Source organism: Patiria miniata, unplaced genomic scaffold (assembly GCF_015706575.1).
Source record: "Patiria miniata isolate m_02_andy unplaced genomic scaffold, ASM1570657v1 HiC_scaffold_6, whole genome shotgun sequence".
Classification (NCBI taxonomy): domain Eukaryota; kingdom Metazoa; phylum Echinodermata; class Asteroidea; order Valvatida; family Asterinidae; genus Patiria; species Patiria miniata.
The window spans coordinates 12,685,920-12,747,904 of record NW_024037073.1 but is presented as its reverse complement, the minus strand read 5'-3'; the positions used below and the strand labels follow the sequence as shown (position 1 = coordinate 12,747,904).

General features: G+C 41.2%; 3 protein-coding genes and 1 pseudogene across 3 annotated transcripts in view; 2 read left to right on the top strand and 2 right to left on the bottom strand.

The window, feature by feature from the left end:
- Window positions 1-3,244: 3,244 nt before the first annotated feature.
- Window positions 3,245-22,679, bottom strand: LOC119742793 (E3 ubiquitin-protein ligase synoviolin B-like). Its single transcript, XM_038218964.1, has 14 exons — window positions 22,441-22,679; window positions 20,276-20,368; window positions 17,709-17,861; window positions 14,948-14,996; window positions 14,464-14,567; window positions 13,412-13,538; window positions 12,605-12,704; window positions 12,010-12,075; window positions 10,554-10,801; window positions 9,952-10,176; window positions 8,973-9,086; window positions 7,746-7,929; window positions 6,589-6,800; window positions 3,245-5,725 (listed from the first exon to the last, which is right to left on the bottom strand). The coding sequence occupies exons 1-14, from the start codon at window positions 22,567-22,569 to the stop codon at window positions 5,568-5,570; spliced, it is 1,962 nt and encodes a 653-aa protein (XP_038074892.1). The 5' UTR covers window positions 22,570-22,679; the 3' UTR covers window positions 3,245-5,567.
- A 1,852-nt stretch (window positions 22,680-24,531) lies between these two features.
- Window positions 24,532-30,331, top strand: LOC119742490 (speedy protein A-like). The gene is made up of 7 exons (XM_038218430.1): window positions 24,532-24,735; window positions 25,989-26,364; window positions 26,659-26,717; window positions 27,369-27,454; window positions 27,941-28,112; window positions 28,903-29,224; window positions 29,756-30,331. The coding sequence occupies exons 2-7, from the start codon at window positions 26,034-26,036 to the stop codon at window positions 29,824-29,826; spliced, it is 1,041 nt and encodes a 346-aa protein (XP_038074358.1). The 5' UTR covers window positions 24,532-24,735; window positions 25,989-26,033; the 3' UTR covers window positions 29,827-30,331.
- A 4,043-nt stretch (window positions 30,332-34,374) lies between these two features.
- On the top strand, window positions 34,375-35,703 carry LOC119743260 (annotated as a pseudogene).
- An 18,031-nt stretch (window positions 35,704-53,734) lies between these two features.
- LOC119743477 (tRNA (adenine(58)-N(1))-methyltransferase, mitochondrial-like) overlaps window positions 53,735-61,985 on the bottom strand; it is a 13,303-nt gene continuing 5,052 nt past the window's right edge. Inside the window, exons 4-8 of the mRNA XM_038219895.1 lie at window positions 61,729-61,831; window positions 59,968-60,111; window positions 58,248-58,402; window positions 55,040-55,211; window positions 53,735-53,907 (exon numbers count right to left, since the gene is read on the bottom strand). Coding sequence (XP_038075823.1) covers window positions 53,756-53,907; window positions 55,040-55,211; window positions 58,248-58,402; window positions 59,968-60,111; window positions 61,729-61,831 — 726 coding nt within the window. The 3' untranslated portion in view covers window positions 53,735-53,755. The remainder of the gene's footprint in view (window positions 53,908-55,039; window positions 55,212-58,247; window positions 58,403-59,967; window positions 60,112-61,728; window positions 61,832-61,985) is intronic.

Here is a 61,985-nt window from a genome sequence, read left to right as displayed (position 1 = left end):
AAAGTTTTGGTGCTTTTTCAATAGTGGAAATGCAAATATGAATATCTGTAATGGAAATGGGATAACTGTAGCTGCTATTTGCAGTGGTAGAGAGGCATGCATTGGTTAACATGCTGTGATTTAAAGACCCTGCACCAACTCCGTTCCAAAAAATGGATTCAAATCTTGACACAGAAAAAGCTCAAGTCATCAAATCAAGTCGACAGTGATAATCTATTACTAATGGGGTTCTAAGAAGTTAAATATTTTCCTGGATATTTGATCCGAGGTTTAATTATTTTTTTGTATTATGTACAAAATTCAAAAGAGTAAACTAATAACTGCATGTTAATACAGAAGACTTCTTAGCTTTTGATTCGAGTAACGGAAGGTTTTCTGCTGAGATACAACAAAAGCAAAGCTCAACCCCAAAATATAAACGTCTCAATCCCCACAAAAATTAAGATATTTTCCAAACTAAATAAAAGGGAGGGAAGCGTCATTGTATGCTGCTATTCTTTTTTCACACCATATCGGAAATTCAGGCCACAATCCCCAATACAAAATCACAATGAATCAAAATATCTATCACCTTGAATAAAATCTAACCTCTGTACCTTTGGTGTACAACAAAAATTGTTGTCTTGCAACTTGTCATGTTCAAATTTACATCATGGAAACAAAACAAGAACTCTTTTCTTTCACACTACCCTCGTGCCCCAGTTAAAATATTTCTGTTATACTTGAATAATAATATCTGGTAAACTACATGTAGGTGAATTTCGTTAGATATGCATGTTCAGAAATTGAAAGTTTACCAGAAAGAACGCCAGTCATGAAACGCACATACTGACGATATGTAAATAGCACGGTACAATCATTTTGATAATTCATAATGCAGTCATTGTCACTGCCTTTACAGTGGTTCATGAGGCACAATGCACTAAATTGTTGCTGAAACACTTCAATTGAAATTTATGTTGACGTATATGCCATGCCAACATAATTCAAGAACCGCTCGGTGTGGGAGTGTTCTGGAGACCCACTGTAGACAAGAAACACAGTAAAGGAAGCCACTTACATGTATCTACCGTCACGTTAGCAGTTTTGCCAATGGTTGTGATTTTTTGTTAAATACCTGAAACCGCCAAAGAAGAATTTCAACACATGAATGGTCATGCAGCCTTTCGCTAAAGATAATTTGAGTTGATTATTTAAATTGCTTTTTGACATTATCCTCAAATTTCCATCAAAAAGTGGACGGAAAACTTCGGTAACTTTTCCCGTCCATTTTTGATGGAAATTTGAGGGTAAAAAAGAAAGAAAGAAATGATTCAACACATATTACATGTATTATAAGCCTACATGTCCATTCACATTTCTAAAACTTTTGGGTGGTTTCAGGTACTGTAAAAACAAGTCAGGTGTTTTTACAAACACAAATGCCCCGCAACCGTGACTGTTTTCATGACATAACACCACTCTAACATCAACTTACATGTACCTTGGTCAAATGGAACGTTCATTGACAGCATTAGTGTCTTCTGTAGGTTTTATATGAATTAATCCCTAATCCCTATGATCTCAGAATAAATACCAGATTTCTATTGTTTTAGCCACTGTGACCTTGACCCTTGACCTTTCGACCCCCAATGCGACAGGCTCCTTAGGATTGCCAAGGACAATCCACAAACCAAATCTGAAGTTCATTTGTAAAGTATATCTCAAGTTATCGCGCTGACAAGATTTCTTTTGTTTTTGCCACTGTGACCTTGACCCTTGACCTTTCGGCCCCAAATGCAATAGGCTTCTTAGGATTACCAAGAACAATACACAAACCAAATTTGAAGTTCATATGTGAAGTATTTCTCAAGTTATCGCGCTGACAAAATTTCTTTTGTTTTAGTCACTGTGACCTTGACCCTTGACCTTTTGGCCCCAAATGCAAAAGGCTTCTTGGAATTGCCAAGGACAATCCACAAACCAAATTTGAAGTTCATATGTAAAGTATTTCTCAAGTTATCGCGCTGACAAAATTTCTATTGTTTCAGCCACTGTGACCTTGACCCTTAACCTTTCGGCCCCAAATGCAAAAGGCTTCTTAGGATTACCAAGGACAATCCACAAACCAAATTTGAAGTTCATATGTTAAGTATTTCTCAAGTTATCGCGCTGACAAAATTTCTATTGTTTCAGCCACTGTGACCTTGACCCTCGACCTTTCGGCCCCAAATGCAAAAGGCTTCTTAGGATTACCAAGGACAATCCACAAACCAAATTTGAAGTTCATATGTTAAGTATTTCTCAAGTTATCGCGCTGACAAAATTTCTATTGTTTCAGCCACTGTGACCTTGACCCTTGACCTTTCGGCCCCAAATGCAAAAGGCTTCTTAGGATTACCAAGGACAATCCACACACCAAATTTGAAATTCATATGTTAAGTTATCGCGCTGACAAGATTTGTCCGGACACACACACCCACCCACCCACCCACCCACCCACACTTGTTTCACATGACTAGTGTGGACTTTCCATTGCTTTCGTGTAGTTAAGAAAAACCAGTGAAAAAACTCATTTTTCTCAAACTGTGAAAACTCTTTCAACCCAATTTTTTTTCTATGATTCCCTTTAGTGTTTCTCTTCATTCTGCTACAAATAAACCTAACCCAAAAATGCCTCTAAACCTGTTTTCCAGAAATGGGGAAACACTGTGTGGACGTGGGGCAAGTCCACACAACGTTGGTGCTACCTACATTATGTGGACGTCTTTTGTTCGGAAGTCCACACTGCGTATGTAAGACAAGCTCATACTTGTTTCACATGACTAGTGTGGACTTTCCATTGCTTTCGTGTAGTTAAGAAAAACCAGTGAAAAAACTCATTTTTCTCAAACTGTGAAAACTCTTTCAACCCAATTTTTTTTCTATGATTCCCTTTAGTGTTTCTCTTCATTCTGCTACGGATAAACCTAACCCAAAAATGCCTCTAAACCTGTTTTCCAGAAATGGGGAAACACTGTGTGGACGTGGGCAAGTCCACACAACGTCGGTGCTACCTACATTATGTGGACGTCTTTTGTTCGGAAGTCCACACTGCGTATGTAAGACAAGCTCACCCACCCACCCCCACACACACCCACACACCCACCCACCCACGGAAGGACAAGGCGGAAACAGTATGCCCCTTCGGCTTCGCCGCGGGGCATAAAAAATTACAACCATTTGAAAAACTGCTGGATGGATGAAAATTAAAGTGGCTCTTCTATTGTGTTTCTTGTCTGTGTGATTTCACAATGGCAATATGTCAAGTCTATATTTTTAGAATTGGTTGTGTCGACCAATATCTTATTCTTTAACTCTTTCGCTACGGCGAGCCGCTGACAGTGGCACACAAAAATTATACATGTCGTACGGCAAGCCGCTGGCAGCGGCTCGGTGACGTCGCTGTGAATAAACAGGGGTATCCCCATGATGTGTGCCTTATCTACATAATTTATATCGCATAACCTCTGACCCTAGTTTGAGCCGCTGCCAGCGGCTCTCCGTCTCGCCGGAATCTGCTGCACGTTATTGTGAGCAGTTTGTTTACAGAGAGACATTTCAAGATGGCGGCGTCCACATCGACACATGGCGGAATTTCCAGCGGTTCATTACGTCCAAACGTGGAAAAATCGGTAAATTAAATTCCGTAGCGAAAGAGTTAATACGTAATGGAGGTTAGAGTTTAATCTGTGCCTTCATTTAAAAAAGGCCTGTTCGTACTGAAAAGCATATGATGTCACAAAACATTTGCAGCAATATTTGCTGGAGTTTATGTTTAATTGTTGCGAATTCCTATTACATGTGCTTGCTGCTGCACTGACAATGAACTGCCCTCAAACATTCAAATTTGTTGTTGAGTCCGTTTTTGTCAAAATAATTTACTCTTCATAATAAACTGTACACCACTGTCAGCTAGTGTAATTTTGTTCGTATCCTGTTTTGCACTGTTTGGATAAGGCACTAAGGAACTGTTCACATTAGGTGAAATCAGATGCGAAAAAATCAAACATGTTTGACTCCATCTGGTCGCCCGGTGTACGGTCAGATCGTTCTGATTTTTCAGCCCACGACACTCTGATCTGTTGACCATTGGCCCGATGATCCGGTAAATTGGTAAACCCAGAAAGGATATTCAGTGGCGGGCTTTACGGTGTTTATTTAAATTCCCTCTGCGGGATTCTCCACATCAAATTGAATGCCAAAAAAATAAACTAAGGAAGGAAAGAATTAAAACTCATGACTAAAATTTCAATAAAAATCAAGTACTACCCTTCAAATCCGGACAAGAGATTTGAATACTCAATTTTTTGGTTTAGAAGTTAAAGGCATGAAGGATCATTTGCTTTTCATGCATTTGGGAATTTCCAACAATAACACCACTCAAAATCCAAAGAAGGATGTTCACAACCTAACTGGCTGAACTTTCAGGTTAGTGGAGCTGACACTTTTTGAGAAAACAGTGAAAAAAACAACATGCGCACTTTTTTGATAATGAAAAATGATATTGTCTAAAAGCACTTTTTATCCCCCAAAACAGTTAATGAGCTGACGTTATAAATCACTCTGATTTTTGTATTTCTTCTAAATGACAGCAAGCCAGGCGGAATAATTTCACGGGGTATTTAGTACCAGTACAAGCTTTTCGATAAAAATTTGGTAGGTAACATTTGGGATAAATGCAAATGATCCTATATGCCTTTAAGATTAAGCCCTGACCCGTCGGCTGTGACAAAAGTAAAATTAAAATTGTTAGGGTTCAAGAAAATTTACACACATGGAAAATTCAGTATCTTCAGTAGCAAACACTGGAAACGATATCTTTAGCACACATACATGTTTCATGCAATAAGCCAGTTTGGTATCTGGATGAAGTAGTCCAGGTCAAAGGTCATTTGGGATAAAATCGCTGACGCAATGTTACGCGGTGTTAAGTGAATTCCCATTCTGCTCGTAATTAACGCGCGAGTGTCGTGCGACCGTCTCCTTACGCGTTCACCCACCTTTGATGAGCATGCGATTATCCTGAACGACCCGTGACCCATGTCATTGTGCGCATGCGCAGTTGATATACCGTACCGGCTTACTGGGTCCCAGTAGTGGTGGATGTATGCATGGATACCGCTCAGGCTCAACACTTCCTTGGTGTCACATCAATTCCTGAATGGGTAACCAAATATCAAACAGTTTGGGAACCAGTGAAAAGTCACTATTGCTATAGGGATGTTTTCCAAACCTTGACTTCACCTTGTGGCTTCGGCTTCCTCACTGGCTAATGGGTTAATTCAATCAATCAATCAATTGTGTTTTAAAGTCCGCTGGCTCTTATTTTAGGACTCGATGTTTATGAAGCAGAACTTGGACCTATGTTGAGCCAGGGTCCCCCCAGTCAGGACCTAAAAATCTCCAGAAGACGAAGGTGGAAATGAAGCCTAGGTTTCAGAAACACTCATGGATGTGTGCTGAGCCTCCAAGTACCCACAAAATGACCAACTGCTATGCAATGCACAGGGTTGAGTCAAGGAGAAACAGTTTGATTCTTGCAGTGTTTACTGGTTATCTGAGCCCGCACTCTCTAGTCGTTGTAACCGACGCCTTCGTATCTCGCTGTGGTCCACCTCTTCGGGAGTATCTTCCTCATATTCTGGAATGAGTTCCCCTTCAGTGGGCGGCGTGAAACCAGCGGCTCCATCCAGACTTGTCAGGTCTGTAGGGGGGAACGCAACAGCAAGTGTAAGAAACAGATTGTAGATTGAAGTCATGGGGCCTATTTCATAGAGCTTCTAGGCAAACAAATTGTGCTAGGCATCAAAAACTAAACACAAATTTTACTGGCTATAAAGCCATCCTGAATATACCGAATGAATTATTGTAATATTCGGTCATCAACTGAACATTAGAATAGTTTTTTTGCCAGTTGGAGTATGCGAAATAAAAAAAAAAAAAACGCACACGACTGTTATTTTTATAGTGAAGCTCAGCACTTTATTGTCAGGTGCCACTTTTTTGTCGTTTTTTTGTCGACAGCGGTTCAAGCCCTTGAAAGTTATAGAATACTTAGTGCAAAACACTCCAGGAGCCCATATTGATCGCCGCATGCAAATAGTAAATGGTGTGCTCTGCATGCAACTTTTGACGGGCCCAGCACACATTGCATATCCGAATAATCGGTCAAACGCAGTTTCAAGTAATCAAATACTAAATTATTTGCAAAAGAACCGCATTGGACTTTTTTTTTTATAAAACTTATGACAGATACGGTATCTCTCTCCATTTTGTCACCGAGAGAGGGAGGGAAAACCAAATGTGAATGCATGGAAGAACAACCACATTAGAATATAACAATCTCGGGATTTTTTTACAAAATTCAGTCCAATGCGAACACGGCTTTAGATGACATGTGAATTAAGGACAGGAAACCACGTTTAATTATTGTAACTTTCAGGCACTATTTAAACCTGCAAACATTTGTCTGACACCATACAACTGAAACCACTGCCAGACCTAGTATGTGAGGAACATCACAACACAGAGCGTGCTCAATATCATCACTTTTGTTTGTCTTTTTACCTGCTGAAGAATCCTTGTCTTTTCTTAGCGTTGGCACCGTGCCAGGGGAAGTTTTAGGGGTGGCCCCTGAATCAGCACTATCAGTGGTGGTTGTGCTATCTGGTACAGAGGCAGCAAGAGTTGTGCTGGTTGCGGGGCCCGAGGTTGCGGGGCCCGAGGCTGCGGGGGATGTGTAGCCATAAAGACTTGTCGCAGGAGGTGGTGGTGGGATTCTGATGAGACATCAGCATGAAGAACAACATGAGAAAAACAATCAAATTTGGTTGAAGATATTTAATTGAAAGTTTATCATTATATACTTTACATCTAATATGTCACATTGACTTGCAATTGAGTTTGCTAGTGCACATCAATAAGCCTCTGTACTAATGACATCACGCCTTGTTTACATGTGTGCTTTCTTATGGGAGCTTGGCAGGGACGACAGTTTCGTAGCCCCATAGAAAAAGCACACAAGTAAACAAAGTGAGACGTCATCAGTTTACAGGCTAATTTTGTAGTACTCGAGTACATCTTTTTGGTACTCACACTTTTACACATACTTTGTAGCCCCATAGAAAAGTACACAAGTAAACAAAGTGAGACGTCATCAGTACACAGGCTAATTTTGTAGTACTCGAGTACATCTTTTTGGTACTCACACTTGTAAACATACTCATGAAAATCTACTCGTACTCGCAAGAACCAAATGACCAAACACTAAAGCATCAAGTGCTTAATGTGATATATTTTAATATACGACAAATTTTCATCTGCATGTGCGAAAACCTCTTTGCATCTTCGTGTGGTCGTAAGACGTATGGCAGCAATGGTATCCGCATTCCTGTTATCATCATTGAGTGGTTACAGGTTCGAAGGTGAACGGGGGATCAAGTTGGCGTAAGCAGTACTTTCCTTGCCCTCCTCCGCTGTGACCTAGGTTCAAATCCCACCTGGGCCAATTGTGGATTGGGTTTTCAGTCTCTGCCTGATTTCGTGGGTTTCCCCAAGAACATCATTCTGAGATTTTTCTCCCACCACTAAAACTGTAATTTCCTTCGACATTTTATACCAAGGGAGCCCACTGGAAATAAGTCAAACGCCTTTTGTGGGTTATTCCGGCCAATTGCCAAATAAAAATATCTAATTAAAGTCTAAACTCTGCACCAACTACTCACCCGAGCTCCCCAACGACACTCATGTACTGTTGTATCTGGACCATGGCGGCATCGAGCAGCGTGTGGATGCTACGCAGGCACTCAATCCTGGCCTCAAGGTGCTGGCGTTCTGTGCCTTCCATGGCACGCAACTCCTCCTCAGTCAAACCAGCAAAGTCTGGCGGTGGCATAGGGGGCGGAGTGGCTGTCGTGAAGATGTAACAAATTGGGGTAAAAAATTCACTCCAAAGGCCTACAATATATTTATGCACATGACACTGGCCCTAACCCTCCAAAGTTCTTCAAAGTCTGCCAGGAGGTGTAGATGTTTGTGTAGAATAAAGGAAGGAAAAATCCAGGTCCTATTACTAGGCTTGCTGGGTATTTGGTTTTGAGAGTTTACCACCACAAAAATATGGCGGTGTTCGGCTTTACACGGTACTTTTCTGAGCAGACTATTATGTGATCAAAATACAATAAGACACGTGGTGTTAGGGGAACTGCAAACAGGCAGCATGGGCAGAACTTCAAAGGCCCTGCTGGATTACTAGTATTAAAGCACAGTGTTCATTCCGTGACCACAAGGTACCGTGACCACCAGGAATTGAAATAATGATCCATACATGTTGACATTGTAATGCAAATTTTGTCCAGTTGTTTCTGCCCCCTGTTTTTAAAGGGCTTTTGCACACATCTGGCAATAATTTTTTTTTAAAGTTGTCACTACACTGTATTTTTAAAATATGGTCCAAGCCTATCTACTACTTAACATGGGACCTGATATCGCTTGAAAGTTTATGGATAAAGATAGTTTTGTTGCGATCTGTATTTAGATTCAGCTGTATGTCTAGATGAATCTATGCGCATGATCACTGTACACTCACGAGGCCCCTTTCAATGGAGAAACCATTGTGTAAGCTATTGTGCAAAGTCCTATGACGGATTGTCTTAACAACAGCAAGCAAATGCTTTCGCCATTGACGGGGGCCTCCATGGTAGAATTGACAGCCCGGATTGGTCTAGGACACAGCCACTAGTGCTTTATTTTTTCGAGTACAATACATGTGCCAACTCTGCCAACAGTTTACTGCACAGTACAGAAGTCCCTGCTTCCTTGCAATAAAGAATGGACAGAGTGTAGCCAAAATGTCAGAAATAGTAATCGGAGTCAACCAGTTTGATTGCATTACCTATTTAGATTTCTCTAAAAGACATTATGTAAAAGACATAATAATGACAAAGGTTTACCAAAAGGTGGCATGAAGAATGGAGGTGGTGGCATCATGAAGGGGAACGGAGGTACTGATGAGGGTGTGATGGGGCTAGCTGGGGTACCTGCAGCCACCCCTTCAGTTGACCCAGCTATGATAGAAAGAAAGACAAAACCTGTATGAGAGACCTGGACGCAAACACAGTATCAATCACTGTCTCATCATATGAATTGTGTTACAAACCTGCAAACTAGCATAAGTCTCTTCACTAATATACACTGAAAGGCCATACTTCTGTGTTACCGACTCTTACTTACAGGAGCTAATGAAAGATAAATTGCATTTGCATTTTACTTGACCAAACAATCATTGTGTCAATTTAGGCAAAAGACAATGCACACCTGTAGCTAAAAGCACATCAGTGGTAAGTTTGATAAGATTTGAAGGTCTACACGGTGAAGACAGCAATAAGATAAAGGTTTACGGTAGCACCATGAGATAAAAAAACTTTTGTGAGTTTGTAAGGTTTCTGAACAGAACCAGGGAAACTCAACGTTTCGAACAGTGTACTCTGCCCATCATCAGGAGACTGACGGGATTCCAATAATCAATAGCAAATATTGACAGCTTGCTGGTATCCGCCATATGGGCTCCGTGCGCCAACAAAGAGGGCGCCCTTTTACCTAGCAACGACGTCCCATGGGCGGGACATTTAGCTAGTTGACGCGCACTGTTCCTCGTGTGTGACACACGTACACCAGGGGATTTGTACTAAGTACACGCAGTGGCCACGCGTCGGGCAAAATTGCTGTCAGGCAAGATGGCGTCGGTCGGTCACCCCCAACTGTACTTTCTTTGCCGGTGAGGGGGTTCTTGTGAATGGAGCGGATAGGCCGGAATATGTATGACATCAGTGATTACAACAGACTTAACCTAAGAGAATGGACTAACCAAACAGTTGTTATCTTTCTTGGAACAAATGAGTTTTCACAGCAGTTTTAGAATCAGAAACTTACCTGCTGCTTGGGTTGCTGAGGTACTGGCATCACCAGGTTGCGAGCCTGCGGCAGGGGTTGTTGCAGCCGCAGCACCTCCCGGTGCCTGGGTTGCTTGCTGGCTTGCTGCTGGGCTGCCTGCTTGCTGCTGTTGCTGCTGCTGTTGTTGGTTGGGAAACTGGGCCCCAGGATGAAACTGGGGCATCCAGAAAGGGTAGCCAGGAAATGGAGGCATCATGCCAGGCACTGGAAAAGAGATAAGCGAGTGCTTCAAGAGTTGAATTAAAGTAGAACATGTTAAACACAGTTTCATGATTTCCACAACCTATATCCTTTTGAATATCATTCAGCCAGAATACTAGTGACATCTGTCTGGAATACTTTCCTAAATAGGGCTTTACCAGCAATTTATGGCAGTCTATTGCAGTGAAGTCAATATTACATTTGTGGACCCATTATTGTAAGGTGATCTGGGAGTGTTTATAACTCTACGCAATCCAATGGTTCTTCCACCCTAGTTTAAGCTCTTAAGTTCTCAGGTTCCTAGTTCATTGCCAAGCACAGTTCACTTAGCCGTTCACACCCAACAGTCATCATCACGTCACAACCTCAAAGCAACTCACTCTGTGCTTGTTGCTGTTGCTGCTGCTGCTGTTGGTTCTGCTGTGCCCGTAACGTCGCAGCCGGCGTCCTGAGCACGTCCATGCGGCACGTTGGGCAGGTCTGCTGACGCTGGAACCAAGAGCGCAGGCAGGAGGTGTGGAAGATGTGATTGCAGGGCAGCTTCTTACAACCCGTCACCATCTCCTCACGACAGATGATGCAGACATTATCTGAGGAAGCCAGGTCCTCAGCAGTGGCATCAGGGTAACTGTCATTACAACAATGAAGCATGTGTTTAGGTGAATCAATTTTGACTGGATCCTACTTGATGAAATAATAATGTGTGGTACAGTGCTTTCCACCAAGGGTAGGTCTCAAAGCACTTCACAACTATTACCCCTGTTCTGCAGCCGAGATCAGCGCAATCAGGTCTCTACCTGCATCATTTATACTCCTGGGTGGAGAGAGACAATTGTAGTAAAGTGTCTTGCCCAAGGATACAAGCACTATGTTCCCGTCAATATTCAAACCCACAAACCACGGCACATGGGTCGAACACCATAACCATTGAATCACATCTCTGTAATGAGTCTTAGAGAGTCTTTGAGGAGTCTCTCATGAGTCTTTGAGGAGTCTCTCATGAGTCTTTGAGTCGTCTCTCATGAGTCTTTGAGTCGTCTCTCATGAGTCTTTGAGTCGTCTCTAATGAGTCTTTGAGTCGTCTCTCATGAGTCTTTGAGTCGTCTCTAATGAGTCTTTGAGTCGTCTCTCATAAGTCTTTGAGGAGTCTCTAATGAGTCTTTGAGGAGTCTCTAATGAGTCTTTGAGGAGTCTCTCATTAGTCTTTGAGTCTCTAATGAGTCTTTGAGGAGTCTCTAATGAGTCTTTGAGGAGTCTCTCATAAGTCTTTGAGGAGTCTCTAATGAGTCTTGAGGAGTCTGAATGAGTCTTGAGCAGTCTGAATGAGTCTTTGGGGCGTCTCTAATGAGTCCTGAGGAGTCTCTAATGAGTCTTGAGGAGTCTGAATGAGTCTTGAGGAGTCTGAATGAGTCTTTGGGGCTTCTCTTATGAGTCCTGAGGAGTCTCTAATGAGTCTTGAGGAGTCTGAATGAGTCTTTGAGGAGTTTCTAATGAGTCTTTGAGGAGTTTCTTATGAGTCCTGAGGAGTCTCTAATGAGTCCTGAGGAGTCTCTAGTGAGTCTTTGAGGAGTCTGTAATGGGTCTTTGAGGAGTCTGTAATGAATTTTTTAAGGAGTCTCTAATGAGTCTTTGATCGTCTATAATGAGTCTTTGAAGAGTCTCTGAGTCTTTGTGGAGTCTCAAATGAGTGTTTTAGGAGTTTTTTAATGAGTCTTTGAGGAGTGTCTGATGCGTCTTTCAGGAAACTTTTTCAGTGATTAGTATTGTGTGTGCATTAGAAAAGGCATACTCTACTCAGTTTGACAGGTATTTGGTGTATAAACGACTTTTACTTACAGTGTGTTCATATTCCTGATAGCTCTTCTTGACATGATGACATCATTCACTGCTTTCTTGAATGATCTGTGATCGAGTCAGCACAAGAAATTACAATTCAGCTTTGTGGTATACCTGCCTTTACAATTTCAGGTTAAACTGAATATCATTCGCACTACTTCCAGATATCATCTGCACTGCCTCCATGTCTTAAAAGTAAGTTGAAGGATTTTGAAGGACTGAGGCAGTGGTCAATCCTCCAATGAACAAGTTTAAGTAACAATGGAAGATTTTGGAGGATTGAGGCTGTACCCAATTTTTTTCATGGAGGCAGTTGGAGGATTTTGTAGGATTGAGGATGCACCCTAGCCAAAAGGTCATTGGGGCTTGGGTTAAATATCCATAGAACAGATTAGAATGGCACTTGCAATACTGATGTCGCAGTGCCATTTTCGTCAAATTTGTTGAAACTTGATTTTAAAAATCAGACTTTACATGGGAAAAATCACCCAAAGTATCAGAGATTTGGAAATAAATTTGAAAAAGTCGGAATTTTCCGATTAAAATCTGAAAAGTTTCATCCCTGTCTAAATCGACTGTGCTTTCTTTACATTACCTCATTGCTAGGTACATCGGTCGAATGGCAAAGAGTGGGAATGTGTGGACTTTGATCATGATGGCAAGGAACACAGTGTACAGCATCACCTTCACAAAACCTGCATGAAATGAAGCATTTATAAACAAACTGACAACAGCAAGGATTACTTCATAAAATACATCAGTATTCATTAACAGCTTTGTTTCAGCTGGTGAACCCTTGTGCTCTGTGAGGCAACACAGTGCAGACCCAAAAATATTTAGATGGGGACGAGAATTGACAAAAAAAAAATATGGCACCATGGTCCTCTGACAGCATGCAAATCCACTCTCGAAGACAGTTTCACGGCATAATATAAATGACAATGCATAACATATGGCTGTTGTGTAAACAATAAGCCCCCACACCCCCTCCTTTTTACCCCCCCCCCCCCCAATCTGCAAAACCAGCCTACTGATTACAGGATTTTGCAGGAGATCATTAACAGTAGATAGTACTGCATGACCTACTCAAGAGAACAGATGGAAAACACTGCATGTGGGTAATGTTTCGCTCGCCCCTAGTATGATCAAATTTATCTGAATGTGCATAAACCCACAGAACAATGCCACTTTTGTATCCTGCTGCAGTTGGTGACCACGGACTCTGAAGCAGTTTGGCCTGACAGGTCTTGATGGGTCTTGCTGCACTGGGCAGGCTTGTCATTATTTGGCACGTGTTGCATGTTGCTGCATTTAGCAGGGCCTCTAGCCTAAATGCCGTTGGGGTTAGGATTAATATTTTGTATTGATTCCATTAACCTGTTGCAATGAGTATTCTACTTACTCATGATAAGGTCAGTGTACAGCATGTAGACAGCTTTGCTCTCCCACGGATTCTCACTCTGGAGATCAATGGTGTGAAGCACATACTTGAAGGAGATGTTGACAATGATGGTAAACAAAACGGCATACTGAAAAGACCAACAATTAAAGCAAGGGTAAATAACGAGATAAACGTGTGATTGTGAGGTATTAAACACTCTGTTTAAGACCGGTTGGAGTCTTGATGCTGATAATCCCATTCATAAATACCTTTTTGATAAAAAAAAAAACTTTTCGGTCCACAAGAGTAAAAAAAAAGGTCAAAAATTTATATATTTCCAACGATTTCGTTCAACAAAACACCCCTCTAGCTATACAATGGTAAGGCCCAATGGTAAACAACTCCTTATATGGAGATTGGCGCGCAAAATGCAGATGTACCGGTGTAGTGTGCATTTAGGACTATGAAATACTGACTCACTTGTAGTATTGTGCTGCCTACATGAGAATTGTGAACATTCAACCAATAAAATGGTAGGATTTCATAGGAGTTCAAATTTCATGTGACACTGGAAAAGTGTTTAAGACCAGCCAGCCATGTCTTTATCAACCGCTTAAAACTGGCCATGTGACAGGCTCTCGAACAACAGGAACTGGTAAACTGTCTGTATAGGTATTTATGAATAACACTTACTAATAAACTTAGACAAACTTAAGATAAACGCCAGCCTGGTGGGCCACATTGGCTTGTGACAGACTTTACTTAAGTGTCCCCCTAGACTTCGTTTAGGCGACACAAAAACACACTACCGCCTGATTGACCTATCGCAGTAGAATGGCGCTAGAATCACATCAACGTGGCTTGTGAAATATTGCCCAATTACATGATATACAAATGGACGTGGAATGCGCAACATCTGAGACAAACAGATGTGTACAAAAATCATACGTGTACAAAAATTTCACAGGGTTGTCAAAGGGGCGTGGCTAACTCGCAAACGGCGATAGGTCAATTGGGGTCAGGTTGATTGTTCCATAAATGAAGAAATACTGCTGCCACAAGGACCATCTCACCTCAAATCCAAAGACCAATTGCACTGATGCTCCCTTGGTAAGAGTGCTGTGATAGGCATAATTCATAAAGATCATGTCCAATGCACCAAGTACAGCTAGCAGACCTGTTAGAAAAAGAATCACAAGTCAGGTACGTTGACAAACATAACAGCCATGCTCAAGTTGTGTCAAATCTCATAACTTTGCTGTTATTGGTGTATGTTTTACACATGCAAAAATCAAGAAAAAAATGCTACAGGATGCACAAAAGGATACATGTAGTGCTCTATTTAAACAAATACACATATTAACGATAACATTTTGTTTTTTATTTTAAAAATATTCTTCGGACAGAGAAGGAAACACAGAAACACTGGTTACAGCTCAACCTATATTGAAGAACGTCTTTCATAAAGGGTTGCAAGGCAAAGGATTTTGCAAATTATTTTGCCCAAATTGCGCATATGAAACCGAGCAGGATAATACCACCGTTACTTCAACTCACCTAAAACACGGAGGTGAAACAACCACGAAATGACAGGACTTCTCTCCATCTGTGGAATATGTATGTAATTCAAGGCAAATAATAAGTAACACTGTTCCTGGTTCTTAGAAAACGCCAAACTTCTGAGGACTAAAAACCACTATAGTATTTTAGATTGTAAGTTTTTTGTTTTATCAACATATATGTATTCACGGAGAGATTTAATATTTGAAGCTTTAGTCAACAATTAACCTTAACTCCCCAGCATAATTTACTAGGAACCATACCCATTCAGGCAAATTCCAACACCCACATGGGAAATTGTACACACACACTGTTGGACTTTGATTCTGGAGGTGTGCCAATCCAATGTAAAAGACTGTCAGTTTTAGGGGTACTGTACCCATCTTAACAGATTAAAACAAAACCTGCTGTTGGGCTTTGATGGGTTGAGTTCGGTTTGGGTTAACAAAGGTTTGCTTCTTTCCCAAGAACATGTGCAATGTGCATCACATGTAGGAGAGGCATGAAACATTGATATTAACATCGGTGACATATTAAAACCTGAAACAAAACGAATTTATACAATGAATCTGGTGGACAATGCAGACGCTTGCCGATCATTAAAATATGTATAAATCAATACGCTTCCTAGTTTGTAATCAAGTCCCGGGGTGCTTCCACTGCTTTGCGAATAAAATAGGTTCACAGGCATCGTTGGAATTCTTGTAAAATAAAACTGGAGAACAGTTTGGTTGAAAACAAGATTATCTTTTTTTTTAATTTAGGTTATATTCTTGTTCCGTTTCAAATTCATCACATTCTTTGTCTTCCCACTTTTATGGACAGCATTCTGGGGACGATCAACCTCGTCCCCGGGCCTTACTTTCTTTTTAATCTTGTTTTCAAATAGTGAATCCCTGGCAGGGAAACTTGCTTTCTGTATCCTTCAATCTTAGGTTTTGCCCTTTCGCCACCGTATAAACACTGTACATGTATACTCAGTGTGTTACCTCCCAAGTGAAAGTTGCAAAAAAATCACTCGGGTGGGACTCGAACCCACGACCTCCATTCTAGTGTATTCTAGATCCTTGCCTATTTCCTGATTTGATACATATCATCTACTTGATGATTTTATTTCCAATGTATTTAGATTATTATGTCAACTCCTCCAAAAACCAATCCTCTCTTTTCCATTTTGCTTATAAGATGTAATTTGATACTGCATAGTGGATGAGTAAGACTGCAACATTATAACTTTGAAAAAAAATCTCATTTTCGGATCTCACGCCACTAAAAATTGATGCCGTTTTTACCCACACACCCCATACAAAAACAAATACTGATTTACGACAAGGCAAGGCACCAGACTATTCGTTCCATACCTAATTTGCATACATGTGCAAGATTTTTGAACATACAAATGATCCAATACCAGGGTGAGAGAACAGGTAGTGGTGGGAGCGTACTGCCCCACACCATGGGAAAGAGGTTGGGATACGATCCATTCAGATAACTGAGTAAACCAGTGTATCAGTGTTGGAGCAAAGGCTTTGACCCTCAAGGCCAAGGCCAAGGCTTTAACCCTCAAGGCTAAGGCCAAGGCCAAGGCTTTGGCCCTCAAGCCTCGAGGCCAAGGCCAAGGCTTAACCCTCAAGGCCAAGGCCAAGGCCAAGGCCCTGTTTTATGAAATGACCACTGATATAGAACTAATTATAGTCACATGAGTGACACATCATCACGCAAGGGCGGACCCAGAACACAATTTGGGGGGGGGGTAAAGAAATTTTGGTCCCCCCCAAAAAGTGGGTCAAAAAATTACGGCTTGGGCTTCGGGGCCCGCTTAAGGGCCCCGAAAAATTTTTGGATTCGAGATGCTCTGTGGTGCGATTTGAGGAAATTTCTGACCCTTTTAACCAATGTTTTTTGAGGAAAAGATGTTGGTGTACTCATTGCCTGCCTTTATTACGACGTCACATAAAAAAAAATGGTTTCGGGTTTTGGGGGGGGGGGCATGGCCCCTTTTGTTCCCCCTGGATCCGCCCTTATCATCACGAATTGCTCGTTACGAAGAACAACATTTCTTTAATTGCAATCAACATGCTCGCATAGGCCTACACCGTTTTATGACTGCACTGTATCTATTAAAGTATAAGTTCAGGTCTTCAATATGGTTTAACTAAACAAAATAATGATTTACTTCTATATTGACACACAATTCTCCCAAGTGTAACAAAAGGGGGGTCCAAGAAACTGATTTGGGAAATTTTTATTTGCTGGCCCAACATGGTCAGAAATATCAGCATTATCTAAAACAGATACATGCAAATCTTTAGCACTTATCAGGGAGACATATACAACCAATCAGATCTATTCCATAGTTATATGCAATTAAAGTGATCTTCTCATTATCCCCACAAGTGTACGGAATATTTTTGCAGCAAGTCTACAATGGTAACAAAATGTGATGCTACAAAAGTGGAAGTGTGCCCAACACACAAATCTATAGGGTGCTTTCCTCCTCCATGGTAATACGATTAAAATGGTAACAGCAAAATTTCGAACAGATTTATCTGGAAAATGCAAAAATCTATGGGCCTTGAAGAGCCTTGACTCAAAATTGCAAGGCCCTGAACCCTCAAGGCCAAGGCCAAGGCCAAGGCCAAGGCTTTTGCCCTCAAGCCTCGAGGCCAAGGCCAAGGCCCTAAAATCCAGCCTTAAGGCAGCCTTAAGGCCAAGGCCCAGCATCAAGGCACTACATCACTGCAGTGTATGCACTTACATAGTCCACTCTGTCCTCCGCAAGCCAATGGAAGCATTTGAGAAACAGCAGAAATGTGAACATTGCCACAAATCTGGGACTGAAGTCGTCCCTGAAGACGGTGAATGCAAGGCAGGTCTCTGTCACTGCGTACCAGGAGCGCTCTATCAGATGCTGTGCAGTGATCAAGAGGTAGAATATTGTAAGAGATCTGAAAGGTGGCAATGGAAAGAGCTCCACGCAGCACAGAATAAGTTCATTATGGACATTCTCCACAAACAGTGGATGGTGCCCTGTGGCATCACAAGGGCTTCAGTATATTTCTTCTAGTGTCGTCAACTGTTTACAGATCTACAATGGTATCCTTTAAACCCTAACCCCCTTGTGTGATTTACTAGGAACCTTCCTAACTCATACAAAATCCAACACCATATGGTGAACTCAACACCCAAACAGTTGGACACTGATTATGATGGCATGCCTAACCCTATGTAAAGAAATCAGTTTCCTGGGGCAGTACTCGCTCCAACAGAGTCCCCAACATCTTTCAATGTCCAATGTTTGTAATGCCCATTGTTTTTTTAATTTCACACAAGGCAAAGCATCTCTAGCAGTGAAAATACAAGTGCCAATCCATGACATTTAGCATTTGTACTGTTCCACTAAAGAGTATGCTTAAGGCCGGTTCATAATTCATGCAAATTCTAAAGCCAAGCCAATTTGTTATGTCAATTTGGTGAATGTCACAATGAAACTGATATTGTTGACGTCACGATACTCGCTTCACTTCCGCTTTCGCATGAAGTATGAACAGACCCTTAATCAGTAAGCACAACATTGTATCTTATCCTTAACCCTCCTCAATCCTCCAAAATCCTCCTTGTGGTTTTGGAGGATTTTGGAGGATTGATGCTGAATGGTATTTTTTTAGATAAAGATTTTGGAGGACTGAGGCTGAATGGTATTTTTCAGAAAAGGATTTTGGAGGATTGAGGCTGTATGATATTTTTTCAGAAAAGGATTTCCGAGGATTGAGGCTGAATGGTATTTTGAGGCAGAACTGTCTGACGATTTTGAAGGATTGAGGGGCTGGGTACCCTTCATTTGAACAGAAGTGCAACATTTTTGGATGAGGAGGATTGAGGAGGATTGAGGATGAATGCATTTTGAGGCAGGACTGTCTGAAAATTTTGAAGAATTTAGGCGCTGTTGTACAATTTTGGAGGATTTGGAGGATTGAAGATGGTTCCTAGCAAAAAGGCTGAGGGGGTTAGGGTTATCAGAGCAACTGCAACTTTAAATCAAAATTTGCAGTTGGCTCATACAATTTCAAACTGTGGTGCATAGAAGTCAAGATCTGTGTGTAAATGTAGAAATTGTGGTTCAGGTCCAGCATAATGAGGTTACAGTGCATGTGTGTATCTCTAAGCAAGATACTCTTCAGTAAATCTTTCATCCCATCCAAGAATCAATGGGTACCTGTGACTGTTATGGTACTTGGACCAATTTATGGACCTGATGTGTATGGTAATATAATGATGTAGCTCCATGGGCTTTCATATAATCGGCATTCATAAATACCTCAGACAGTTTAGCTATTCCTATTGGTCGAGAGCCCGTCACGTGGCCGGTCTTAAACGGATGATAAAGACATGGCTAGCTGGTCTTAAACACTTTTCCAGTGTCACAATAAAATGTGGACTCCTAAAAATCCAGTGCCTCTTACTGTTTCATTGGTTGAACGTTCACAATCCTCACGTAGGCATGCGCAACACTACAAGCGAGACAGAATTTTATAGTTCTAAATTCAAAACGCAACGCCCCAGGTGCGTTCTGCGTGACATCGCGCAGAACATGCTACGCGCGCGTCAATCTCCATAAAAGGGTTGTTTACATCTTACTCGCCAGCTGAACACTCCATTATTTTGCTAGAGGGATGTTTCAAAAAGCATGAAGTGAACTTGTTGAACAAAATCGGGATTTTTTGAACGAATTATTTGATATTTTTTTACGGATGAGGTATTTATGAATGGGAATAAATATGTGCTCGGTCGGTATTTATCACTCTGTTTAATACCGCTTAGAGTCTGGGTGCTGATAATTACCCTCGCCTCCGGCTCGGGTAATTATCAGCACCCAGACTCTAAGCGGTATTAAACGAGTGATAAAAACCTCCGGAGCACACATTTATTCCCTTATTTAAGAACGCCCTTTTTAGTAAACTAAATCACGGCGCTTACAGTATTATTATTACCCCTTATCATTGGGCCAATTAAACATTCCAAATACCATCTCAGCTCCCTGGGGAGTATACAGCTCGATGCTGCCTGTTAGGCGCAATCAAGCTAAATCAATCACATAACCATCTCTGCCCTCACAGGTACCCATTTACTCCTGGGTGGAGAGAAGCAATGAGTGACAAAGTGCCTTGCCCAAGGGCGCACACACCATGACCCCGGCTGGACTCGAACCCACAACCTGCAGCTTTACCCGCAGACCATGAATCAGTGCCCTTAACCACGAGGCCACAACACTCCATATTCACAAATAATGATGTGCGCTTGTATTCTTTCCCCCAGTTTACTCACCTCCATTTCAGCTGCTCTGAGCTGACCAAAGAAAACCGTCTTGAAAAGTTTCCCCATCAAGACAACCATGACAAAGGCTTGCATGTAGATCACCTGTAAAAGTGCAAGGAGTAACAAGTACCAGGTATCATTACTGATTACAATTTTCAAAATTCAAGGGGTTTAATTTCAAATTCAAGTAGGTGGTACTACTTTCCAGTCCACAGAAGAAAACTGACACTGCAATCATGTTGCAAAATGGATGTGTCAAATGGTGGCATGATGCAGGGATAACATTATAAACCAAAGGCCACAGTAAATCAACCCCTTTTTTTGGGGGGGGGGGGAGTGGCAACAAACACTATTCATAAATACCCCTGTACCTAAGGCAGTTTACCTATTCCTATTGGTCAAGATCCCGTCACATGGGTGGTTTGAAACCACAGTTAACACACTGCTCGCTGTGTAAACATTCATGTTTTAAAACTGGTCGCAAGCACCCACGCTCTGCACCACACACTTCGCGCCACGTCGGCTTGAGAGCCACTGATATGATCTCCCATAAGAGGAGAGGGTTGAGCACACTGCCAAACTGCGCACACCATAGAAAAGTCCCGAACATGGAGTGAAGCAGTAAAACAAAGAATGACATTTGAGAAGTTGCAAAGACCTTTGGCAAAGAATCACCAATACATTATCGACATTGCACCCCAACTCTCGCAGAAGTTAAATAGCAAGCATTAATAAGGTAAAAGTCCCAGTATTTGAAGCCTGTCAACAAAGAAGTTTGGCAACACTACATGAGGATCTAAATTCCAACACGAAAAGTAGATGTCTGAAAAAGGGGGGATAAATTTTCAATCGCTATATTAAGAGCGTGAGTATGCTTCTCAAGCGTAAATAAACTACAGAGAAAATTTTGCAACCTGAAACCACTTCAGTGGTTGTGTACAAAGTCTATGGAGCATGTGTGGAGACAGGAGAGTCAAGAAAATTTTCCTATGCTAATGGAATTGGAAATGTTTCTCAGTCCCAGATTCATGCCTGGAAAAAATTACGCAGAGATTATGATCGATTGATGATTTTCGGTTTGCTCGGAACGCGCCACAGGGGGTACAGTACAAGCGAAATGATACCATGCGCATGCGTACAATTGTACGGAGTTTAGGGGCAAATTGTGCAGTGGTTCTGTGGGAAATGTCTCTGTTTTGATGGAGGTTTTTTGTATTTAATTGGTGTTTCATGCTGCAAACACTTTTGCGGGGTTCTGTCAGTATGAGGCTCCGCTCTGCGGAGCATCGTAGTTCTAGGACTAACCTGACGCTACTTCCGCAACTGCGTACAAGGTCTATGGAGAGTCAAGAAAAAATTTTCGAACCTAATTGAAAATATTTCTGTGCCAAATTCATGTCTTATCATCATTTTTGCAATGAATGACCTAAGTGAGATGATTTGTATGAAGAAAAAAGTGGCGTCAGGTTGCAACATTTTTCCCGGCCTTTATTTAAGGAGGTAGTCCAGGAGGATTAACATAGCATAGGGCCACCAGAAAATCAGCAGTCGTGTAGTGTAGGGCCCGGTTCCAATGAGGGAATAAAATCCACTTTAAAATTATTAGACTGACCAAACTAGTTGGCGACATTCTCAATAAACATAAACAAGTAGGGGCCTATATCTGGTCATAGATAGAGGGCAGCCTGGGCAGGGTTTAGATTTTTTTGAAATTTGGGGATAAAATGACAATGACAGCACGGCAACAATACGCAGCCCGAAAATAAAGATGGCAATCACCGCGCCATATACCGTGAGCACGCACGACGCGCTGAAATCGCAAGGGCCAGGCCCAAGGCACCGCGCAGGAAAATCTTGAATTCTAGTCTACCCAGCAAAGAAACTGCTCAAAATTCAAAATTGCAAAACAGGTGTCATTAGAATTGAGAAAAGTATGCTTTTGATTGTTAAGGTGAAAGTTGAGCAATAAAAAAAAAACATTTATGACTCTAATTTGTTCAAAGCAAAACAGGGGCCCTACACTACACGATAGTCGATAGCCTAAAATCAAGGGTGTGGGTATTTTGCGGAACTTGCAGAACGTGCGGAACTCTGCAGAATTGTTAATAAAACACTAAATTACAACATCGAAATAATGTGCATTGACTTGTCAATGCTTGTGCAAGTAAACTTACAGCCATACTCGGGTTTGACTTCGTGAGATACACGACGGACGGGTAAAACTGCTTTTTCTGAAAGAAGGCATGCCCGACGACAGACGCTGTTAGGCCAAAGCTGGCCACTGTAAGCAGAAAACCTCTCATTTTGGACACAATTTACTCATGTAAACTACAGAATTCCAGACCAACCAGCAAGCACTGCACTACCCGGCCCATTGACCTTTCCATTGGTACCCACGTCTAGAAAATGTGTTGTGTGAAAAATAGGCCGCCGATTACCAGTGGGTTTAACAACACATCATCAAATTGGATAGAGGGCGCTATAACACAATCTATGCAAAAGACGGATGCTGCGCTGATCGGAACCACCGGAGGCGCGACGTGTGTCGTGGCTCATCGTCATTTGTCAACAAGCTACCAACATAAACTGAGAAAGCTGCGGACGTCGGGCATACCTCCCGAATTGTATTTTCTGCACAAAAATCAAAGTTGCTTGCATTGTTTTCCTTTTCATTTAACATTGCGGGGTGGCCGGGGTGTGTGTGAGGGGGGGGGGGGGGGGGGGGGGGCTCGCTCACTTGCAGTGCCAGTAGCCTGCCGCCGGCCGATGAACGTGTTAATACAATTGCGGACAGAAATTTTATCACATTCAGTTATTAAACCAACTAGCCAGGCCGGCCGGGCGGGTACTTTGAATGTCGGTCACCTGATCGGTCGGCTTGGAAAAGTCAAAAGCTTCAATCTATTCATAATTATTATTAGAGATTATCTTTCGGCGACAAGACCTCCGTTGTGATGGCAAACTTGCGTTCTGAGCTAACGACAATCGAAGTTTGGGGCCGGTTATAATATAATCATGGATTCAAATATAAGAATTGTGGAAGCAGACTGTTTTTTTTCTCATCTCAACTATAAGGAATTATGTTTTACTCATCATTTTTGTGTAGCGCAATCGAAGAAAATTTTGCAGCTCTCTCTTCAATGATGGATTTTTAATCATGCGCGTCAACCTTTTTTTTCCTTCAAATTAACACGGAAGCTACAACAGCGCCCGCTATTGCTGCACCTCCTCAAATTGTTGTACCAAGGAGCACCAAGGAATGGAGAAATTGCACCAAGGCACATGATAAAGGACACCAAGGCAAATTATGGAGGACACCAATGTTTAATGAGGACACAAAAAAGCAAAATAGTACCCACCTTGTCTGTACAATTCAAGCTTGAAAAAAAAGCCCCCCCCCCCCAAACCCCCCCCCCCCCCCCCCAAAAAAAGCGTCGCCGCATCAATTCCGGAACTTCGGTCTGACCAGAGACCGATTATTTTTGTTGTTGGCCTTACAGTGGGATGAGTCTGTAGTAGTGGTAAATGCGTCAGATTTGAAAATGACGTTTTGATGACGTACGTGCGGAATGGAATTTTATTGTTTTGTCTGTATCTGCTCAAAATTGCGCACGTTAAAATGTCCACTTCTTTCTTATTTTTGAAATAATATATCTCAAATTTAGATATTTTACTATCATATGATAATCGGTTTACCCACCATATGGATGGTCAGAAGACAATAATAATATTCCATCTACTGTACATGTGAAGTATAAACACACAGTTCACTAGCAAAAACAGTTTCTGGTTTCGGCGTTTTTTCACGCCTGCGTGATAAGTTAATTCTTGGGCATCATGACGTCATAAACTTCTTTCTGCATGGTTAATGGTCGCAAAAAAATAATACGCCCCAGGTAAATCAAAAACTTGTTCAGAGATGTAGGGGTTATATAATCGAAGAGTAGGGCGGAATCCGCCGTCCCGTACGTTCTCCCCCCCCCCCCCCCCCGGCCCCCGATCGCCGCACGATTTTTTCTTTCGCGTCCTTTATGACTTTTTGTCAGACTGATGTTTTGCGAACTATTTTGCTAAAAAAAGTAAATTGAGGGGGCCAGGGGGTGGGGGTTGCGAGCGAAGGTGGGATGAACAAAAATAATAAAGAGCGCCCCCTATATATACTATGTGAAGTTTTTACGCTGGTTCCGCCTACTTCGTTCGAATATATTGGAAATTTATGCGGGTACCAGCCAGTTTGCCAGCAGACGATACTTTTTTTGGACGCGCGAAAGTTCAAAAAGTGATAAGTTAACTTTAAGTTTTGGTCCGCCGGCCGGCCACCAAGCATAGCCTACAACTAACACATAAAACTAGTTAGGCCTAGTCCTAAACAACAGTAAATTGGACTACTAGCCCACTAGTTCTTCTAGTTTCTAATCTTGTTCGTCCTGATGACTACTTATTGACGGGTCTACTACCGTAGTTTTAAGGTCAGTCAGGGAGCATAGTTTTCGACGAGACGTGAATTTTGGAACGAATGTGCCTAACGTTTTTCTAACCATTGCTAACCTCGCTAACGTAAAATGATTGTACTGCGTACGTGGCCCTGCCCAGTTTTGGCTGCCTTTGTTCATAGTTTGAGTTGACAAAATACGGCTCGCATTTATAGGCTAAGGATTAAGCCGGGCCTTGCCTGATATAAATGCAGACATAGAACGTTGGTGAATGGTGTTGCCTTGCATGTTTAGCCCAGGTTGGACTCCTCCGTTGTGTGTCAATTCATGAGTTGAAATGCAATGAAGGCATAGCCTAGGGCCTAGTCCGACTTACCTGGGATATGTGGGAGGCCTGGCTAAACAAATTAGGCTAGCTGGCTAGGGCTAGGCCTACAAAATTTAAGTGCATTGTTATTTATATTAATACACTCACAGGCAAAGGAACTGTCAAGGCCAGGCTCAGCAGACTCTGTCTTAAGGCCAAGCTAGCTTGAGTAGCCTACATGTAACTCCAGCAAGCTAAGGCCAAGGCAAGGTCCAAGACAAGTCAAGGTCAGCAGCATGCTCAGCTTCACTCAGCATGCTCAGCCTCAGTCTCAGCCTTTAGGCTTAAACTGGCTCACTGAGAGCATGCTGAGCCTCTCTATTCAGTCTTACTGGTTAGCTCAGCTCAGTTGGCCTTGGGCCCTTGCTTGAGTTGCGCCGCACGCCTTCACTTATTTTTGTAATTGAACTGAATGCATTGTTGTACAGTTTTAAGATGGCGAAGGATAACCTAACTGTTAATTATGCGTTACTCGTTAAGCCTACTTTTGATATATAATATGTAGGCCAGGCTTCTACTTCTAGTTCTACAGTTGTAACATTGTGAAACAATTTGTATTGTGTTGTTTGGAGTTGTTTGGAGTTTCTTTGCGTTTTTGTGGGATGGTGCTTTTTTTGGGGGGCGGGGGTTGTTTTGTATTTTTGTTTTCAATGAGGGCAGAGCGTCAAGCGTTATGACAAGTCTTTTGTAGGTTATTCTGTGGTATGTGCAGCCTATTATGGCTCTGCACAAATAATTTGACAAAGCCTTTAGTAGTAAAACTGAGAAGTATTAAAGTTGTAGGGCACTCATGTGCAATATTCATCAGGCACCCATCCTGCAAACAGTGTGTCCTTCTTGGCTCTTGTGAGTATCAACATCCACGCGTTCGTGATGCATAATGGGCTGACGTTCTTAATTGTTACTTTTCTCTTTACATCAGGTCTGGAACATGATGTGACATCTCAACGGAATCTCCAGCAGGGCTATGGGCAAGGGCTCCCTGCAAAAAGACTTTGAATTTCCCTCTGTGATCCTGAGCTGTTTTCAGTGCAGCACTAGTGCTGTTACTCCCATTCTGACTGACAAACTGCACGTCCGAGATCAAGACATGAGAGTGGATGTGGTGAACAATGTGCCAGCTGTGTCGGTGCTCCAGCCCGTAAAGCGCAGAATAGGTGCGGAGAAAGAAACACGGAGAGGACCTTGTCAGGACATCACTAACGTCACTGCAGCATTGTGCAGCCCACCTAAGAGAGCCAAGAATGCGCCTATGACAGTAACAAGCAAAGAGATGGCTGCATTCTTCAAAATTTTTGGTGAGGGGAATGAAACTTGTCTTGTACTACTAACACATTAAAAAAATGAATTTATAAACAAATGTGTTTATTGAACATGTATTAATTTTGCATAACAACAACAAAAAGGGATCAAACATAATTTTGTTCTAACAAGGGGTCTTTCAGTAGTTCAACTGGATTGAAAGTGAACTATGGAGGGTATGCGTAGTGAACATTCAAACTGAACAAGAACTTTGAGCAGTGCAAAATAACAATCAGAAAATTTCAGAAAAAGTCCATAGATCTATTTACATCGATTGTTTCCCGTAACAGATGACAGTCTGATCCAAGATTTCTTGTGGATGGACAACTGTGCAAAAGTAGCAGACAAGGTAACAAATATACTTTAATAGATGTTAATTGTACTACTATCAATTGAATTGAGCAGACTCAACTTAGACATTATTGCTGAGGCAAAAGTAACCTACTACAATCAAGTTTGAGCTGACAAGCCCAAAGTTAATTGTACTATTATCATTTGAATTATGACAGTCAGCAACGGTCGAATCGGGCATGTTTTCCGAAAAGTTGGGGTAGTATTCAAAATCATATCTAATGTATTTGCTGAGTAGAATAATTGGTCTTCCAAATGCTCTTTAGTTGGTTTCATTAGAATGTTTTGTTCAAGAGATACATCAATCACAATACAGGACTTGTAAAACCACTTGGGCCACTGTTTTTATTTATATCTCCTGGTCTTCCAAAAAAATCTTTTTCCAAATGATAAACTGATAAGCTGCACTAACACTATTGACCCATCCTTTGTGTGTTTCTCCAACTGCGCTTTCTCACATCGATTGGTTATCTGGCTTTTTCAGGTAATTTGAAAATATTCAAAATCTCACACGCAATATACTTTATTAATTGGTTTTCGACTGTTAGGTTCTTTGTGTGACAACCTGTGGTGCTGTCCCTCGATAGTTTTTCTTTTCTTAATCGTCCTTAAAAGTTCTCTTTTTGACTTGATATTTTTTTCTTGGCAGTATCTCATCGCAATGGTCTTTGCATACTTCAAGAGAGCCAACTACACAATCAGCCAGTATACAAGAATGAACTTCTTTGTTGCCTTGTAAGTTTTTCAATGCTTTTTTTATTTATTTTCCATTTCTTTTGTCTTTATTCTGTAATTTGGCGGAATGCCATCAATGATTTATGAATTGCTCTCTTGAAAAAAAAAAGTCTTATGAAGACAATGTGCCGTGTAGTCTGTGTTTTAACCATAACGAGATGTTAGCTCCTTTGAGGAAAAAAAAATTACTGAGGTTTAGAATATTGTTGCCTTTTTCCCCAAAATCATCACCCATAGATAGACAGTATCTGGTCCAGAAAATAATTGTTATTATTATACTCTTTGTAAAAAAAAAGTTATGCTCTGAAGAAGATCTTGTTAAGATCGCAATGTCATCAGGCTGTTTTAATTTTTTTTATTTGTGAATTTCAGGTCAATCCAGTCAGAGAGCAGTAATTTGCAGCAATTTTGTACTTTTTCATTTTATCAAATGTGTTACTGCACAACGGTTACAGTTTGATATTGGTAATTATTCATTAATTGAAGGTACCTTGCTAATGACATGGAAGAGGATGAAGAGGAGTTCAAATATGAGATCTTCCCCTGGGCGCTGGGACTGACCTGGAGAGACAAGTACCCAAGCTTCCTGAGGAAGCGAGACAAGCTGTTGAAGACCATCGAGTACAGGGCCGCAGTCAGTCGCAAATGCTGTGAAGAGGTTTGTGCTTTCACATGTATTCAACAAGTTCTGTACTTTCCCAGAGTAGTGTGAAGGAGGCAAGAGCAATGTTACAGTCCTCTTGACTTCAGCAATATTCTTTGTGCATTCTGTGGTTATAATTTTTGTTGTTTGAAAGAAGGCAGTCTTATAATGACAACTCGAACATTTAACAAGACACCTTAATTGACACAGTTTAGAAAGTCTGTCTGACGTTTGTCAACACCCCCTATAAAAAAAAAGATTTTAAAAATTGGTCACATACGACACAATTGAATTCCTATACCCCCACCCCCCAAAACAAAATAATTAATTTAACCCTTTGGTGCACATGACGATCGCTAGCCACCACCCAAGAAATGTTGTAATCTGTGCATTTATAATCCAAATAATCTGTGCAATAAAAGGGTTAAAACTGCCCAAATGTCTTCAGTTGAGATGTAGAAATGGTACATGGCAATACAAAACTTTTTTTCAACATCACGAATATGCAGAAACCATTTTACTGAAGGAATGGACCGATCCAGTAAACACCGCCCCAAGGTATTCTGACCAATCACAGCCGTGATTTATGTCCGACATGCGTGCACAAAAGTCCGACATGCGTGCACAAAAGTCCGACATGCGTGCATGCGCGTATGATGCGCGCGGCAGGAAAATGCAGTGTGGCATTGGTTGGCATTGGAGAGGAGCACGTGTTAATTTGCCCACGTGCGCAGTGGGAGGGGCTTACTGGATCGGTCCATTGCAGAGGTAATTTCAAACTACTTGAACTTAAATCCACCTGCAGCTAATGGCCATATCCCCCAAGCACTACATCTGGCTAAGAGACCGTCAGCCACACCATGCTGGTGCCATCAGACACTATGAGAACTACCTCGGTAGTGATGAGAGCAACGAGAGCTTCCCACGTGGGCCGGGCTTGTCCCCCATCCACTGTGAGCTGTGCGCTGAGAGCGGCAGCTTTGCCTACTGTTCTCCTGGCTCCCACATCACCAACAGCCCAAGCTGCCATCTGTACCTAGCGTCTTGCACCGATACCTCGACTGATAGCCCAGATGGGGATGAACTGCCATGCAAACCCTACTCACCCAGCATGTTTGATATGCATGGTAGGTTTAAGTAGCTCATCTGCATTCATTCATATTAAGGATGTCTTAACTTCACCTTTCCTTGAAAATTGTTAATAGACACTGGCTTCAAATCAAATGTACATTTTTGCGGTTTCCGATTACAATTTATAAGTTGAGTTTGCATGTGTGGTATCTAAATTTGGAGCCTGGCATCCATGTAGCAAGAGAAATTATTAACAATGAATTTTATTTGTTTTACTCCAGTTCAGTGTCATTTTCATAATATTTATTTTTTAAGTAACAGCATTGAATTTCAAGTTAGATGACAGTTGTACAGAGTTCACTGTTGAATCTGCCTCAACAACCTATGAAATCAGATAATTTTTTATGTAGAACAAAAACATCACTTCAGTGTATTTGAAAGCCAAAATTAGGCTGTATTTGAACAATGGTATATATGACAAATTCACATTTCTCTTGAAAAAAATGATGCAGTAATTTAAAATATCAACAGAAAATTGGTATGGTACCGATGTAAACAAAATTATTTCATTTGATTATGTTTTTCAGGACTAAAGAGTACCCTTCAGACCGAACCGAATGGAGAGGATTCCTACTTTTGGGCAAGCTGCCATGAGTAAGTGACTCAACCAGTATTCTGAAATTTGATGAAAAAAAATAATATGCCAATAATGTCACAAGACTGACGGCTAGTTAGACAGTTAAGTTAACCATTTTTGACAGCTTTAAACTGATCTTGTTTAACTTGCATCTTTAGGATTTTTTTCAAGTGCAGGGTGCATTGTTTTAATTTTAAATAGTGCAAGAATTGTGGCTTTTAAACTTTTATTTGAAGGTTTTATGAAAAGTACAATTATTTGAAGTTCAAAATGTGTGAAGTTTAAATAGCAGCTTACAATAAAACCGAAGTCAAAGCAACTCTGAAATAATCTATTTCAATATTGTACAAAAACATGTATATGATGAAGTTATTTATTTCAATTGTTATTTGCATTCAGATACCATATCAATTGTATTTAAATTTCAGTATTTATCATATTAAAGATATTTAATAGTTTGAAGATAACTTATTGTTTCCCTTTCCTCAAATAGAAATTCATTGTACTGTTCAATTTTGGTCGCGCAGAAATAAGATGACCTTTTTTGATGATGTTCAGAATGATAGGCTTAATTAGGTGTGTTTAATTTATTCTCAGACCGATACATTTTCAAATTAAATTGTAAATTTGTTAGTCATTCTTGTATTAAATAATTACCTAGTTGTCTGACCTGTCTGACCTTAAAAGTTTGATAGCTTATAATGGATATCAAAATGTATGAAAAGGGCATAAGTACTGATTCCTTGGAATTTAAGGAAAATAACTTAACTTTTAACTTTGAAGTGATTAACTCCTCCCTCATTCAAATGACTTGGGAAATCACAAAACAAACAAACAAAAGAAGAAACTTGTTTTAACTCTTTGCCTCTCTCACAAAACAAGACACTAAGAATGTTCCTTATAAAGAATGACAAAGTGATATGAACACTAAAACACTGTGATGACAACTGTTTGATATTTTGAAAGGGAAATGGTTCAGTAAAGTTTAATTTTGGCGACACATTTGGTTTGAATTCACTGTGAATTGGCTTGCGCCTTTATTGGCAATGAAGTTGACCAGATGGCAAAATATTTTGACAATAAAGGAAATGTAAAAGAGTTATGATTTGCACTTTTAAAACTACTTATACTTTTAAATCCAAGATGTACACTTATCGTAAATGGAATAAAGATGAATTCAGATGGGTCATAAAGTGCTTGAATTTTCATTTGCATTACTTTTATTACAAAATCGTTTAAGAAACAGTAAAGGTAACTCGTCAAAAATACAGCACCAATAATGATCAATACCACAGTGTTGCCTTTATTACATGTACGTCACATGCCACCCGTTTTTACACAATTTCCCGCTTAAGCGCAAAGCCTATTTATTGTAATTCTGTACTCAATGTATTCTGCTAGCTACTGTATTGTCTCTGTAATTCCACGGTAGTGAAGAACTTTTCCTGCAAAATTTGACACGTTTTCATTATTTCGTTTGCTAATTATTCTAAGGGATGATCCTGCAGACTGGGACAATCTAAAAACTATGGGATATATTGTCAATAATTGCAGGCCTAATGGGAAATACAAATTATTGACAGTATCGCGAGGCTTAAACCCCCCCCCCCCCCCCATCATCCCTCGACATAGCAACAATCCAGGTCAATACTATCGCGACCTATACTTGTAAATCGTTCCCCCCCCCCCCTACCATTTACAAAGGCTTTTGTTAACACACGATTAACAAGTTCGCATAAGGTCCCTTCCCATGGCCCATTATTCATTTTGACAATTAAGATTAAAGATGTACTCTCCGTGCTCTTTATCAAGTTTCACTTAAAATGCTTAAAGCTTTGGATATCATTTTTTTTGTGACTTAGATTGGAGCATCATTCATCCTTGATATCCAGACAGGATGCCTTGCCATAGGCAGTACATAGTCCCTTTTCAGTGCTTACAAAAATTATAGTCAGGATGCACTTTATTTTACATGAATACGATGTCTGTTCCGGGTCCTACAATAGGATAAAACTCATAAAAATGCTTTACACCAAGAGGCGAGGGGTGGGGTGGGGTTGATGTGTAAGGGGAGGGAGGGGTTGCAAGGCAGGGATCCTTTCTATGTTAGGCCACGTATATAGAGTCCATTAGTTAATAGGTTAATTGCATTTAGCAGCCATCTTGGAGGTGTTTTGTTATGCATGCTGAACAAAACCACACACCTCAACGACAGCTGCAGTGCAAATGATCTATTGAGTCCAAGCATGAAGCTATAAAAAAGGAGGCGTGCTTTAACTTGATTCTAAAATTTCTATTTCAATGGAAACAACTCAGAAAGTCAATCAGGACCTTTAGCATTTCCAAATGTTATCAACTTTATTTTTCAAATAAATACTTTATAAAGGATAAATATACATGCGCAATTCACCCCAAGTTTAGGACCTTTACATTCTTAAATTGAAGCCAATAAAATTACAGCAATTTTGAAACTAACCAATTGGAAAATTCCACATCTCAACATACAAGTGTAAGCATATCTCAATGATAAATGCCTTGATACTTGAGCATTTGTGTTTCGGGAATTTTGAAAAAAACAGTGGAACCCCAAGGCACAAAGTAAGAAATGAGGATGGGAATTCACATTTAATGATAAATATTCAGTAAAACTTTCTTGCACTGTTGAAATGTTTAAACCTACTTTCCAAAGGCTACTGTCGGCCAGTTGCACATCGGAGAGGCACTCGGTATACTTTTGTTTTGATCTTATGACGACAAGTTGATAATATCAAACAGTATGAATTGTAAGTAATGTTTATTATTGGTACAATAGATATTTGGCTTCTACTGTGAAATGAATAAATCAGGGTTCACAACCATTTATACATGTAGAATGTCTCATAAACAACAATGTGCATGTAAAACTAGTATCCTGAGGCAATCTTGTTGAGTCTTTTAATAAACAGATCTAATAATTTTACTCTGAACAATTAATACAATTAGACATAAATTGATATACATTTGTAGGTCTGCTTTCTGAATTTAATGATTTATTTCTTCCTGTACTTTCATCTTTCCCGTATCCCATAATTATTGTCATGCCAGCTGGACTACTTAAGGAATAGTGTGACTAGCCTGCTGCTGTTTTGACTAGCATTTGGCTGGCGGGCTACCGCTTAAGTCGAACCCTGGATAGATGAGTCTTCCCTGGATGTGATCTAGTCCTGATGAGGAGCCTCAAAGCCTTTTAAAAGCTAAACAGAATTACAGACATTATTGATGTCTGTCAAATGTTATTGATGTTTTGGAATTTGAGTTTCCTTTTGCTGTTCCAGAAAAAAATTAAACTTTTTTAAACCGTTTAGTTTGTATAAATAGAGTTCAGTGGACTGCCTCTTGATCAGGGAGTACATGTACGCTCACGTACTAACTAAATGGTTAAAAAAATTAGATAGCACATACACATTTTTTAACCGTTTAGTTACATAAGCTTACTCCCTGATCGAGAGGCTCTTCACTGATCTCTATTTATACCAGCTGGATAGCACATACACATTTTTCATTACACATTACACATTTTTTTTAGTTGATGAAGAATCTTCTTCCGAGTACACCCATTCATCAGAATCAGAAAGTACTGATGGTATGGAGGAACAAGCAAAGTTATGTACAGAAAAAAAGTACATTGTTTTTGACAGAATGTTGGACAATCTTTTATACGCCTTGAAGTGCTTATTTTGTGTTGGGGCCGTTGATTCTGTACAAAAGTCACTAGTTGGGTCAATGATCAGAGCTACCATCATTTGCACGAGTGGCCATGTAGTGATGAAATGGTCATCACAACCTACTATAGGTCAGGCACCAGTGGGCAATCTTCTGGGAGCAGCCTCGATACTGTTTAGTGGCAACACTTTTAGTCATGTATCACATTTTGCCAATTTATATGGTTTACAGTTTTTCGGCCAAACAACGTACTATGACATACAAAAAAAACTGCTTGTTCCAGCTGTAAATACCCATTATTTGCAGCACATGGGTGTAATATTCATTCAAACTTCAAAAGAAAGAAAGTTAAAAGGAATGTACATCATTGGCTTTTGCTGTAATTTTCAGAAATGAACTATTTGAGGGGTTAGTATAATAGATCAAATATTGTTACACTGACATTATTGAAGTTTTGTGTTCGAAAAGGTTGGAAAAACCAAGAAAAACAAAAATGTTCAAGTAGTCTGGTTCCCTGACTCCACAAAAGATAAAATGGATCAATTTATAGATGATGGAAAATTGTAAGGCAAGGGAACCAGTCTAGCTGGCCTGCACCCGTTCATGAACATGTAACCAATAGCAAACAAAATTTGGACTGAAAAAATGGTAAATTTGGAGCAGTAGTTGAAAAATAGTTAGGTTTTTTCAACGGCTGAACGGTGGCCAGCCGACCACCGTTGGAAATGTATACAAAAATACCATTTTCTTGAAAATGACTTCACGCCAGGTGCCATAATTTTACAGAATGCTTCAGACTGTCATTTACCAACATCCTAGTAAGGTATTTCGTAAAAACTTGGTAATTTAATTTTTTGATGTTTGCAAATGTTGTATATTCCCTTTAAGGTGTCAGGGGATGGCAGGTGTGACTCTCCTGGTTACAATGCCAAATACGGTAGTTATGTCTTGATGAATTCGTCAACCCATGAAATTATGGCCATGGCCTTGGTACAAGTCAGCGAGGTCAAAATTCTAATGCCATGGAACTGGCTGGCTGCAAACGCACACTTGACCTCCTAAAAAAAAAACCCATCAAAGTTGTCCAGCTTGCAACAGACCGGCACACTGGCATCACAAAACTCATGAGAGAAGACTACAAAAAAATTGAACACCAGTATGATGTTTGGCATGTGACAAAATCAATCAAAAAGAAGCTAACTGCAAAGGCTAAAAGAAAGGAGAATGATGCGCCCCTTGGCTGGATAAAATCCATTTCCAACCAAATATGGTATGCTTGCCAAAACTGCAGCGAAAAACCCAACATTTTGACTGAAAAAATACAGTCAATCCAGCACCACATCGTTAATGTTTACCGATGGGACGGGGACCATACCAAGCACTGTGACCACAAGCCTCTAACAGACAAAGAGTCGGCAGCCAAAATATGGCTAACTGCAGGCTCCCCACCCCACAAAGCACTCCAGGAGGTTCTATTTAATAAGAGACTTGTAAAGGACTTCCCCCGCTTGACAAAGGCTTGCCATACTGGACAGTTAGAAGTCTATCACAGCCTTCTTCTTAAAGAGGTTGTGGAATGCTCGAAGACATTTCCGTCATTTTGGGGGTATATGTAGCCTAAGGTGTGATGAAATAAAAACGACTATTGTTTCTGTCATGAAATGAGTACAAAGGGTACTTTTGAGAGCTATTTTTCAGGTCCCGTTTCGACCCGAACGTGCAATTTGTGTAAAAGTCGTCGTTGCGGGCAGCAAACAAAACACAGTAAATCGTGACGTAATAAACAGGACTCGTTTATGCTACTCTGCATCGGGAGTCCTGTTTATTACGTCACGATTTACTGTGTTTTGTTTGCTGCCCGCAACGACGACTTTTACACAAATTGCACGTTCGGGCCGAAACAGGCATGACAGGACTTGAAAAACAGCTCTCAAAAGTACCTTTTGTACTCATTTTATGACAGAAACAATAGTCGTTTTTATTTCATCACACCTTAGGCTACATATACCCAAAAAATGACGGAAATGTCTTCGAGCATTCCACAACCTCTTTAAGTATTGCCCAAAAAGGCAAGAATTTGATTATCCCCAGATGCTTGCCAGGTTGCAGTTGGCAGTGCTTGATCATAATAATAACTTGGATCGGGAGCAGGCAACTCGCACCAAAACTAACCCAGATGGGAACAACTGTCACTGAGAAGAGGTACATGTACTGGTATGTATATTCCAAACTGACTAAAATGTGGGTTTCAAAAAAGATCATGGAGGGCAAGACATATGACTATGTGTGGGATACTATGGTCAATGTACTGAACCCTCAACCTCATATTCTACGTGAGCTGAAACAACTGATCCGAACACCTTGTCCCAGGAAGAAAAAGAAAAAAACCTCATCCACCACAGTCAACCCAACCCGCTACAACGACTCTCGGCCCACCATGTACAGCTGCTCCAAAACCTCCTCCAGTGAAGACCACGCTGTTCATTGCCATCCCCAAGCCTCCCAATACTACCGACAAGCCTCTCCAAACACCACCAAGCTTCCCAGTACAACCACCAAGCCTCCCAAATCCTCAACAAAGCAGAGGAAGTTGAGGCATGTCATAGAAGACGGAGACAAATTTTTGCAGTTTGGCAGGAGTTCGACAAAGAACCCCAAACCGGTGACGTGTTTTATCAAACGTTTTGTGGCTATGGCCACAATACGGTATGAGAAGGTACAAGTGCATCGATCTCGAGGCGATTCACATCAACAGGTGCAAATTATTAAAATATTGACGTCTTCTTCACCCGTTCTTGTAGAAGCCTGTCTGAGTGCCCACCCCAAAAGCCGAGTCTTGGAAATTGAAGAAACCATCCAAGAGACTCTCAAGTACTGCCCAAACCGAAAGGGTGGGGCAAAGTACAAGGTACGTTTCTCTTGTTGCATTTTTAGTTTTCACACGCATAAAGTCTAGTCTTGTCAAACACAAAATATTAAGTGACTCCGAGTGAAGGGAGGAATATTATTGAAAGGCAAAATCTGTACTTCTCCATTTCCTTAAGCGAAGCGGAGTGAACTGGGAAAAGAAAATCCAGATTTTACCGAGCGATAATATTCCTCCCATTTCACAATTTAAAGCCGCTCAATGTTTGTTTTATATTATTGACATTTAGATCCTTGTCATTTGATATTTTTGAACTTTCATTTCAACATGAAATTGGTGAAAAATGTGTTTCTCTCTTCCAAACCATCCCTTCACGAAAATGTTTGAACCCAACTACTGTCGCGCTGGCTCTTTAGGACAATACATGCTACGCGCATTGATGAACGTGCACACCAGCATGCATTTGCACTAATACCGCGGCATGGAACAAAGATGATCCTATAACTGTCAAATAGTATTTCCCATTCCCCATGGGCGAATGGGAATTTTTGAGCCCCGGCGTGAATGGGAGTAATTAACGAATATCACGTGATGCGAGTTCCACCAAGCAAATGACAAGGATCTGTATGTCAGGATATATAATACAACTTAATCAGCTCTACAGTGCCAGTTTATTGTGTATTTACGAGAGTCGACTGTGCACATTGGAATTTGGTTGATAATACTTTAGCTTGAAAACAAAAACTATCCGTCAATAAAAGGTGTTCACTTTTTGGCATGTCCATTGTTTTGTATTGTTCTTCTGTAGGTCAAATACATGTACATGTATAACATATACATGTAGAACACTTGAATATTGTCTGCTTTGATTTCAGGAAACGTATTATTTCAACCAGATTTGATGCATTTGAAACACTGCACACACAAAAAACCGGACTGTACTTTTCATTGACCACAACTGTCCGCTCTGGCTACAAGTAACCCCCCCGCCCCTTCAAATTTAGACAAGAGCTGCTGGTAGGGAAAATTTCAACTTGGTGCATTGTGCACAGGCAAAGACTAACTGGCGGCATGTTGTCACCGAGTCCAACGCCAAACATGTATGAACCTATGCACACACTAGGAAAGGGACGTTGTTACTATGTCAAAAAAAATGCAATCTTTTGTTCCTGCAAGGAGCGGATTGGGTAAAAATTATTACAAGTTTCCAAAAATGTCAAGTTTTCTTTTAGTGTCCGTTTTTTTTGTTGTATTTATTTTGATGTTTGAAAAGTTCATTTATCTTGTAACTTCACAGAATCCTGATGCCAACAAGAGATGAGGTCAACAATGCTGACTTTGATGATGACTAGCAGATCCAAACTGAAAAAGATTGGTACATGTACTTTAGGGTTTTTGTTTGAGCCCAATTTCAATAACGTTCAATAACCCCATTAATTCCTTTCAATCCGTTGATTCTCATCCCCCAGACAACCCAAGCGACGACGTTCTTTCTGAGGCAGGATGGTCCGACATCGAAGGTATTTACAATAATTCTCCTTACCATCTTCCTTGCATCTTAATTTCTTTATATCTAAATACCCCTATTCCCATCTTCATTACTCACCTTACACTCAACTCCATACATATTCTTCAATTACTTCACCAAATATTCATTTCAAACTAATAAAACATATTTCCCACCCTCCTATACACATACTACCATTTACCCTACCTTTACCCACAACTTCCCCCAAATCCACTCTTCCACCATTTTACAATCCCCAATTCAGTATTTATATATTTATGACTTCAACTCATCTCAAAGACACAAAACAATAAGCATTATAATACTGCTGCCTTGATATCCAACATTTATAAAACCTTTCTCTATTTCTTTTCATTCTTTCTCCAGCACTGCCAGATGATGTCTCCACAGACGAAAGTGCTCCTATGGCATCTCCCCAAACTGACAAACCAACAAGTGAGACAACTGATATCCCACTCACCGATGAAGAAACTGCACCAAGTCCTCAGCTGTAAAACACCTTCTACACAAGCTACTTCCCCAAACATCGTCCAGAAACCCCCAAGTGCGACACGAGGGTCAAAATTTAAAAATGTTTTTTTCCTCAAATATCTGTTGCAAAATTGATATGGTGTATTCTGAAGTTTCTAGAAGTGAAAAAAATTGTTCTAGACCAATTATTTTATGAGTTTCAGCACTCTGAAGTTGACACCGAAGCACGTCCTACTTTGCAGTAAGCTACCCCACAATGTTTGCCTTTGCAAATACCATGAGAATTGCATTTTAGCAGTAATAAAGAAGCGCATATTCTACCATGGGACCAAATCTGATTTCTTCATCAATTTAACTGCAAGTCTATAGCTGTAGTCGGTTATAGTACATTTCAACTTGTGGCATACCTGAGCAGCTAGCACTGACCAAGGCATGTGATTTTGATATTTTGCTGTCAAGGAGCTGCACAGCTTCCTGGGAATCAAGAAAACAGGAAAGTCTCTGTATCATCCACAAGGCAATGGGATGACAGAGCGGTTTAATCGGACCCTGTTGTCGATGTTGGGGACGCTGCAGCTGACACAGAAAGAAATTGGACAAAGCATGTTGAGGCGACGCACAGGACTACAACTCTTGTCGACATGAGTCCACGGGTATGCGAGAAAACCAAAGTTGCAGTGTCGTCCCTGTGATTGCACCACAACATTCAGATGGTGAAGAGGGAGAAGACAAAGAGGGGCAAGAATACCATTCCTGGAGGAGCGGATGTAAGAGGCATACCAACTGGTGGGGTTGACACTAGAAAAGGCACAGCTAAAACAGAATACCAGCTATATGATGATCAAAAGGTGCCGACAACAAGCAAAACACTAGATATCTTGCGGAGATTGTTTAGTGCATATGGATTGCCAGAGGCAATTGTATCAGATAATGGTCCTCAATTTACTTCCATTGAGTTTCAGGAATTCATGAGTAAAAATGGAATTAGGCACAAACAGGTAGCACCCTACCAGTACCACCCAGCCTCCACTGGGGCAGTCGAAGTTCAAACAGTAAAAAGGGCACTCATAAAGCAGATGCTACATGAAGATCTATCCAAAAAAAGCGAGACTTGTCAATCCATCACAAACTGGCCAATTTCTTGATTTGCTACCACAACACACCTCAGTCAACAACCGGAAGAACTCCAGCTGAATTGTTCCTAAAAAGAAAATCAAATTCTAGCACAAAAAGTGAAGGAAAATCAGGAAAAACAAAGAGAGTACCATGACAAGGGTAGAGTTAAGGAACGAGTGCTTGAACTTGGTCAAAGAGTCAGAGTCAAGAGTAATGTTGGTGGGTTGATCAAGTGGTATTTCCATGGAAAGTATCCATAGTGTGTGGCCCTCGTACTTATTTACAAGAAAGCTTTTGAATTGGGCTTTCATATCCTAGATTTTGGAAGTGCTACATGCAGAACTTCACAAAAACAATGGTGCTGACATTTGGGTTTCGTTTTAATTTTTTTTGCCAAGGAGCTGTGCAGCTTCCTGGGAATCAAGAAAACAGGAAAGTCTCTGTATCATCCACAAGGCAATGGGATGACAGAGCGGTTTAATCGAACCCTGTTGTCGATGTTGGGGACGCTGCAGCTGACATAGAAAGAAATCGAACAAAGCACGTTGAGACGCTCACACATGACTACAACTGTTGTCGACATGAGTCCACAGGTATGTGAGAAAACCAAAGTTGCCGGTCGACCCTGTGATTGCACCAAAACATTCAGATGGTGAAGAAGGAGAGGACAAAGAGGGGCAGAAATGCCATTCCTGGAGGAGCGGATGTAAGAGGCATACCAACTGGTGGGGTTGACACTACAGAAAAGGCACAGCTGAAACAGAAGACCAGCTATGATTGAAATGTGCTGACACCTCGGGGGAGGTGCAAGCTCAAGAACAGGTGGGAAGAAAAGCCTTACGAAGTCATCAGGCAGCTGGGAGATAATCCAGTCTATGTTGTCCGGCAGCATGTGTCTGTACACACAGGAACATTCACCGTCATCTGCTGACAGTGTGCGATTTGGATATGGAAGGTGGAACCCAGGCTGATCTGCCTCCCCCACTGCACTTCCTTGACACAAAAGATGGAGACTATGTCAGCTTCCTTCCTCCCCCACAAGGGTTCTGTTATGCAGAAGATGAGCCTGAACCTGCTCACAGCAGCTGCGACAGTGACATCCCTTCTAGGATTTCAGTCTTTCCTTAAAGTTGCAAGGATGAGCTAGAAGATGAGACTGTTGATGTGGGTTTTGAAGTATCGGCACGTCACCATCTCCGAAGGCCATCAAGCCTCCATCAAGATTTGGGGACTGGACCTAAATACAGTAGTTTGTAAATATATTATTATTATCAAGGGAAAGTCACTATCAGTTGACACATAATTCGCATTGACCTCCTCCTGAAGGATGCCCTTTACCCGAGACAGTTGACAGTTGCAGACAAGTATGGACATACTGTCGAACTGGCCACATCTGAGTCTTTTGCAGACTTGAAATCTAACTCCCATAGTTGATCAAATGTTGTTTGTGAAAGACTGCCAAGTATCTCAGATTTATCCTTCCAAAAACTTGTTCTTTCATCATGTGGTGCTAAACTTCCTCGGCAGCAGGGATATGTACAACCTTTTTACTCACAGTATTGCCTGAGTTAAATGTCAACCGTTGAAAATAAAGTTAGTAAGAGCATTGAAAAGTTTGCAAGTTTTCAACAGAACATGTACAATTTAAGATGGTGATGTTGTGTGTGTGTGTATTGATAACAGGGAACAGAACCTCATCTGGTTCTAGGCATAGTGTGAAGAATTTTGGTTCCAGCCTTATCAAGGGAAAATGTAGATCATAGGATTACGGTATGTTCTTGCACTGGCTTAAGTACTAGTAAAATATGAAGAAATGCAACATCATTATTTCCCTATCCCCATTCCCACAGATCTTCAGAACAACAGAGTTTGATAAAAGCTTTCTGCCAGGTTTTGTGGAGGGTAGAAATCATCGGTAAGCGATCCAGACTGTTGCTGTGCTTCTAACAGAGGACATGAAACAGGCAATGGACACATTGACGGCCAAGCGATCTGGCACCCACATCAGCGATGACAACGTCTACTTGTTTGCGCAGTCTGGAGAGGGCCACATAAGGGCATGTGATTGCCTCCATGAACATTCCAGCCTGTGTGGAACTGAACATCCTGAGTATCTTAGAGCCACACGCTTGAGAAAGCAAATAGCAACAGTCTCCCAGATAATGAATCTAAAAGAAAAAGAGTTGGATGTCTTAGCCAACTTCTACGGTCATGATATTCATACCCATCGGCAGTATTACAGACTGCCAAGTCAACACTTCAGGTGGCTGAGGTGTCAGAGGTCCTGATGAAAATGGAAAGAGGGGATGAAGGGGATGGCTGGCAAGAGTCCTGATGATGTGGTAGTCCACCCAAATGATGCCATATGCTTTATATTGTAACATTTGCAACGCATCAGCATACATAAGTTTATTTTTTTGGTGTTACAATATTTTATGTTAATGTAGGGAATCAAATATTTAGAACCACTGCGTCCCAGAGGGCGTCTTCCTAACCACCACTGTTATTGCACTGCACAATGGCAATCTTTACGAGCTAGAAGCAAGATTTTGCTCAGATTCAAAAACAGTGACCAAAACAGTATCCCCTTGCATTTAAACTTGTGTAGCGATGTGGGTGTACCGGTATAAAGCACACATTGTTAAGGTTTTTTTGTTACGGTGGTAAACAGCCCAGCTCATCGAGTTGTCGGTTCCTCTCTGCGGGAAGGCTTGGGACATCCAGTTCCCTGAGTGAGAATCTGACGCCTCAGATGATGCCAGTATCTTTGATCACAGCAAAATCTAGAAGTGCTATTATAACCTTGATTGATTGATTGAGATTTACCACTACACTGTATTAAGCATTGTGTACAAGATGTCTCGTGTTCTTTTTGGACTTAGTTTCGTAAAACGCCTAGGTGGCAGAAAAGGGTTTGAACTCAAGTTTGAGTTCGGCAAGAAATCTGTGTCAGTAAGTTGTTTTGGAGAGGGAGGCCTCTCGTTTTCACGGATTGACGCCAAAGTGCGAATTTATGTTAGAAAGCTAAGCAAGCTAAATCCAAACATTTTGGTAATTGACTTGGGAAGTAGTGACCTTTGTGGACAAGAAAGAAGCTGTCCCATTTGTAGTTTATGATAAACTCTGTAATTTTGTTCGGCAAATTAAAGATGAAGGAATAACTCCTGAAGCTATTGTATTTCTTCCGGTTCTTCCAAGGACTGGGGGGGGGGGGGGGGGGGGTTGTTTCATAATCCGATGGACGTGGAGACATTTAATCTGCAGGCGGTGGAATTCAATGGCCTACTCGAGGCTGGAATTTGTAGAAGATCGTTAGTGTTGCTGGTCCCATCGAGGCTTAAAACTCCCTCAATACAATCTTGATGGGGTTCATCTCAATGAGCCTGGGCGTAGACAATATCAGAGAACCCTCCACCGCATGATTGCATTTTTTCGTGCACACCTTTGGGAGTAATTAACAGGTACATTGTAGCTTCTCTCAGCTAATACAAAAATATTGCATGTTTAAGGTTTTACCAAGTTGTACTGAGTTTAGCAGTTTTGATAAAAACACAGTTTCAAATGAGAAGTAAATGTTAACCTAAAAAATAAATGTTAATTTACTTGTTTATCTAAAATAAGTGTATGTAGGTCATACGTTGGAAAAAAAGGGGTTGTTATTTCCTTCATATCTTGGGGAGTATGGAGACTCCCATGAATTAAACCAAGTACTAAAGTAGCAGGAAATCTAAGAGGAGCGAGTGTCATTTACTAGTCAGTCCCAGGAAGAAAAAATTCTTCAGACATGGTGACAAGCTACCATAATCACCAACCCAAGGGCTCGCACATCGCAGTTGAATTGGCATCACCAAAACAAGGACACCATACATGTATATAAAACAAGGACACCATATTGTGTGAGCAGTTCACAGGACTGGCTGACGACTCGCTGCAACGACAAGTACAACGATATGTGCAGGAGAACCCAAAATGTGGAGCTTGCTACCCTTCATAGCAAAGTTCTTGCATGGGTGTCCCCATCATCACCAGTAGCAGCAGTGTTGTCAGCCCGAGTGAGCTCTGACCGAGGACAGCTGAACGAACGCCTCGACCAGCAGGCAGAACAGCTGCGGGCGACCCAGGAAGCCATATGGATAAGTCGAGTCAGCAGATGACCTGCCTACTACAGAGTTCTCAGCAGATGTTCTCAGGAGATCAGGAAGAAGTCATCATCACTCCTTAACATCGCTCACGACAATGGCTTGACGAAAGTAATGGAGGTCATAAGCAAGACTACTTTCCATGGTGGCGACAAAATATCCGAGTAGATGCGAACTAGGGTATACGAAGCCGGCAGCAATTAAGTAGAAGTTCAGGAGGGCAGGTCTACAAGTTCGTCTGAACTTTTAACCTCAATTATTGTTCCTTGTTGCGGATCATGCCGGCAAAGATGGGAATGACACATCAAACATAAGTTCGCCAAATGACGAAGAGGGCAAAGAAGTAGAACTCAAGGGCAATGTAAATGAAATAGAAATACGTGGTGCTGAACCCTGCTCAGGCTGGACAAGCTGCAAGCAGACAAGGAGGTGCAACTGAGCCTGCTGAGAACATTGATGGCTGAAAAAAACATCAAAGCAGGATCAAGGGTTACTTGAGGGCGATATGGAGCCATTTGACCGCCCGATGGAGGACCAGGAGCAGTACAAGGCTGTAGAAGCCAAACTGCAGGATGATCAGTTCAGAAAGAAAACCATAGGTTCATTTTCAAGTGGGGGACATGACGTCAACCAAACTACGGTATACAGTGAGTACTTCGGAAGATTGGAACCAACAAGCTGTGGTCGTCATTCATTCTGTTGGGACGTAACGGAAAGCAGAGCCTAAAAGATGGTTCCGAGTGGACGTGAACTAGAGTCTACGAAGCTGGCAACAATTAAGCAGAAATTCCGGAGGGCAGGTCTATAAGTTTGTCTGAACTTTTAACCTCAATTATTGTTTCTTGTTGCAGATCATGCTGGCGAAGATGGGAATGACACATCAAAAATAATTTTGCCAAATGACAATGAGGGAGAAGAAGAAGAGCTCGCGGGCGATGGAAACGCAATGGAAATATGTGGTGCTGAACCCTGCTCAGGTTGGACAAGCTGCAAGCAGACCAGGAGGAGCAACTGAGCATACTGAGAACATTGATGGCTCAAAAAACATCAAAGCAGGATCAAGGGTTACTTGAGGGCGATATGGAGCCATTTGACCGCCCGATGGAGGACCAGGAGCAGTACAAGGCTGTAGAAGCCAAACTGCAGGATGATCAGTTCAGAAAGAAAACCATAGGTTCATTTTCTAGTGGGGGACATGACGTCAACCAGACTGCACGGTGAGTACTTTGGAAGATTGGAACTAACAAGCTGTGGTCATCATTTATTCTGTTGGGACGTAAAGGAAAGCAGAGCCTGAAAGACGGTTCTTTTTTCCGAGTCATTATGAGTAAGCATACAGCCCTATAAAGATTGTGATTAACCAATGGGGGTCCCTTTGTATTTGGAATCTCTGTAACCTGCAATTTTAAGAAATCTAAATTGTTTTATAATTGTGCTTCTTTACATGTTTTTTGTTGTTGTGGACAATGCATTTGTGGACACTGTGTGTTGCAGCCACTGCTACAAAACAATAGATGCTGCAAGGAGGTTCCAGAAGGGAGTGCAAAGATGGTAGAACTTGGCATGAGTGTGGATGAGGCTGGTTCCTGCATCTCTGAACATGACTGGTTTGCTGCCTGCGGTCTACATCCTGTAACACTTCAGCCAGCACACATACAGTACCAGGCACAGTATGGAAGAAATGCCATCCAGGGCACTCTTGACCACTACATAAAGTTGATTCTTGGTGTTTTTTATAAATTCTCCTTTCCAAGGTAGATGAACTGATGGAGCAAATATGACATCGCTAGAGAGGCAGCTGAGCAATAGTCATGATCTTGTCCAGATGGTAGGAAAGTGAGGATGCACTGTACCTGTTATTTTTCAACCACCCGATTGCAGGACGGCACTAGGACACATCGTCAGTTTGAGAGAGAATTTCAATCGTGCTACTAAGAGAATGAAGTACACCAACAATGTGTATGCAAGCAGGACAAGCATACCAAAATCATACGTGAGGTGCCCCTGGAATCACCAGAAGACATCAGATCTACTAAAAAGATGAAGATATTGAGGCTTCAATCCCACGAGATGGAATGGATCGCTGGTCACCAAGGCAATAGTGTGGACATTCATAAAGTTTCTATCAAGTGCAGGAGTCTAGCACTGAGCTTTGTCAAGTGCCCAAGCTGTTGATGGTGATTGATTCAATCAGTGACAATCAATTGCCTGACAGTCAATTAGATTGACGGCACTTTAATTGATGAGGTAGAGCTTGAAGGCGAAGTTAACGTAATAAAATACGTGGTGCTGAACCCTGCTCAGGCTGGACAAGCTGCAAGCAGACCAAGAGGAGCAACTGAGCCTGCTGAGAACATTGATGGCTGGAAAAACATCAAAGCAAGGTCAAGGGTTACTTGAGGGCGATATGGAGCCATTTGACCACCCGATGGAGTACCAGGAGCAGTACAAGGCTGTAGAAGCCAAACTGCAGGATGATCAGTTCAGAAAGAAAACCACAGGTTCATTTTGATTTTGCACATTCTTGGTCTCAGCGCGGGCTTTCCTCTCCTCAGCAGCAACCTTGATGTCTTTTTAAATTTGTAGCTCAGACGCCAATTTCTTGGGGGTAGGAATCTTCTAAGGCAGAAGTGCGATGAAGGTTTACAAACCAAACAAACCTTACAAATGGTGCCTCAACTGTTCGAACTCGGAACTGTAGCAGGGCAAAACCAAGAACGAGACTAAAGTCGGGTTGTGCAAGAAAGTAGTCTTGCGTTTATAACCTGTTCTCATCCCTTAACTTGTACTGTGCACTTGGGCACAATGGTATTGGAGCATGTGGCACATTGCATTTGAACCAGGTCGGCACCCCCGATGAGATCAAAGAGACAAAAACGAAGAAAAGGAATCCCCTATGTGCAGTTAGGGACGGTGATCTGTTGTTTTTGTCCTGGTTTGACAAACAGTAAGTCAATGTCGTCACCTCAGGTCACAACCAGTGGACAAACCAGTTACCATCAAGAGCTACACATGTTTCATGGGTGGGGTAGACCGAGCTGATCAAGGCATATGGTATTACTTGAATATCCACAAAACTCTCAAGTGGTGGAAAAAAGCATTTCATGAAACTCATCACTGCAGTGACAGCAGCCGACCCCAAGTCCAGACCAGACTGTGTCGTGTGTTCCAATCGCAGCACCAAACGCATTTTCTAAATCTCAAAAAAGACCAATTATCGTCGTATTTGAAAGCCAGAGGTGTTGTCGTAACAAATGGAAAGCATAAGGAACTCGCTGAGAAGGCATACTGGGCGGATAAGCTTGGTTTGGTTGCAAAACCAACGGTAGAGAAGCCAAGGTAGCGATTGAGAAATCAAAGGAAGGGAAGCTGATTTTGGACAGTTATATGGTTCAATTACTGCGACCTGAATCCCTTTCAGCAAAGTGGCAAGCAAGTTTGCCAGATACAACACGGGCCCATATTGACAGTTATGTAAAGATTGGTGAGTTTAAAATGATAAAACATCTCTAAGTAGGCAAGTCACTCATGCACACAAAATTTTCAGCCGACCGACCACGACCGGAAAATGTGCACACACAAACCACGCGAGGATGAAGAGCTGTGTCTCTGTATGAAAATAGGGATGCCGTTTAAGCACAAAAATGATCATCAAACATACAAATAAAGTCGACAGATGGAATCTTTGAAGTGTTACCTATGATGTCCTTTTTGCCTGTGTGAAATGAGGGCGATATTAAGGTTTTTATCGCGATTTTAAAATACCCCTTTTGTCGGCCGCGCGGCAACATTCCCACAGCGCGGTGCGTTGCGTGGAGCCCAGCAAGGACAAAAGTACAAAGCACCCCTATTCATCGCAAAGAATGGTAGAGTCCGGGAGGTTCCACATCACCAACAGTGGCAACAGAGCTATTTTTAGACTGGTGAAAGCCTATACTATACCGCTGTGCGATCGAATTTTTCCAACATGGCGACCAGAAGCGGTAAACGACGGATCGGTAAGCTAGCTAATATTTCACTAGAATTACGATGATTATAAATATTTCGGTACTAGCATACAATAAAAGACGTTCTAAGCTTCATTTTGATATATAAAACGAACCGTTTGTGTAATGGCAACCGTTCGAAACTTCGTGCTGAAAACTGCGAAAAATTACATGTCGTTTCAGAAATTACGACGCCGTCGGAGACACAAGATCCGCTCTTCGCGTCTGAGGTCGAACAGGTTTCTGGTTGGAGCGCAGTGGAATTTGACCAATTGCTAGCATAATATCGTGTTCCAGGTAAATTTTTATGCCCCTATGTAATTTCTATTATAGTATTTTGTAATAATACGAGAAAGAAATATCAGTTTATGCATGTTTTGACTATAAAATAAAGAAAGTAAATTGAAGTGGCCTGTAAAAAAAACGAAATACGGGGAGGGAGTAAACTCAATACAACAGGTGACATGACACGTGTATGACTAAATTGACCAATGGGGGACGCCGATGGGACAAGTTTGGCTGTTCTATTTTGTGTAAGGACTCCGTCTGTATTTTAGAGTATTTTTTCCAGAAAATTACTAATTTCTTTTTATGAAGCAAAGAACAAACAAATTGATTTATTGACAATGAGCTGTATTAATTTACCTTTGTATAAATATTTTTTCTATACCTTTTGGTGCTAAACTAATATCATAAATGTATTTCAAATATGACCTGGAGGCTACGAAGCTGGCAATAATTAAGCAGAAGTTCCGGAGGGCAGGTCTATAAGTTCGTCTGAACTTTTAACCTCAATTATTGTTTCTTGTTGCAGATCATGCTGACGAAGATGGGAACGACACATCAAAAATAGGTTCGCCAAATGACAATGAGGGCGAAGAAGAAGAGCTTGAGGGCGATGGAAACGCAATGGAAATACGTGGTGCTGAACCCTGCTCAGGTTGGACAAGCTACAAGCAGACCAGGAGAAGCAACTGAGCATACTGAGAACATTGATGGCTCAAAAAACAACAAAGCAGGATCAAGGGTTACTTGGGGGCGATATGGAGCCATTTGATTGCCCGATGGAGGACCAGGAGCAGTACAAGGCTGTAGAAGCCAAACTGCAGGATGATCAGTTCAGAAAGAAAACCATAGGTTCATTTTCTAGTGGGGGACATGACGTCAACCAGACTGCACGGTGAGCACTTCGGAAGATTGGAACCAACAAGCTGTGGTCGTCATTCATTCTGTTGGGACGTAAAGGAAAGCAGAGCCTGAAAGACGGTTCCTTTTTCTGAGTCATTATGAGTAAGTATACAGCCCTATAAAGATTGTGATTCACCAATGGGGGTCCCTTTGTATTTGGAATCTCTGTAACTTGCAATTTTAAGAAATCTAAATCTTTTTAAATGTGCTTCTTTACATGTTTTTGTTGTTGCGGACAATGCATTTGTGGACACAGTGTGTTGCAGCCACTTCTACAAAACAACAGATGCTGAAAGGAGGTTCCAGAAGCATGTGCAAAGATGGTAGAACTTGTCATGAGTCTGGATGCCATTGATTCCTGCATCTCTGAACATGACTGGTTTGCTGTCTGCTGTCTACATCCGGCAACACTTCAGACAGCACACATGCAGTACCAGACACAGTATGGAAGAAATGCCATCCAGGGCACTCTTGACCAGTGTGGAAAGTTGACTGTTGTGCTTTATTAATTATAAATTCTCCTTTACAAGGTAGATGAACTGATGGAGCAAATATGACATCGCTAGAGAGGCAGTTGAGCAACAGCCATGATCTTGTTCAGATGGTAGGGAAGTGAGGACGCACTGTACCTGTTATTTTTCAACCACCCAATTGCAGGACGGCACTAGGACACATCGTCAGTTTGAGAGAGAATTTCAATCCTGCTACTAAGAGAATGAAGTACACCAACAATGTGTATACAAGCAGGACAAGCATACCAAAATCATACGTGAGGTGCCCCTGGAATCACCAGAAGACATCAGATCTACTAAAAAGATGAAGATATTGAGGCTTCAATCCAACAAGACGAAATGGATCGCTGGTCAACAAGGCGAGAGGTGCCCCTGGATTCACAAAAAGACATCAGATCTAATAAGAAGATGAAGATATTGAGGCTTCAATCCCACGAGATGGAATGGATCGCTGGTCACCAAGGCAACAGTGTGGACATTCATAAAGTTTCTATCAAGTGCAGGAGTCTAGCACTGAGCTCTGTCAAGTGCCCAAGCTGTTGATGGTGATTGATTCAATCAGTGACAATCAATTGCCTGACAGTCAATTTGATTGACGGCACTTTAATTGATGAGGTAGAGCTTGAAGGCGAAGTTAAAGTAATAGAAATACGTGGTGCTGAACCCTGCTCAGGCTGGACAAGCTGCAAGCAGACCAAGAGGAGCAACTGAGCCTGCTGAGAACATTGATGGCTGGAAAAACATCAAAGCAAGGTCAAGGGTTACTTGAGGGCGATATGGAGCCATTTGACCACCCGATGGAGTACCAGGAGCAGTACAAGGCTGCAGAAGCTAAACTGCAGGATGATCAGTTCAGAAAGAAAACCACAGGTTCATTTTGATTTTGCACATTCTTGGTCTCAGCGCGGGCTTTCCTCTCCTCAGCAGCAACCATGACGTCTTTTTAACTTTGAAGCTCAGACGCCAATTTCTTGGGGGAAGGAATCTTCTAAGGCAGAAATGCGATGAAGGTTTACAAACCAAACAAACCTTACAAATGGTGCCTCAACTGTTGGAACTCGGAACTGTAGCAGGGCAAAACCAACAACGAGACTAAAGTCAGATTGTGCAAGAAAGTAGTCTTGCGTTTATCTCAACCCTTCAATGGTAAGGGTCACCCTATTTAGATGGATAAATTGTTCTCATCCCCTAACTTGTACTGTGCACTTGGGAACAATGGTATTGGAGCATGTGGCACGCTGCATTTGAACCAGGTCGGCACCCCCGATGAGATCAAAGAGACAAAAACGAAGAAAAGGAATCCCCTACGTGCAGTTAGGGACGGTAATCTGTTGTTTTTGTCCTGGTTTGACAAACAGCAAGTCAATGTCGTCACCTCAGGTCACAACCAGTGGACAAACCAGTTACCATCAAGAGCTACACATGTTTCATGGGTGGAGTAGACCGAGCTGATCAAGGCATGTGATATTACTTGAATATCCACAAAACTCTCAAGTGGTGGAAAAAAGCATTTCATGAAACACATCACCGTTTTCTAAATCTCAAGAAAGACCAATTATCGTCGTATTTGGAAGCCAGAGGTGTTGTCGTAACAAATGGAAAGCATAAGGAACTTGCTGAGAAGGCATACTGGGCGGATAAGCTTGGTTTGGTTGCAAAACCAACGGTAGAGAAGCCAAGGTAGCGACACGTGTATGACTAAATTGACCAATCGGGGAACAAGTTTGGCTGTTCGATGGGACAAGTTTGGCTGTTCTATTTTGTGTAAGGACTCCGTCTGTATTTTAGAGTACTTTTTCCAGAAAATTACTAATTTCTTTTTCTGAAGCAAAGAACAAACAAATTGATTTATTGACAATGAGCTGTATTCATTTACCTTGTAAAAATATTTTCTCTATACCTTTTGGTGCTAAACTAATATCATAAATGTATTTCAAATATGACCTGGAGGCCTTGGGCTGTGTTTGATTTAAAACGATTTTGAATTATTTATGTTGTTAATATTTCCATTTTTGTGTGATTGTTGGTAAAATATTTTTGTTTCAAATAATGAACACAAATGATAAGTGGAAATATTAGCAACATTTCTGGATATTTAAGCACTTGATTATTTTAATTGATTTTCTATTTTGTTTTCACAGGTCACTGGAGAGGATCCCCATGCATAGCCCTGATTGACTTGTCTGGTAAGTCTTACAGATCTCAATTCCCACCAATCTTCAAGGCCCTAAACCTCAAGCTCCCTGCACTGGCTGGTCTTCTGAAACAGATTAAGCGCCATGTTGTCAATGAAAAAAAGAGTAACAACATCACCAGCCTTGCTGAAGAATTTCCCGGCCTCTCAATGTCAGCTCCAGAGATTGGACCTCATTGCAGAGAAAATGGTATCTCACCAGAGTCTCTTATTCAAGGTAAAATTACATTTTTTTGGTTAACAAATTTCTTACAAATGTCCCATCAGTTAAAAAACATAACAAAACATTCAACTAAAAAGCACATCAACAAAACTTGTTAAACCTATAAGAAGGAGAAAAAAAGGCCCTATCCAAACAAGATGTAAAACATTTACATCTTGTTTGAAGATTGGAAATTTTTGTGTGTTTTGAATTTTGCTTAGTTTTACAAATAAAGTGTCTTCTTGTTGTTTTGACACAGGGGCGTCATCAGCAGTCAAGTCGCCAATAACTAATGTAATGATCATTGAGTTGTTCCGCTACCGTGAAAAGAGCAACACAACATGGCAGACAGTCATCGATGTTTGGTGGCCAAGCTTCTTTCAGACAGATAAGCCTCCACTTGGCACCGTACCAAGCAACTGGAGCAATCTGAACCAGACGCGACAGAGATTACGGCAAACTCTGTTGAATGACTTTCTCAACACCGTGTACTCCACACCGCTCCCAAAACCTGCCCCTCAAGAAGAGACCGACGATGATGAAGATCTGGATTCAGATTATGAAAGTGATTTGGAGTTCTATCCAGATTTCATTTCGGGTGAAACGCTAGACCATTTTGGCGACTGCATGGAATATTTGACTGACCTCTGGCAGGATGAAGTGCTGAGCCATCAAGTAACAAAAGAGGAGTGCACAAAGAAAAGTAAGACACTTAAGAAATTAGAACGAGCTTTGGAAGAGGCTCAACAGATTAGTTCAGATCTGAAGAAAGAAGTAAGTGGCCTGTCAAAGAAAAATGTAGTGCGAAGGTTGGAACGACGAGATGCAGACCTGGAGGAAAAGGAAAGGGAACTAGCTGAGGGGGTCAGAGAAAAGCAGAAACTAAACAAGAAAATCCAGAAACTGGAAGAAAACATTAAGTGTTTACAAAGAGACAAAAAAGCAAAAGGTGATTCGAGAAGGCACACACGTTGGCTGACTGCTCAAGACGTGGCAGAGCTCTGAGACAAATGACATGCTTGGAGTCAATGCGAGGGATGCGACGGACAGGGCAAAGTGGAGGAGAGCCATAGGGAGAAAGCAGGCCAACCCAGAACAGACTGGACAACAGCTTTAAAACCGATGATGATGATGATGATGATGATGATGAAATCACTTCATGAGTTTGTGCATTTTCCCATGATTTGTTTTAAAGCTGGACGTACATTTTTTTGTTATGTTGGACTTTAAAACACAGAGGGTGTATAAACTCTGGGACTCGGCAAAGGTCTTTACACAGTCAATGGTGTCTGACCATGTGCGAGGGATGGCTTACCATGGCATCAAAAGAAAATGAAAAAAACAAAGACGAGAGGGGCCTTCATCGAAGTCAACACGATTAAAATGAAATCACAGACTGACACTAAACTTGACAGTATTTGATATATCTATGATTTCACTTGATCATTCTCTGCTTTAAGGTTAATGACATGGGTCCTGCAATCGCGTGTTATATTGCTTATATCGTTTTACAGCCAAAAAACTTGATATATTTCTGAATAGTAGGGCTTCCGATTATTTTGGTCACCGTGCTATCAGTGTACTGGAACAAAGTGCCAGCCATATTGGACTGTCAGGCATATTGGACTGTCAGGTATTGGACTGTCAGCCATATTGGACTGTCAGCCATATTGGACTGTCAGCCATATTGGACTGTCCAAAAGTCACACAATTTTGTGTACGGCGAATATGAGGCATGTGCTATCCAGTCAGTAAATAGAGATCAGTAGGGCGATCTGGTTAATTGAAAGCCACACACACAACTTAGTGTAAGTTGTATGGGATGTATGATATCCAGTTATTATATACAGATCAGTGAGGCAGTCCTAAAAGCTATGTGCTAAGTGCGTCCTGAAACAAATCTTACTTAATGCAAGGATTCAGCCTTTTTAAAATGTATTATTTTGCCTTTACATAATGAGTACTAATACCAAAAGGAAAGAAATGTGAAACCTAAATATTAAACTATATTATTCAAGTGAGTTTTAGCTCACCGCTTCTTTAACATCAAAGTTTGTAGGTTGGAGCTGCACTCTCAATTTTCCTGACTTTGACAAGAAAGGCAGAGTGTCTGGGTTGTTCATTGTGGGGTCTCGCTATGTACTTAGGGATGTGGTCTTTGATGTATGAACTGGAGGGGTCTTCAAATTCATCCGAGGCTGTGGAAGAACAATTTCAGAGACCTGCTCAAAAGGTTTTGCAAGTGTATTTTGTCAAACGTTACCTATTTTTCATTTCGTAAAATAATAAAAAGTTGACACGTTCACAATACTCATATGTACAGTAGATGTGTGGGTCGGGTGAAATGTCCACACAAAATGGTGTCCTGTACTCACATTATCTCTAATGGTTCCCAGTAAAGGTGATGCATGTATGTGGCTTGGGCACAGTTACTGTTATTAACCCTCCTATGGTAACATGCATTGTCAGCCTGCTTATTACTTGGGTCAATATTGGTCAAGACCCCCATTGGTTTGTACACAGTAGGCCAGGAGGTGAGGAAGAAAATTTTGACCATTGGTGACCTCTTAAGCAAAGGGAGGGATATCTATGTTTATGTGGTTATTTTGTCAAGCAGACTATGGACAATGTTTGTCACTCATCGAATGTTGAGATGTAGATATATGGGTCTAGCACCTGAATAAACCACAGCAAAAAGGTATTGCAATCAACAAGCTTTTCGGAGCTGCATACTTATCCCATATCATTTCTATTGGATCCAGATAAAACTAATGAATGTGCATGCGGTATGCTCTAAATTTGTTCAGGTCCAAGTGCCGAGATTCCCAAACCTGGATTCAGTTCACCTCGAAGATAGCGCCCTCTACCACCATGGCTTGATCAGGCTTGCCAGTAAGGGATCAGCTACTTAGGGGAATATAATCCAAAATCCAGTTTTGAACAAAGACTAGTCTATGATAAGATGGAATTTTGCGTCAGGGTGATATAAATTAAATTAGGTTTTGCCCTTCACCGACGTTTAAACACTGTATACTCAGTGTGTTACCTCCCGAGTGAAAGATGGAAAAAATCACTCGGATGGGACTCGAACCCACGACCTCCTGCTTTCTAGTGCAGATGTCTTACCACTCGACCACCAAGCTAACGGGATTGGTTGGCTGGTTCGAATCTCATGTACATAGCAGCGGGTACCGCATAAACTATGATAAGATGGAATTTTGCGTCAGGGTGATATAAATTAAATTAGGTTTTGCCCTTCACCGACTAGTCTACCCGATGAGAGGCCATGTCACAAACATGGCTGTAGTGGGCAAGTACATGATATCTTACCGCTTTGGTCCGACTGGTAGTCCATGTCTGTATGAAGTGTTGTCTCTGCCAGGGAGATACCACTGTGGCGTCTAGCCTGGTGCACTAACCACACCTTGTGGGTCACCTCTAGTGTCTTCTCAATGGTAAGAGGGAGGCTGTGCACACGCAAGAATTCAGCTGCTTCAACTATCTAACCAAAAAAAGAGATGAAAAAATTAAAACTTCTGCCAGTGTAAGAGTGTACATACTTGGAGCACTTTTAAACACACGTCACACGATATTTGTGCAGAATGTCTTTCTTTCCATACATTAAATGATGGAGACAGTATTTGAAAAAAATGTGACCTCCTATGAAATCTGATTGATTTATAAGAAGACTATCTGTGAGATGGAATTTTAGGTCAGGGCGATGTAAATCAAATTAGGTTTTGCCCTTCACCGAGGTATAAACACTGTATACTAGAAGACTGATTTTTATCTAAAAGCCCTTTTGGTTAGTATCCATCCTCCACCCTTCAGTATCCCCAAATCCTCTTTTAAATAACAAATTGAAATAAAATACAGAATGCCTTCAAGGTGCTTTCATGTTACGGGTATCATCCTACCTCCATGCCTTAAAGCCCGAGTCCATCATTTGCAGCTATCCAAAAAAGTAACCGGCGTAATTATTGTTGAAAAACATACTGGTTGAAAGATAGTAAGGGGACTAAACTCCCTGTGAAATGATCCTTTCCGGCAAGCTCTCATTTTGAAGAAATCAACGAAAGAAGGCATTTCCAACGGTGCTTCTTAAGAAGCACCGTAGGAAAATTTTAATTAGTTGTTCGTTTTGTTATTCAGCGTTGGAACGACGCACAGGCGCGCGCGGTTGCTATAATTCGTTGGATCTGTGCGCAACATTGCGTAAAGCTGCAATTCAAAACAATTCGGAACATGATTTAGCAACTTTTGATTTTAAATTGAGATCCTAGAATGCTGTTTTTCTCGGAATATGAAGCTGAAGCTGAGCTGAAACTTCATCAAGTAAGTTGTTCAGTATCCTTCATTAGATTTTGAACACTTTTGTTGCTTCAAACGAACAAAATGCACTAATTACAAATGATGGACTACAGCTTTAAATTATTCTGGAGTGAATTAGGCTGACCTCGATCCTCCAAAATCTACCTCTTACTCATAAAGCAATCCAAACTTAATTGAACGTTCAAATGTGTCTTCAGTCTTTTCCAAACAATCTTCCAAAAATCAGCCACCACCACAACATGGATTCCAGAGGATTGAGGAGGATTAGGGTTAAAGGGAATGTACATCATTGGCTTTGTAATTTTCAGAAAAGAACTATTTGAGGGGTTAGTATAATAGATCAAATATTGTTACACTGACATGTTTGAAGATTTGTGTTCGAAAATGCTTGAAAATCCAAGAAAAACAAAATTGTTTAAGTAGTCTGGTTCCCTGACTCCACTAAAGATAAAATGGATCAATTTATAGGTGTCGGAAAATTGTAAGGTAAGGGAACCAGTCTAGCCGGCCTGCACCCGTTCATGAACATATAATCAATAGCAAAATAAATTTGGACTGAAAAAATTGTAAATTTGGAGCAGTAGTTGAAAAATAGTTAGGTTTTTCCAACGGTGGTCGGCCGACCACTGTTGGAAATGTATACAAAAATACCATTTTCTTGAAAATGACTTCACACCAGGTGCCATAATTTTACAGGATGCTTTAGACTGTCATTTACCAACATCCTTGTAAGGTATTTTGTAAAAACTTGGTAGTTTCATTTTTCGATGTTTGCAAATGTTGTATATTCCCTTTAAAATGATCCTGTTGATAATTAATCATTCTCCGTGCACATGTGTCCCTCAAGTGTTACAACAGTTAAAAGATCACTTCATGCATTGTTGAGGGTACCTGCTTCTGTAAAGACTCTACAGTGCCATAGTGTGTGAGGTAGGGGTCGTTCAGACACCGTTTTAAATTCCCTTAAAACACCGGTTGAACTCGATTCAGTGTAACTTTCTTGTTAAAACGATGTCTGAACGCTTTTTTATTTAGACCGAATCGAGTTTAACTCGAATATAAAACGGCAACTTAAACCCCCTCGGAGGGAGGGTTAAGCGAATAACCAGAACGAGTTTATCTCCTAGTACGATGTCTGAACAGTTTTAGCTAAAACGCTGCCCGTTTTAGCCAGCGCAGTGACCCGGAGTTACGCAACGCCTTTTCTGTGGCGCGCTTTTTTATTAAGCAAACAATGTCCTAATTCTCCTACCGTTAAAAAAAAAATCAAATTTCAAGTCCAATTTCCACAAGTTTTCTGACCACATAATTATGTGCACATGGTCCGAGTTTCACATCATGCTCACTCGTACCCGACTCACAATGCCATGACAAACGTGTAGATGCCAACGCAACAACCGCTAACCTGAGCATAATTATCATAATACATTAATATATTCAACTTCCAGGAAAACCTTGGCGTTGATTAGTCAATATTGCAACGTTAATATCACGTGTATTTTCACGTGACTGACATGTTGTGCGGGAAAGTTGATGCAGTATACCTTGAGAGAAATCTCGTCAATGACGTCTTGTTTCCAACACTGATTTTCGAACAACTTTCAGAACATTTTTGGAATTTTGCACCACGAAGGGTACAGAAAATAGCCCCCAAACTGTAAACACAAATGGTGTATATGTAAGGCCAATGTACGATACTTCCAAAAAAATAGGGAAATCGCCGCGGTGGACAAGTGACTGTCGTTATGTTTACCGGCGTGCCACAGTACATGACCGGCCGAGGCTGCGATGTCAAACACGGCATGGCAACATGCATCACACGGTGAGGGGCTCAGACCACGTGTAGTGAACTGTAAAAATGGAAGAGTGATCGAAGGCTCTTTTTAGCGCGCAGTTTTTGCCGAGGCGGATGTTCTACGTGACCTTAGAAATTGAGATAAACTACTTTGAGTTGAACTTGTTACACTTAAAACGATGTCTGGACGCTCGGTAGTTTTATTTTTTACGATGGACCTCCCGTGGCGAGCGACAGTTTTAACTTTTACTGTTTTAGCTAACACGGTCTCTGAACATGGCCCTAGTGTTGCAACACAATGTGTGGCTCCCACTGCAGCACTTGTGGGTGTTGACAACGCACCACACATGGAGTCCATGCAGGCCATCAATCACACTCATTATGAGATAGAATAATGATGAATTCACAAACCTGCGTAATATTAGCGACATACAGAGCAGCCGCCTTGCCTGATTTGAGTCGTGCAGCCAGTACAGGCATTGCTTCATGCGGTCGCTCCATGTCGATGACTGCTCCGTCTACTAACAACGCAGGGTCTAGGTCTTTATGGCAGCTCTGTAATGTACCTTGAGAATTAAAAAACAAAGAGAAAAGGGAAGGATTGTTAAAGTTGCAGTGAAGCTGCTGAAACTCTTTAGCATTTATACCTTAATTTATTTATTGTTATGGTGTCCTTAACCTGTGACATTTGGACCTCAAAGCTCTTCCAAAGATATATAAGAGCTTGTCGGACTATATTCAACATTTTAACTCATATTTGGAAGAAAGTTTCAAATCAAGAATCCATTTAGATTTTTTTTTTCTCGATATGGTGACATTGGCCTTTGACATTCAACCACAAAACCAATTGTAACTTGTGCAGCTGACAGACTCGCTACTGCTGCAGGAGGTTAGGCCAAAAAAAAAAAAAAAAAGTCGGTCTCTGGTCAGGGTGCGCGTCGATTTTAATCATGCGCGTCAATCTTTTTTTTTCTAAAATGTTCCGCGGTAGCTCCAACAGCGCCCATCTATTGCCGCACCTCCTCATTTTTTTTTTTACCAAAGAGCACCAAGGAATGGGAAATTGCACCAAGGCAAATGATCGAGAGCACCAAGGAAAATTATGAAGGACAACAATGTACATGTACATGAGGACACCAAAAAAGCAAAATAGTACCCCATCTTGTCTGTACAATCCAAGCTTGAAGAAAAAAAAAATTCAAGAAAAAAAAAAAAAAAGCCGCGTCCCCGCGTTAATTCCGGAACTTTGGTCTGACCAGAGACCGAATATTTTTTTTTTGGCCTTAAAGGCTGCAGAGTCAAATATGTACATGTAGTCGCGGTACGTGTGATGGACTTGAGATGGTTCACAAGTCATATCAAGTCAATCAAATTAGGTTTTGCCCTTCACCGACGTATAAACACTTTATACTCAGTGTGTTACCTCCCGAGTGAAAGTTGGAAAAAAAATAACTCGGGTGGGACTCAAACCCACGACCTCCTGCTTTTTAGTGCAGATGTCTTACCACTCGACCACCGAGCTAACGGGATCGGTTGGCTAGTTTGAATCTAATGTACATAGCAGCGGGTACCGCATTAACTACTAATAAGATGGGATTTTGCATCAGGGTGATGTAAATCAAATTAGGTTTTGCCCTTCACCGACGTATAAACACTGTATACTCAGTGTGTTACCTCATATCAAGCCCATTTTTATTTTATTTTATCTTCAAACAAATTTAAATCCTGGATCCTGAATCCTGATTGCTTATTATCCATGGCAACAACAGTGTGACATTATCCCACACAGCATGGTCCATACAGCACTATAGTGCACACACTATTTCTGCTACACACCCGTATAAAACTGCTGAAAACTTAATCTAGCATTCATTCCATCATTAATGTAGGTCAAGGTTGCTTGAAGATAAATTTGTTATCTCAATCATGTTTGTAAAAAGTTGAAAATGTAGTGCTTCTACACTTATGTCCCATATGCTTCTGAGAATATGGAACACAAAAGCACCACATTTTTTTGGTGTTCCACTCACACTCGTGAGATAACTAATAGTTTGAATCTCATGGTTGGATCTCTCAGGACACGGCACTAAAATCCGTATTTTTCCGACTGGACAGGATTATCACCTCTTACCTGAGTGAAAGGAAACATTTTCTGGCCACGGCTGCCAAGGATGACAAATGTTCCAAGATGACGCCCATTGCTTAACATTCTTAGCAGCTCTCTTTAAATGTTCAGGCTTAGCTTCAAAGGAGTGTACACAACCTCCTGGGCCCACTGCAAATTGATTCAAGATGATATGGACAAAATGAAGACACGTACGTCTTTAACCCCTTTGTCTTGTTTTGTTGAGGTTTATGGTTTCAGGGAGGGTAGGGGTGATTTTTTTCCCAATCCTTGATTTCAATGCTTGCAAACTATAGGGCCCTAGCACTATACAGGGTGGATAAAAAAAAACGAAACCGAGATATTATTGCTAATTGGAACAGAAGTAGGGCACATGTGAATCAAAGGGAGATATCCTCTATTAGGGTTGAATCTCCTCTTTAAAATGACACCCTGATCATGTCCTTACATTCACGGTTGACTGAGCAGTGACCAAGTTTATGAAAGGGTCTATTAAGAGGCTTGTGCCACTTTTAATGGTGAAATCTCTTTTTTTCCCACCTGCCTTGATCGGCAACCATAGCCTTTCACTCTGTGACAAATGACAACACAAAAACCACAATTGAAAAGTGGCGCAAGCCTGTAGATTGACCCTTTTTTATAAAACTGGTCACTGCTCAGTCAACCGTGAATGCAATGACATGATCAGGGTGTCATTTTAAAGAGGAGATTCAACCCTAACAGAGGATATCTCCCTTTGATTCACAAGTGCCCTACTTCTGTTCCAAATAGCAATAATATCTCGGTTTCGTTTTTTTTTTATCCACCCCATTTTGGATCATTTGGACTGCAGCCATTTTTGAGTGCTTTTGTTCAACAGGGATATCAGTAGACATCTTGTGCATTCATTGTTAATGAATTAACATAACAAAACACACCCCCAAGATGGCTGCTAAATGCAACCAATCTATTATGTCAGGTGAGGGTTGATACAAAGAATGTGGCATTTAGTTTCACCAACTGCAGGATATTGCCAGATTCAGAAGGGGTTCAACGGGTGAGTCTCCTTTTGATACAAATACTTTAAAGCTATAGTCCATCATTTGCAGCCATCCGAAAAGTAACTGGCGTAATTACTGTTGAAAAAAAAACTTGGTTGAAAGATAGTAAGGGAACTAAACTCCCTGTGAAATTATTCTTTCTGGGAAGCTGTCATTTTGAAGTAATCAACGAAAGAAGGCATTTCCAACGGTGATTCTTAAGAAGCACCGTAGGAAAATTTAAATTAGTGGTTCGTTTTGTTATTCAGCGCAGCGCGCACAAGTATTGGAACGACGCACACGCGCGCGCGGTTGTTATAATTCGTCGGATCAGTGCGCGACGCCGCGTATAGCTGCAATTACAAAACAATTCAAAACATGATTCAGTAACTTTTGATTTGAAATTGAGATCTTAGAATGCTGTTTTTCTCGGAATGTACAGCTGAAGCTTAGCTGAAACTTCATCAGGTTAGTTGCTCAGTATCCTTTATTAGATTTTGAACACTTTTGTTGCTTCAAACGAACAAAATGCACTAATTACAAATGATGGACTATAGCTTTAAAACACCTAGTTTTACATCATGAAATAAATAAACATACACAAACCAACATAAAGGGACAGAGAAGATATTGAAAGAAACCATGCTCATATGCTATTTTTCCATGAGGCCAACAGGAGGATTTTGCAGGATTGAGGCTACATCCAAGCAAAAAGGCCTAGGGAGTTAGGTTAATTCAATGAACAGACCTGCTCTAGATAGGAAGAGCGTCATTGCTCCAGACCCGGCGCCTGCTTCTAAGATCACATCTCCTTGACTGGCATCAATCATCATCAGCATTGTGCAGCAATCCTATCATCCAAAACACCACAAAAACAAATACACAAAATGGCACTTGAAAACTTCTACTTTCAAGTTCGAGTAATTTCAGAGTTGGGGCACAGTAATGGTTAATTTTACAGGGCCCTTTTTTCCCCGCCAAAACACTGCTTTTTTTAACAGCTTC

Excerpts from the sequence above, each read along its gene's own strand:
- LOC119742793 (XM_038218964.1), bottom strand. The coding sequence starts at position 22,569 with ATGAGAGGTTTTCTGCTTACAGTGGCCAGCTTTGGCCTAACAGCGTCT. Across the intron at positions 12,076-12,604 it reads CCGATGTACCTAGCAATGAG|ATCATTCAAGAAAGCAGTGA; the intron begins GTAATGTAAAGA and ends ACTCGATCACAG. Across the intron at positions 10,177-10,553 it reads GCAACAGCAACAAGCACAGA|TGCCTGGCATGATGCCTCCA; the intron begins GTGAGTTGCTTT and ends TCTCTTTTCCAG.
- LOC119742490 (XM_038218430.1), top strand. The coding sequence starts at position 26,034 with ATGGGCAAGGGCTCCCTGCAAAAAGACTTTGAATTTCCCTCTGTGATC. Across the intron at positions 26,365-26,658 it reads TGCATTCTTCAAAATTTTTG|ATGACAGTCTGATCCAAGAT; the intron begins GTGAGGGGAATG and ends TTCCCGTAACAG. Across the intron at positions 29,225-29,755 it reads CAGCATGTTTGATATGCATG|GACTAAAGAGTACCCTTCAG; the intron begins GTAGGTTTAAGT and ends TATGTTTTTCAG.